The 61389-nt window shown below is 38.5% G+C and overlaps 7 protein-coding genes across 8 annotated transcripts; 4 read left to right on the top strand and 3 right to left on the bottom strand.

Moving 5' to 3' along the window:
• The first annotated feature begins 438 nt into the window (after positions 1 to 438).
• Positions 439 to 5545, top strand: LOC133530366 (uncharacterized). The gene is made up of 10 exons (XM_061868276.1): positions 439 to 542; positions 616 to 786; positions 1127 to 1204; positions 1517 to 1658; positions 2131 to 2362; positions 3045 to 3234; positions 3739 to 3838; positions 4250 to 4384; positions 4934 to 5055; positions 5361 to 5545. Exons 1-10 carry the CDS (start codon positions 483 to 485, stop codon positions 5520 to 5522), a joined length of 1392 nt encoding a protein of 463 aa, XP_061724260.1. The 5' UTR covers positions 439 to 482; the 3' UTR covers positions 5523 to 5545.
• A 1322-nt stretch (positions 5546 to 6867) lies between these two features.
• Positions 6868 to 16028, bottom strand: LOC133530026 (uncharacterized). 2 transcript variants are annotated; one of them, XM_061867830.1, is made up of 10 exons: positions 15858 to 16028; positions 13991 to 14161; positions 13181 to 13258; positions 12397 to 12538; positions 11858 to 12089; positions 10526 to 10715; positions 9871 to 9970; positions 8226 to 8360; positions 7637 to 7758; positions 6868 to 7048 (listed from the first exon to the last, which is right to left on the bottom strand). In XM_061867830.1, the coding sequence occupies exons 1-10, from the start codon at positions 15915 to 15917 to the stop codon at positions 6887 to 6889; spliced, it is 1392 nt and encodes a 463-aa protein (XP_061723814.1). In that variant the 5' UTR covers positions 15918 to 16028; the 3' UTR covers positions 6868 to 6886. The 2 variants fall into 2 exon arrangements, with proteins under 2 accessions (XP_061723814.1, XP_061723813.1); XM_061867829.1 differs by lacking the exon at positions 15858 to 16028 and adding an exon at positions 15570 to 15712.
• Positions 16029 to 16104: 76 nt separating this feature from the next.
• LOC133530025 (vesicular inhibitory amino acid transporter) lies at positions 16105 to 26435 on the top strand. Its single transcript, XM_061867828.1, has 4 exons — positions 16105 to 17213; positions 21066 to 21222; positions 21760 to 21889; positions 22434 to 26435. The coding sequence occupies exons 1-4, from the start codon at positions 17078 to 17080 to the stop codon at positions 23616 to 23618; spliced, it is 1608 nt and encodes a 535-aa protein (XP_061723812.1). The 5' UTR covers positions 16105 to 17077; the 3' UTR covers positions 23619 to 26435.
• Positions 26436 to 28140: 1705 nt separating this feature from the next.
• Positions 28141 to 37030, top strand: LOC133530022 (uncharacterized). The gene is made up of 10 exons (XM_061867824.1): positions 28141 to 28236; positions 28720 to 28890; positions 29368 to 29445; positions 30037 to 30169; positions 30984 to 31215; positions 32494 to 32683; positions 33239 to 33338; positions 34158 to 34271; positions 35320 to 35441; positions 36681 to 37030. The coding sequence occupies exons 1-10, from the start codon at positions 28174 to 28176 to the stop codon at positions 36834 to 36836; spliced, it is 1359 nt and encodes a 452-aa protein (XP_061723808.1). The 5' UTR covers positions 28141 to 28173; the 3' UTR covers positions 36837 to 37030.
• A 1827-nt stretch (positions 37031 to 38857) lies between these two features.
• LOC133530021 (DNA polymerase interacting tetratricopeptide repeat-containing, protein of 47 kDa) lies at positions 38858 to 42666 on the bottom strand. Its single transcript, XM_061867823.1, has 4 exons — positions 42417 to 42666; positions 42158 to 42346; positions 41138 to 41328; positions 38858 to 40380 (listed from the first exon to the last, which is right to left on the bottom strand). The coding sequence occupies exons 2-4, from the start codon at positions 42308 to 42310 to the stop codon at positions 39564 to 39566; spliced, it is 1161 nt and encodes a 386-aa protein (XP_061723807.1). The 5' UTR covers positions 42311 to 42346; positions 42417 to 42666; the 3' UTR covers positions 38858 to 39563.
• A 1537-nt stretch (positions 42667 to 44203) lies between these two features.
• LOC133530474 (NADH dehydrogenase [ubiquinone] 1 beta subcomplex subunit 9-like) lies at positions 44204 to 46246 on the bottom strand. Its single transcript, XM_061868395.1, has 3 exons — positions 45853 to 46246; positions 45466 to 45611; positions 44204 to 44473 (listed from the first exon to the last, which is right to left on the bottom strand). The coding sequence occupies exons 1-3, from the start codon at positions 45945 to 45947 to the stop codon at positions 44295 to 44297; spliced, it is 420 nt and encodes a 139-aa protein (XP_061724379.1). The 5' UTR covers positions 45948 to 46246; the 3' UTR covers positions 44204 to 44294.
• A 133-nt stretch (positions 46247 to 46379) lies between these two features.
• LOC133530154 (N6-adenosine-methyltransferase catalytic subunit) lies at positions 46380 to 60511 on the top strand. Its single transcript, XM_061868011.1, has 13 exons — positions 46380 to 46872; positions 47920 to 48097; positions 48655 to 48773; positions 48941 to 49032; positions 50252 to 50378; positions 51822 to 52002; positions 52547 to 52632; positions 53834 to 53929; positions 54956 to 55100; positions 56135 to 56282; positions 56730 to 56841; positions 58402 to 58468; positions 58934 to 60511. The coding sequence occupies exons 1-13, from the start codon at positions 46683 to 46685 to the stop codon at positions 59055 to 59057; spliced, it is 1665 nt and encodes a 554-aa protein (XP_061723995.1). The 5' UTR covers positions 46380 to 46682; the 3' UTR covers positions 59058 to 60511.
• Positions 60512 to 61389: the final 878 nt, after the last annotated feature.

Here is a 61389-nt window from a genome sequence, read left to right as displayed (position 1 = left end):
AATTTAACCATGAGCGCAACGAGTAGTTCTAAAAGTAGAATCTTGAGCGTTGCGAGGGTTTCAAAGTACAAGAGTTAAACAAACTTCGCTACCGAGTGAATCACAAAATCGTTCACCACATCAACGCCAATTAAATACTAACTGTATGAAAACATTACAATTAAAATCTCAATTAACGCTATTAGGTAGGTAAATTTAGTCTTTCTAAATCATAAAAAGTAAGATTCACAAGCCAACATGAGGAAACACATTAAAATTGGCATTAAATTTTATTTTCAAGTTTTTGAAGAATAAAGGAAAGCCGTAACTAGCTGGTTTGGTGAAAAACATTACCCTGCTTTCGTCATTTTGGTAAAAACAAATAGTTACACCTAGTTGCAATTAGCTACAAGAAATAACTTTGATTTCTTAATGGGTTGTTAAAATGGCAATTAAAAATAACAAGGGCACTTTCCTTTCATTCTCAATCTGGCGTAGGTACTATGGCCGAGACTGGCAGGGTGTTTAGTTTTATTTTACTTTTACAATGTTTTATGAATGCGGTAAGTAAGCGATATCAATATATTGAAACTGAAAACGGGGTACAAAGAGTCCAGACTATGTTCTTTATTTCAGTTGGGCTACGACCCGAAGAACCACCCATGCTGCCAAGAACCAGGTCAGAACGTCACACTGGCCATGATAATCGATGCCTTCGAGATCTACGGACATGATCCTACGGACAAATTGGATCATTTAGCGCACTACCAGCTGCAAATGATGAAGATTAAACGCGCGCCTGATCAGGTAGGGTTTTGTGATTTTCATACCTACCTGAACCCTTCCTAATCCTAACTTACTAGGTCTCCGCTCCACCCATTCGTCTGTCTATCAGGGGTATCGGGGACTGTATATCATGATTCATGAATCTTAATTGGAACACATAAAATTTCCAGAAAATGGGTATTTCTATATTACCACTAGGTAAGTATAAGAAGAAGTCCTTATAGTCCTTGATAAAATTGCACAATGCACCGATACTGCATTGTGTCTTGCACAACCTTAAAGTTTTTCGTTTGTGGAGACGAAGAACATCTATGGAACAAAGAAGTACAATTTGTTAAAGATTTTTCTCTATTGTTTGCAGTACATGATCAATGAGCTAGTGCACATCGCGGTGGATCATCTCGGCAGGTTCATCCACATGCACGTCAAGGAGCTGAAGGTAATTGGCCATTAACAGACCTTATTTCGTTGTATTAAAATTCATGAATGGATTGTTATAAAATTAGCTAAACACGTAGACATACTCTAAGCATGTGCTTGCTATCCTGCTCCCTTCCTTCCGTGCCTCTTCCCATTATTTGGGGTCGGCCCCCTCGTTCTCAAGCGCCAGGCCGGTCGATCCTGGGTTGTCTCTTTGTTCAACTGGGTTTGTTTCAAATATAAGACCGGCTCATACTGTATTTCAAAGCTTTGGACTTCTTGCAGAATGACAAGTGATTTGATTATCTGCTTGGCTGGACATTGTTTGCAGGTACTCCTAATAGCGCTGGAAGATGCGATAGATAATATGCTGACGATGTACGACAACCACAACGCCATTAAGACGGAGCGCGTGGCCACCTACAACGCAGCTGCGGGTGGCGCCGTGCCTTCAGAGTTTTATCTTAGCCAAGGTGCCTTTTATTTATACCATCACTGCCTAATGTTCGTCATAAGTTCATAACTGAGGGTGGAGACATCCACGCGGAATCAATTTCTTCCTTGGCAACGTGAAGCTGGTTTAATGTCAAAAGTCAAGCGGGTCAAACCACCTTGTTCGCCTTCTTTAATGTCAACCGTCTATTTTTCATAACCCGACGACCAAGGCTAATAAAACAGATAACGCAAGAATCTCCAAAAATATCACATACGAGCTGACAGACGGCCTTACCCTATTCACTTATTGCACCCTCTAGAGCTCCGAAAGTTTTTGGGTATCCGAAACCCGTCCGGTTCGATGAGTTTATTATGCATCAATGTATATGGTCTATAAATGTCTAAAGATACGTCAACATCTGGCTAATGCGTCTGTTTGCGGATGGTTCCCGTGTTGGGCTTTATTTACCTTCAACCACGCGTCTTATCACCAAAAGAACTTCGTTGCAGAGTACTACTGCGGGCGCAACGTGTACATCTTTGTATCGGAGCTGTACAGCGACATCTACAACATGGGGCGCGGGCCGGCGCCCTACTGCAAGGGCCGCGGCTTCCACTTCCTCGGCTTCGTGCACTTTATGGATGACAACAAGTATTATCTCGAGGAGGACGCCAACTTGGCCTTTGCTACCGATAATTATTTGCATGGGCTTGAGTGTCATCTTCAAGTATGCATCTACAGGTGAAGATACCAAGTTATTAAGTTTTCTCGAAAAAGAATTGGAAGTTTTTTTTAAAGTTCTTGTAAAAGTTTCTAATACGGACCTAAAGAAACTTGGCTGAGGACCGCGAAAACAAGCGTCTACTCCACCGACAAGAGGCTTGCTCTTAAATTATCATGATGATGATGAAAAGTCTCCTGTAAAGGTCCTCTAACGCACTACAACGCCAAAACTGGGTCCATTCTTAGAAGCAGATTAGTCCGAATCATAGATCTCGATGCGCAATGATACATGCATAGAGGGGCGTACCTAACTATATAAAACCGGACTACTGGTACCATTTCATTGACTGCAGGCAACGTTCTTAAAGCCAGTACTTAATCCATTTTAAAAATTCATAAATTCGGAAGAAGGCTGCCTTTCGCGTGATGACGCATCGCACTATTTCCAATTTAAGACGCCAATGTAGGCTTAGCATTGGAGCACCGTGAAAGTAGGTAAACTCTAACCGTCTCTCTCTAATTAATACAGTTAGAAAAAGTTGGATCTGATGTGTAGTCTATCTCGCATGCGAGACACTGTCTTAGCGGTCCTGTACTTAAGCCCACTGGTTCGTGTCGTAAGATTCGTCCACTGGAAAAATCATGAGGTTGACTATATATGCGTGAGTGATAGAGAAACAATAACGTTTAAACTTTTCAGGTTCCCGTTCAAGAAGAGCTTGCAGCACGTCCGCGATGTGGTAACGCTGCCCAAGGCGCTGGTGAAGTGTGGCACGGAGGTGTACAAGCTGCCGCCGCTCACCGCCGCCTCCTGCATCATCACATCCGGCTCCTTCATCCTCGACTTCAACGTACAGGGCATACGGTTCCGCCATTACGACTACATGCTAGTAAGTAAAGGGTTCCCAAGCATATTGACAATTGCTTGTTGAATTACCTTGAGGATTTTGGGGCATTTGATGGGTAAATCATAATGGTTCATGTCATCATGTACGCTTTTATGTGTGTATAATTATGATACTCCCGAAAACTACATCAGGCCGCGTAGCCAACGTGCCAATCGTTAACGCTCCGTAGCGTATCGTAGTCATCTTTCTCTATCACTCTTCCATATTAGTGCGACAGTGACAGTTGCGTTTCATTCGCTACGGAGCGTTAACGATCGAGCGATGTAAGTCGCAACCAAAAATAACACTCCATAGGATACTTTCCGGTACAGAAGGGACATTGTTTGCTTTCCTGATTGTGTAAAACTCATATACTTTCGGTTAGGCTGCTCAAAAACGGAATACAACGAAGTACACTTTTACTATTCCAATATGGGAGTATCCGGTTCGAAGGACCACTAAATAAATAAAAACATTCAAACACAAACATCTTGTTGATTTGTCCAGTTCCTACCGAACGGGCAGGCGTACTACACGAAGGAAAAGTATACTCCTCTCTTCTGCGACCACCACGTGTGCGAATGGAACAACACCAACTTTTATGGAGGTAACGACGAACATTTTTTACGTGAACATTAAGTTAGTTACATAAGGAATTGAAAGTGCTTTTTTATTTGGCGCTCCATCATTTTGTTCTAAGCGGTTATGGAAATAATATACCTGGAGAGACAGCCAAGTGCTAATCGTTTATAGCAGGGGTCTCCAAATCACGGCCCGCGAGGCGTTCCAATCCGGCCCGCGGACACCCAATGCGACAGCCCACGTTCACCAGGAAGTTGCCTATCGGATCCCAGGCTTCAGGGGTTCAAAATTCAGCGCGCTACGTATTTAAGTGTCTGTGCGTATGTGTGTTTATTCGTGTCATTTAAAATAATTAATAATATGTAGAATCTCATGGGAGTTTTATATTGATGTTAATCAATATTTTTTAATAATATATTTATCTTTTCAAAACTAGGTCCTTTCACGATCCCAGGAGACCCTGGCACTGGTCTATCACCCATACCACCATGGTTGGAATCCAGCACGCTACCCCCCAGCGCTGGTACCACTCCAAGTGGTGACCACGCTTTTGACACCAGCAACGTTACGTGTAAGTCCACCATCATATATCTCATTATCCTCAGGTGCTGCTTTAGGGCCCAGGGTTTAGCGAGCCCTCAGAGTGGATATGCCCTACCCTAATTTAGCTAACCTACCACCATCCTAGGGTCCAAGCCAACCTCGTTTGCAAGTCAGTGCATCTGTTATAGGTACAACGGAGAAGATTCGGGGACCGGTTTTTTCCTTAGACTTAGTAATCATGGAAGTCACTTCAGTAAAAGTGACAACCGTATTACCGTACATAACCAAAAAAGGATTTTTCCTGACATGTCTAGAGTGTGAACAAAACTCCTTATGAGGCAATAAAGTTATCTAATTAAAACTATTCGCTCCTTTTTTTCCACCAACTGCATTCACTTTCCATTCAGTGGGAACGAGTAAGTTTTCTAATATGGCTAACTGAACTCAAGTCAAATTCAGTATATAACTGCATCCGAGGAAATCATAGTTTTTTGTGCTTGATTAATTGTGACTATTTGTTTCTTTAACTGTATTATTCAAGTACTAACTTATTTATATTTACTCATGTCTTGTGTAGATTCTCTAGATGGATGCTGGTTCATGTTCCCTCCGAACTACGGGTCAATCGCGGGCATCAGCTACCTGGACCCGCTCACCATCAACGAGTACCGGTTCACGTGCCAGGGCTCCGGCAACAAGGTACCCGTGTACTCAGCTAGCTTCAGCAGTACGATGATAATTAATATAGCCTTAGTCGGCTCAAACTAGCTGCAAGGGAAATCAGTCGTTGAACAAGTAAAAGTTCAAGCAGCAACACAGAAGGAATGTTAGCAGCAGCGTCTAGCATCGAACATGGTTCGAGGGTTGATGGTATGGTCAGAGAGAATTATTACATTATTATCTATTGAAATTGATATCTTAGTTTCAGTTTACCCTTCAGGATCTACGAGGTATAATTATATTTGTTCTTGTGTTGGCTAAGACTAAAAGATATTTCATTCCAGGGTCTATACTGGTACCCGCAATGGATGGGCGCGCCGCCGCACCACCCGTATCCGCATGCAGGCGACATGCCCAAGCACGAAGAGGGCGGCGGAGACACCTTCTACCCCCACCAACAAGGGCCACAACCTCCCCCCCTTATTGTTCCAAGACTCGCTGATTAGATATAGACCTACAATATTTTTAATATCTTGTTTTATTCACCTACTCCCACGCCTAAGCCCACTTTCAATTAATATTACTTAGAGAAATTCTGTCAGATTTTAGTTTGTTAGCATCACCATATGAGCTAATAGACGTCTACTACTAAACTTAAGCCTCAAAGATCCCACGAACAGACAAGAAACAACACGAAGAAAACAATGGTTTTTGAGTAGATCCTTGGGTCACCATGGTGAAAGCCTTTCCTTTCAGTATTTCGTGGTCACTCTTAAGAACCTTTCTGCCAAACTTATCGGTTGAATTGCAGTTCAATCTAGGAGCAATATGGCGATATCCCCACCACGAAAATGGTGGCGACAAAACCCGAAGCTCCCACCGCTTATCGTGTCACGGCTCGCCGATTAAATACGAATAATTTCATACCAAAGTAGAGCCAGACCAAGAGAAGTCTGCAACGATTTTGATAGCAGTGCTATTTATACGTCATGATGTCAAAGAACTTTGACGTTTAAAATAACACTTACACTGCGTGTACTATCAAAATCGTTGCAGACTTGTCTTGGTCTGACTCTAAAGGAGCCCCTGATTACGATATCGGTCAGCCAGCTATTCACAAAAGCTGACAATCTTGAATATCTGACAGACCGATATCGTCCGGCGAACTGGTATTCAGTGGGCCCCTTAAATAATTTAAATTGTAGGTAGAAAGATTGTACTGAGGATGTGCGATTGTGAGAAGGTCACGCCCTAGTTTTTTTTTGCCTGTGGCAACCTGCCTGTAATGAGCTCCATCATTTGATACATGGGTCAAGTTCTGTCAGTTGTAGAGATTTCCAAAAGGTCCAAGATCCATAAGGGATTAAAAGATGACCATATTTCCACTCCATACAACTCGATTTCCACCGGCTTGCCTAAAATTTCTTGCTTCATATACCAAACTTAAAATCATCATTAAAATTAAAAATTTATCCATAATGGAAACATTACATTACCTTGCAATTGATAACATGATTTACTAAAGCTTCACTTCACAATAGATTTTTCAACTAATCATAGCGGGCGCGCGAATTGAACCTACTCAACTCTAAGTTTCACTATTCATTGATGAGCCACCACACAGTTGCAAAAATTCACGCACACACGCTCATAAACTCAGCTATGGAGAGTCCACGTAAGAGAGCTTAACCGTAACTCGGTCCTGCGTCGAGTTATTCATTTGAATAAAAACCTTAAATCTAATGGCTATAAGGTTTAAAGGCAAAATCTTTTAGGTCAAATACATAAAATATGTAATATGTACCTATGCATAGGGCTGTATCACAAAATAATTAACTAAAAAGGCAAATATTTAAAAAACAGTCTATAATTAATCGGCGGGTCTTGGAACGATAAGTGGCGATGGCTGCGGGCCCTGCTGGTGAGGGTAGAAGCTGTCTCCGCCGCCCTCCTCATGCTTGGGCATGTCACCCGCCTGCGGGTACGGGTGGTGTGGCGGCGCGCCCATCCATTGCGGGTACCAGTATAGACCCTGGAATAAAACGATAATTCATTATTGTGAAGCATTGGATCCTGATTAAAATGCCTATGAAGATAGTTCCAAGAAGTTTGAGAACAGGCCTCGTAGCCAACGTTACAATCGTTAACGCTCCGTAGCGTAGCGTAGTCATCTCTCTCTATCACTCTTCCATATTAGTGCGACTGTGACAGTTGCGTTTTGTTCGCCACGGAGCGTGAACGATATGCACGTTAGCTACGCAGGCTGCGCAGGCAGGTACGATAACTCGTTCCATTATCTGGAGTTCGGGATCTACCTCCCAACAGCTTTATAGCCATTTCTCCTGGTTTTAATAAACAAAAGAACGAGTATATGTTAGCTACAGTATACAGTAAAACTCTGACAACCGTAATGTTAGAGGGCTCAAAGCATTTCACTGCTAACGTTTTCTCAGGTTCAACAAAGAATTAAATTTCTGCTGAATATATCTCACGTCGCATGTGGCATTTTACTGGGTGGTCATTACCATGTTTTATGGTAAACCTTTCAATTGATTGTATTCTTATGTAAGCTGCGAAATGGATGGGCCAAATAGAAAACCGAAACACTAAACACGGATACCTTGTTGCCAGAGCCCTGGCACGTGAACCGGTACTCGTTGATGGTGAGCGGGTCCAGGTAGCTGATGCCCGCGATGGACCCATAGTTCGGGGGGAACATGAACCAGCATCCGTCTAGAGAGTCTGCAATAGTAACCGAGGTTAAATCGGTGAACTTAAAAGTAAGCAAAAGTAAATTATATCTTTGCAATACGAATTGTAAGTTACAGTGTGAAAGATTGTACATACGTTGATGAGAAAATGTTGGCAAGGTAGTCAAACAATAACAGTAACTTTGATGGAATAAGGGGCGGTTGCACCAAATTAGTCAAACAATAACATTAATAACTTTGATGAAATAAGGGGCGGTTGCACCAAATTTATCTTTTTCTTCCGTCATCTTATCATTCACCTACTTTCTTTTCATAGCATCTCTCACACTTCCAGAAATATTTTTGACGATCCACGGATAAAGATACCTAGGCAGGATAGGCAGTTGGCGCTTACGTCGAGTAGCACCTCATTAGTGTTGAGGCTTCGTTAATGACAGCGTAAGCGCTGACCGCCATAAGGCACCTACCCGTGGAACGTCACATCATTGAAATACTTACAAGTGACATTGTCGAAGGGGCCACCACCGGACGGTGGTGTGGACTGTTCCGCGTAGGGTGGGGCTGTGGTCTGTTCAAAGAAGGGAGGGATCGGCATCAGGCCACTCCCAGGGTCACCTGGGATGGCGAAGGGACCTGTAAAGGTATGTTTCAGAATTATTTTAAGTTGATTTTTTTTAGAACAATAATAACTGTATCAATGAGTTGCTCTGATATAAAGATTAAGATGATATTTGTAAAATTTGACGATTTGAAGTGCTTGTTGCTAGGCCTATTTGAATAAAGAATATATTGACTTTGACTTTGACCGTAGCGTTACCGAAAGTCTCCGTTTTAACTCGGGCATTTTGCTTTCTTATGTCCGAATGTTCTCCTCTACAGGTCGCAATTCTTAACCTTTGGTGTGCTTAGGAGCAGATCTGCTCCACATATATATTCAACAAAATTCAACTTAAACGTGAAGATGTCATAGTTGTTAAATAAATGGCAAATTTTTGACAGGCGCATACGAAAGATTAACCGATTCTCGTGAAATCTTGTGACCAGATTCTATGATTAAATAGAATTTTTTGTGGACCCAGTTTATGGAAAAAAATAATAATGCGGAATTTGGTATAAAGGGCTCTTAAGCGCCAATAGAGTTTATGGCGCTTAAGACCATTGTGAGTTCATTGTGACAACGACTCAACGAACTGACTATTTTTCACTTTTACATTTTCTAAGCTTTACGCGAGGTCTACAGATCACAGAGCCACTATTTTCGTAGGTGCATGGTTGGCCACAAAATTGTATCGTCAGAAGCTTTGTCGCTTAAGGTTAGTGTTTGGCGTGTGCTACAAAAACAATAAGTACATTACCATCAGTGATCGGAACTATGGGAGTAAAACTTTAACAAAACTTGTTAAGCGGACATACAGCCCTAAAAATATTCATGTCCATAGGGATAGGAATAGTATAGTACTTACAGCCATAAAAATATTTACATTCATAGATATTCGAATATGTTTAAGGCTATAAGCACTCTTTTTACGTCCGCTTGATAAGTTTTGTTAAAGTTTTACTCCCATAGTTCCGATCATGGTAATTTACCATGCAGAAGCCTCTTTTCACTCTCTCCTCTCATCTACTCAAAGGTTAACGGGAAGAGATCCCTCAAAGGGATAAGTTCGCCTTTGTACTTCTTACTAATTGTAGGTTACTTTTAATTTGTATTTTTGTATAACAAAGAGTTTACTACTACTACTACTAAAAGATAATGTCGTCACAAAACATTACGCTTAATTTTATTTCAGTCTCAATCAGCAGTTCCACTTCACATACTGTCGCTTTCTAAGACAAATTTCACGATAGTTTTACCTCTGAAGAATTCCCTCGATTTCTCTAAGATCTCATCATCAGATCTTTACCTGATGACAATGGGACCAACTGTGAAGTCTTTAAAAATCTAATTGGTCTTCAAGAAGTCGGGAAACATATGTACATATAAAAAAACATAAATTTAAAACCTCTACTTTCAAGTCTTGAAGTCGGTTTAAAACGGAAGCTGATGTTCCATATTACGTACTTTTACAACTTGTACGAGTATAGTGAACTAACTATATTTAATAAATATAGAATACTGAAAGGGCTTAAAAAGTTCATTGACCTCCGTAGAAATTAGTGTTGTTCCACTCGCAAACGTGATGGTCGCAGAAGAGAGGTGTTTGCTTCTCCTTCGTGTAGAATGTGTGCCCGTTTGGTAGTGTCTGAAAATTGTGGCAGCATATTAGGTACAAAATAAATCACGTACAGTCGCCATCAATGCAGACGAGATGCTCAAAAATATTTGAACACTATTTTTTTTGCCAAAAACTTAGTTTTAACTCTCTATGAGATGAATGTATGTAGTAGGTAATATACATGAAAATGAAAATGAAATGAAAAATATCTTTATTATCTATTAGTAAGCATTTGCTGGGGCCTCTCTTTAGGCTTACAAAGCCTGTGTTGAGACGTCCCGCTCTTCCACAACCGTAATTACTTGTAGGTACATTATATTACAAAATTACAGAAAATCTTTTTTTTTTTAGGTGTTTATATATATTTATTACATATATTTTTTAATGTTTATGAGTATGAGTATGAATATGAATTGAATTTTATTGCTAATGTCGACTCCATAGCTTGCTATTAGCCTTACCATGCGATAAAAACTCCGATGCCTAGTAATAATCCCTAATCTGAACGGGATTTTTCTATTGAAAGTTCCCATAAATTGAGGGGGATGAGATGCCAATGAGAGGGGGAAACTATCCACTTACTAGCATGTAATCGAAGTGGCGGAACCGCATGCCCTGTACGTTGAAGTCGAGGATGAAGGAACCGGAGGTGATAATGCAGGAGGCGGCGGTGAGCGGCGGCAGCTTGTACACCTCCGTGCCGCACTTCACCAGCGCCTTGGGCAGCGTTACCACGTCGCGGACGTGCTGCAAGCTCTTCTTGAACGGGAATCTGGCGACAGTCATTCTTATTGGAGAGATAGGGCAAAGCTCGTTCTAATTTGTAGCAGGCCAGGTGTTCTGCTATTTTTAAAGTCTAATAGTTTTCTAGGCAAAGTACGATTATCGACCACATACGTGTCAATTTAATTTCAACCTCAGCAATCCAGCAAGAATGTGACTTGTCTTCAAATCAATCACTAAAACAACGGAATATATAAATATTTGGATTTGTTGGGAAACCCTTCTAGATTGGTACAAACTAGGAAAGGGTTATATCTCTCACTGTTGGGAATCTCAAGTTTCTCCAAGTGTGGTCATAAGAGTCATAATGTGATTTCGTCCGAATTTATAGTGTGAGGAATTAGAAGGCCTGAAGGATTGTTTTTTTTAACTGGTTTTAAATAGTCCATTTTTATTTTCTCTGAACGTTCATTATTTCCACCAATAATATGCTTTCAATCATCAGTTGTTAAATTATTTCACAAGTCCTGTTTTTCGTCTAAGTAATTTTAGTTTTTCTTATTACGTAATGAGTCAGTGATCTCAAATCTTTGTCACACTACACCAAACAAATTCATTACGAGTATTCGAATAGTCACTTTTGCACAAATGACTTTTTAATTTATAATATTTTTTATGTTGAATTTTCTTCTTGACCTTTACTGGCTGGCGCGGCGCGGCGCGTCGCCTGTGCAACACAAGATCACACACTCTCAGGATCGCCATATGAGGTTGGGCGTTAAATCAAATAACTAGGTTCGAGTATAAACGTATAAAAGGCTTAAATAACACGTACATGCACTTATGTATGTGGGTGAGGTGTAGCACACACACTACAGGCCCATTGGAGCATCGTGTGCTAACTAAATATATTCTTCCTTGTATTTTATGGTAACTTTAAAGGTAACTAACATGTGCAATATTTGCAGAGCAGAGCGCTCTGAGTCTACGCTTTATCGGACTCTACGATCGGCTTCATGATCTACAGAGTTTTTGTATTTTTTGTGTGCCAGAGTCTATAGACATGGAAATTGGAAAACTTACATAAGAACTTAAACGTAAACCTTACCAAATACCTATCGTTAAGTTCCTGAGAACTCTTCAATTAAACTTTCTGAACTTTAGATGTTTTGCAAATAGTATTGACCTCACCTGTAGATACATACGTCAAGATGGCACTCGAGCCCATGCAAATAATGATCAGTAGCAAAGCTCAAGTTCGGGTCCTCCTCGAGGTAATACTTGTTGTCGTCCATGAAGTGCACGAAGCCGAGGAAGTGGAAGCCGCGGCCCTTGCAGTAGGGCGCCGGCCCGCGCCCCATGTTGTAGATGTCGCTGTACAGCTCCGACACGAAGATGTACACGTTACGCCCGCAGTAGTACTCTGCAACCAAGTTCTTGGTAATAAGATGCGTGCTGCGCGGTCCTATTTTTTGCCATACATTACATTTGTTTAATAATCTCACGTAGAAACAGACCGCGATCGTCATATTATTTTAAAAACAGGATCCCTGAAAAAACTAACTGGTGACCCCTGACGTTATAAAAGAGGACGAAGGCCAATGAGGTGGTTTGATCCGTTTAACGTTTGACACTAATTCATCTTCACGCTGCCAAGAAAGGAAATTGATTCTTCGTGACTTCACGACCCTCATTAATGAGAAACACAATGCGAGGAGGGTGTAAGGTACCTTGGCTAAGATAAAACTCTGAAGGCACTGCGCCGCCTGCGGCCGCGTTGTAGGTGGCGACGCGCTCCGTCTTGATGGCGTTATGGTTGTCGTACATCGTTAGCATGTTATCTACCGCGTCTTCAAGGGCTATTAGGAGCACCTGCAAACAATACATTTTAACCCTTCATCTAGGACAAAAAGTTAAGCGGAATTATGCCTGTTTGTTTTTAAATTTGGTTTCTTTGTGGTGAAATAAACAATATTCACTTACTTACGCCACTCAGCGGAAGAACTATAGATAAGCAGAAATTAACTGGGTTTAACAGATAGGCGTTATCAGTAATATAATTACGAATTGAAAGAAAGAAAATACATTTATTTAACGCCACAACATATTGCATAAAGAAAAAGAAAACAAGCAGATATAAAAGTGTTGGACGCTAAAATAGGATCCCCACTCAGCATCATGTCGTTGGTAATCCGTGGCGCTGGATTCCAGCCCGCCTGACTAATTGGCTGACGAGCTAAACTTATCATTCTCCAAACCCATAAGACTTAACTTTTTTCGGGATTAGCTTCAGAGTTAAATAAGTACTTAGATCTAGAACGGGAAAAACCAATCTATGTCAAGGTAGGAAAACTACATGCCTATCTATTTACAAACATAGTATAGTAAGCAGATTCTTTAACAGCAGCATTTTTACCAATCATTCATGAACTAGGTAATACAACGGAATATGATCTACTAATTTATATTCAGTGATTATTTAACAGGAATATTTACGAGTCCAAGTAAGAATACCTTCAGCTCCTTAACGTGCATGTTTATGAACCTGGCGAGGTGGTCCACCGCGATGTGCACATGCTCATTGATGATGTACTGCAACCAATAAATATAGACATAGATACAATATTGGAACAAGAGAGCAAAGGCAGAATTTGCTGCTAATTCCAACTTTGAGCTCCGAGCAAGCGAAAGTATCTAGAGGTAATTAGAATCTCGAGCATAGCATACACAGATTTGGTGTTTACAATTAATTGTCTTTGATGTAAGTACCCGAAAGTTAAAAACAGAAAGAATACAAATAATTACTAAAAACTACGTCGTTGATTATGATTTGGATTATGATCAAAGTATGTCACAACTAGAAAAGGTTCCTGTCTGCCAAAAAACCGCCTCTGATGGGCTCCCCACTCAATTATAATGACTTCTTACGCAACGCTTTAGTCAACTGTAATGAATTCGAGCAATCACGTGTCGCCGCGGTCAAGAGAAAACACATCAACGCGGAACTATTTAATGAATAAGAAGTGCGTTGATGTCTTTTGTACTATCTTTTTATCTACTGAGATACTTACCTAATTTTGTTTAATTATTTAGGTTTTACAGTAGAATAAGTATTTTAGTTGACTCGTAGAAAAAGTATTGTATACAATAGTGATATAATCAAGCTTTTCAATCTCGTACCTTGCTTAGGCCACTTAGCAAGCTTCGTAGTCTAAACACGGTACTCGACTGAAAAGCTCTCTATTATATCACGATTGTATAAAATACGTATGTTTTTTTTTCTGTGTAGATAATTAAGGTCCGCTTATTATTCCGTATTCACACCTGATCAGGCGCGCGCTTGATCTTCATCATCTGAAGCTGATAATGCGCGAAATGGTCCAGCTTGTCCGTAGGGTCATGGCCGTATATCTCAAAGGCGTCGATGATCATGGCCAGGGTCACATTGTCGCCGGGCTCTTGGCAGCATGGGTGGTACTTTGGATTGTATGCGTGCTGAAATACACATCAACAAGTTGGTCAGCCGGTCACACTAACGTACTGTATCCGTTGACATTGCCTTGATAGGCCATATACGTGCTATCATCTATTTTATAGAAATCAGTCTGTCAAGCTCTATAACTCTGTATCTTTAGGTATTTAAATAAAAGTAACCAAAATCTACCCTCAAATGGCTCCTTAAGCCAGTTGAGGCCATTTGCCTTAAATGTTTTAACCACCCGAAAATGTACAAATTGTTTGTTTACTTTTATTTAAATACCTAAAAATACAGAGTTATAATAATAATAATAATAATAATAAAAACATTTATTTCAGACCAAATTGATCCATATATGGTTAGTTACAGCGTATCTTAGTAGCACAGTACAAAAACAAAAGCAAAAAATCAAAAAATCAAAATAAAAAAATAAATAAAAAATAAAAAAGATACTTGTATGAATATTACAAGTATTGCCAGGGACAAGCAGGGCAGAGAACCTGCTCTACTTGGCCCTGCCAATCGCCACCTCCACGCTCCACGCTTATAGGACTTTTACATGTATTATACAAGACTTTTACATTTATTTACATGTATTATACAAGACGCCGCGGCCAATGATGATGACAGTTCACTTTTGTACAGAATAACTGTGAATGTCAAATGTTTTTGGACTTTTTTTGGTACTATAATAAAAAAGTTAATTACTCGTAGAAAAATAACAATTAAATTATAAAAATCCTTCAATTATTTTTTTAACTAAGTCTGTTCAAAAGCGAATTGGAGGAACTGCGATTTTTTTTAAAATATAGGATGCAAACGAGCAGATGGATCATCTGATGGTAAGCGATTACCGCCGCCCATGAACATCCGCAACACCATAGGAGTTGTAAGTGAATTGCCGGCATTTAAGATGGGAGTACGCACTTTTCTTGAAGGTTTGAGTGTCGTATCGGTCCGGAAATACCGCAGGCGACATCGACAGTTTATTCCACAGTTTAGCTGTGCGAGGAGGTAGTGTAGGAAGCATAGGGATCAAGTACTTATAGTAGCTTTCGACCAAAGTGTCGCTTACCAACGCTACTCATTTATTTATTTTCGAAAAAGCTAGGAGACTGATTTTTGCTGATTGTCAATGTATTAAATATTGTCATGGACAAAGTGCCAAGAATACTTATGTATAAACGACTTAGTTGCACAGACATATATTAATGCCTACATATTTTTGACATTTTGTCCGTGGCGATATTTAATACATTGACTGTACAAGCCTACAATGCTTGGACTTAAAATGGAACTTAAAAATTAATTGAGTGTTTTAGAAAATGTTAAATATTCACGTAATAAGTGCTTACATTAAACTATATTGACTTTTGTTGGCAATAAAAATTTGGCTGTTAGATAATTACGTAATTTGGGACTTACCACACTCATAAAACATAGTAAAAGTAAAAAACTAAAATAACACACTCTGCCGATTTCGGCCATATCGCGGCAAACTGCAATAATTCCGTCATCGTTATATTTCCATCCGTTCGTTAACAATAACGATCAATCAATAAACTAGTCGATCAATTAAATTAAGGTGTATTTTTAATGAACTTATACAACCGCGTTATACATGCAGTCAAGAGCAATGAATGTGGGACACTTTGTATGGAAAGTTAAATACAAAAATCCTGTTTAGACATATCGTTATTAAGTATAGATTACCTTTGAGAGGGAAGAATAGCTTCCTAGCGAAATAACGGTACTTTTTCTATGAAATTCCATTTCGAGAGAAAACGTTTTCCATTAACTAAATCTTAACAAATCACTTTGATTTTGATGTCGATCGCTTACAATGACAATGAATTTGAATAATTTGTAAGATTTTTTTTACGTTTATCATAGATTTATTATAGTTTTTATTACTTGCAATGTTTATTCGGGTCAAATCTTGCAAGCTAAATTAGACCCAGTTCCCAGTTCCCACTATTCGATTGAGCTCAAACTTTACATGCATATGTGTTGGGGGACATTGCAGTATCATAGTATCATCGAGCTGATCTTATGATGATGGAGACAGGAGGTGGCCACAGGAACTCTGATAAAACAACCAACCTAATTGTGCTTCTTTTGTTAGACCTTTATGGTTATTAGTTGCCTGTTGCAAAAATTAGTCGGCGATAAGAGCTTGTATCAATTTTTTTTACATAAACTTATTTGTTATATCAGAAGGCCTACCGCGAACCACGTTCGACGTGTTGCCTCCCTCTCACGCTTACGTAGGTACGAATGTACAAGTGCGACAGAGAGGCAACACGTCGAACGTGGTTCGCGGTAGGCCCTCTGATCTTTGAACATGAATTGTTCTTCGCACCAAGAAAACAATCCTAAAAGTATTAATAGGCAATGAGCATCACACAATTCACACGTACACCTTCGCTTCCTAAGAAAAACGTCACAAGTCTATGTCAGCTTAATACTTAACTGTCTTTTTTCCTCAAATCGGGGGTTCAGACAGGTTTATTCACATCTAAACACTTTGTAACGTATGTCTAAAGAGATAAAGTGCAAAATCGTGTAGATACTTTTAAATCTCACCCTAAAGACGTTCACATACCTATCGATCGGTCCAGCACGCAGCATCGCGCAGACTCCGCCCCTAGTATCCGCGCCGAACGGCTAAACGCACAGAAAATACTTTAAAAAATGATAAAACCCAATCAAAAATAACCCTAAACCCTTTAAAACACCCCAAGAAACAAAACACAGTGATTTATAAAAGTGTTCAAATTAAGAACATAACGTAAGTGTTTTCAGAATGAACGTTCGAAAATTCTAAAATGGCCGTTCGGTCGGGGTAGGATAAATTTAGCTTAGTAAAGAAGTCTTCCATTAGATTAAGTGTGTAAAATATAAGTGTTAACCAGTCTTCCAAGTTAGTCAAGATGAATTTGGGTCGGTTTAAGTTGCCCCCGATCAAGAATGCTTTGGAGGTGGCGATGCAGACGGTAAGGCAGCAGATGCCTGATAAACCTGGACCGCCGCCGCGTCCACCGCAGGCCGTTAGATTCGCTAATCAAGGTAAGATATGAAGCAATCTGATTACCAATTTGTCGTTGCAATTTATTGGTAGTTGTCAATACCGAGCAATGACAACGTAATTACCATGACGTCCATTTTTCCCTGGACAGAAAACATTTAGATTTACTCCAAACATATATTGAAAGAACCGTTTTAGGATAATTTCATGGTTCGATTATTATTTACACAATCCCATTTTGCTCTTGATGTTCTTGCTAGTTAGCAAACGGCATAAGTGAGCAGTGAACTTGCTTTAAAAGCTGGAGGCCCCGGGTTCGAATTCGGATAGAGTCGAATCAAGTTAACTTTGCATACCATTTGCAATGACAAAGGGCGTCATCATTAATGTAAAATTTCTATGAAATTATGACGTTGCTTTGTATGTATGTATGTATTTCACAGATATTACATAATTATTATGTGATGAACTCGCGTTATTTATTGAAACACTTGGATAAACTGAACACAAAAATATATTTAAAGAATTACAGTTAATAGGTCATCGCTGTTACGACGATATTTTCAGACTGCCATGGTTACATACATTTCAAATTATTCTATTTTACCGTGACATGGTTCTAAAACCAAATAGAAAATAATACATGAAAAGTAAACCATAAATAAAACCTTTTTGTAATGCGGAGCAGAATACGTCACACTCCCAAACGGGAAGAACCGGAAGGTTAAGCTACTCTAGTCCAGAATATAGTCAAACAGATGTTGTGGCAACCTTCTGGCTCGTGTCGATCGTACCTCACTACTATCATTTGTCTCTGTTTGTGTTTGTCTAGTACAGTCAGTATCAACTTTATTGTACATAGAAATATAAACACGAAAAACACAGTTACAGAGTAAATTAAATACAACAAAGGCGAACTTATCCCTGTATGGGATCTCTTCCAGTTAACCTTTGAGGAAATGAGTAAAACAGAAGTAACGGTGAATGAATGACAAACACAAACAACAAGTGTACAATCACTGAAATTAATGAAATGCATGCTTTGTTCTATCAAATCGGTGCAAGTTAGCTTAGACGATCTTTAATGACATTTATACAGGATGCAAATTTAGTCACTGCAATCATTTACTATGTGAATATATAGGTCATACTGAGCAACTTTTACTATACCCCGAAATCATGAAAATTGGCTGTTTCATACATTTTTAATGACGTTGACATTTTTGATGGGAGAGTCAGTTTTTTTTCTCGAATTCGGGGTTGGCCCCGTAAATAAAATTTGTTCGGTATAACCTATATATTCACAGCGTAAATTAATTTAGGTGACTAAATTTACACCCTATATGCGTTTTGTTCTAAGCTAGCTGAAAATATGTAAGGTTGTCTGGAAGAGATCGCTTCTTAGCGATAAGACCGCCTGTTGTTACCTAACTTTTACGTGTTTTTTCATTTCCTGTCTATTTTTAAATGTATGGTGCACAATAAAGAATATTTACTTACTTACTATGTCTGTGGAACCCGAACTTACTTAAATTAGCACTTTAATATGTTCGCCGAGGCGAAAGAAAATTGTCTCGATGATGGGCAGGCTTAGGAGCAGTTCCAACAGCATTCTAGAGGTCATTGCAGAGAGGGTTGAGAATCCTATACTGGCGCATTGGATTCGCCTACGCGCTTTCTTAAATTTAGAACATAGTTTAGGTATGTACAGTCAACCAATTTGAATCCTAGGCCACTATAGAACCTTGTCGCTTTATCTACTAGATACATGACATGCATCACTCAATAAGCACTGTCGTAGAAGTCATTATGGCGTGGTTCTATAGTTGTAAATGGTTGTAATATTGTGTACAAAATTTACATTCGTTCCTAAGTTGTACTAACAAATTTGGATGTAAATCTGAAATCAATATTTTCAATTCAATTTAATATCCAGGGGTCCTCATAAAACCTTAGAAAACTTAAAATAAATGTTCCTAGGTACGAGTAGATACTGTAGATAGCAATTGGTAGATTCATTAGCGCGAGATTTGTACTGAATTCTCTAACATTTCGTATATCATTCGCGAACCGACCTATTGATACAGCATATTCGTTCTTATACAACGTGAGCCCGAGTAAACCCAAAACCACCTAACCATGAAGTCATGAGCTTAACACAATTTCTAAATATTATGTAACTTATAGGCGAAAAACTCTTATTTTACGATATAGGTAGGTGTTACTTATTTTCTAAATTTAATTTATATAATAATAATAACAATAGATAATAATAAATCATTAAAACGAATGTCACGCAACGTAAAATTTTAGTTATCATTTGGTATTACCATATTTACCGTAGTATGAAATAAAGCTTTGATTACCAAACTACTAAGGAAGCACTGGTGGCCTAGCGGCAAGATCGTGCGACTTGTAATCCGGAGGTCGCGGGTTCAAACCCCGGCTCGTACCAATGAGTTTTTCGGAACTTATGTACGAAATATCATTTGATATTTACCAGTCGCTTTTCGGTGAAGGAAAACATCGTGAGGAAACCGGACTAATCCCAACAAGGCCTAGTTTACCCTCTAGGTTGGAAGGTCAGATGGCAGTCGCTTCCGTAAAAACTTGTGTCTACGCCAAATCTTGGGATTAGTTGTCAAGCGGACCCCAGGCTCCCATGAGCCGTGGCAAAATGCCGGGACAACGCGAGGAAAAAAGAAAGAAGATTACTAAACTACTAAACAAAGATTTGTTTTGAGACGTATTAAGTTAAAAAGTTAAGATTCAATATACGTTGATAAATCAGGATTACGAGGTGAAAAGGAGGAAAATAGAAATAGAAGACGTTTTTTATTACGATAAAATCGGCCAAGAGCATGTCGGGCCATGCTCAGTGTAACGTTTCAGTTACCATTCTGTCAGAACAGGCCATCGGGGGCTATTAATTAGTTTAAGTATCATGTACATTACAAGTATAAGGGCGTCCCTTCGCATCGCTTTGTACGCTCTTTACTAAGAAATATTTTTTACTAAACTCAAAAACGGCTAGACCGATATGTTCGCTATAGTTTTCATTGAAAGTATTTACTAAGCTTTATATTTTAGGATTTCTTTCGTATTTTTTGGGGTGATATTTTATTTTTCTTTCAGTGTTTATTTCGGAAAATATTAAATTTATGAAAAAATTATTATTGAAGACCCGTATTTCTTTTGAAAGACCTAGGTATTAAAAAAATATCTGTTTGTATGGGAGGTTCCCCTAAAAAAATTTTTTTGTAGTTTTTAATTTACCTCTTTATCGCCATGCATGATTTATGTATCCATACCAAATTGCAGCTTTCTAGCACTAACGATAACGGAGCAAAGCCGAGGACGGACGGACAGGCGGACATTGCGAAACTATAAGGGTTTCTGGCTGTCTACGAAACCCTAGACTTCCTTTACTTTCGAAATGCTGAATGGCTTAACTACTTATACTTACATAGTGTGACCGACGTTATTTTGTTGTGCATTAACTTTTTGGTATTTGTTATTTCCATCTTTTTCTTCTTACAGTTTTTCCGGTTGAATTTTAAAGAAGTTTGGGGTTGGTTTTGGCAATTTAATCCCAATAATGCATTATGACTCAGGCACTATCACGTCTCTCGTCTCTACACGTCTTTTATACACATATTAAAAGTTTAATAAGGGACAACACCTATTGTTTCTTATAAGTGGCTCATCTGGTACAGTCAAAAGATTTAATTTGTAACCCATTTAGTAACTTGTCACTACTAACAACATGAAAGTAGCTAGAGCCCTCATACTATAGTCACTTTGAGAAGATGCGAAATGGGTCACAAATTAAATCTTTTGACTGTTCTAATAGTGAACATTTATTAACTATGAGAGTGAACATTTATTACCAGATATGGGTGAAAGCTGCGAGCTGTCAACAATGAACGAAACCACGTCGCCGTCGTATCAATCGACGAATCCTACCAACCCGTTTCTCAGCGGAGATCTACAGGCTGAGGACTCATTCACCAGCTATCAGAACACGTTCCCGCAACAGGAGGCACCAAGGTATGTCTTCTCCCACCAACACACACTCTTCTCTCTTTCTCCGTTGGCTCAATGAGAGATGAATCCAACCAATCCGTTTCTCAGCGGAGATCTGCCAAGCTAAGTATTTCTTTACCAGCTACCAGAACATTTCTAGCAGCAGGGGGCACCAAGGTATCTTAGTCTTCCACTATTACCGTATCGACAAAGATGAATATAGCTTTGATAACTTTAGGCTAAAAGTGTTGACAGACTGCCTACAAATCCAGCCCGCAAAAACGAAGCGGATGCCTGCCCGTGGCTCTCAGGTCAATAAGTGTGAAATCTTTTGTTCTAGAAGCGCCATCTATATTAAAACGTTAATTGGCGAGCGATGCGTTGAAACGCTATGTTTTTAATTGTAGATCCTAACAAATGCTTTCCTGGTACGTAGCATATATGGCAGACATTCAACATCCCAAATGAGTACTACAATTCTGTTGTCATCTTGTGTAATTGGAGAGTTTAAGGACTTCTACATCAGTCAGCACGTTATACTTACAAAATTGGTAATTTCAGGACTCAAAGTATGCAGAGCGTTGACTTCTATGCTTCTTCAGAAGAGGGTGGTTTTGAAGAAGGCGGTGGCAAGCCGGGTTGCAAGATCAACGAGTTCCAAGCTGCCTGGAACGTCACCAATGCTATTCAGGTATATGATGATAATGAAACCAGTGGAATACGGTATGGTGAAGACCATTTTCTTATTTTCATGAATCCAATAGCAGTGGATAATCCCGAACAAGATTCAAATTAGCCACTGCTATCGGATCTGTTCTGTACTATACTAAATACTGCCTAAACTTGTCATTACACTGAGCATCATCAAGTTTCCAGCCTGAACTTTTATGGTACTGAGCATTTTAAGAAACAGTCAATTTTGTAACTTAACTTTTTGGAACACTGGGTTGGGTGATCTAATACTTACAGTGGATAATTTTAAACACTGGAACAAAGTATAGACTGGGACAACTATCTACTAAGACAGACAATCAGTAAAAATTGCATTTTTTCCGAAAGCAAGAACTGACAATTGGTAATCTGAACTCGGGAACACATCTAAATAATGGGGGAAAATAAATCTGTCAAATAATTTGCTGACTTAAATACAGTTAATTACGAAAAACAAATGTTCGAGTTCTGTTATAATGTTTGACGTAATTGACACCAACTTTCATTGTTATTTTCTTCCACAGGGCATGTTCGTAGTATCTCTACCGTTCGCCGTTCTCCAAGGCGGCTACTGGGCCATCGCGGCCATGATCGGCATCGCTCATATCTGCTGCTATACCGGCCGCATCCTCGTCGAGTGCCTATACGAGGACGACCCGGCCACGGGACGACGCGTCCGCGTCCGCGACTCCTACGTCAGCATCGCTAAGGAGTGCTTCGGCCGCAAATATGGTGCTAGGATCGTTAACATTGCTCAAATCATTGAACTTGTCATGACCTGCATTCTCTACGTCGTTGTCTGCGGCGATTTGATGATAGGAACCTTCCCTGATGGCTCCATCGACACTCGATCTTGGATGATGCTCACCGGCATCTTCCTTTTACCTTTGGCTTTCTTGAAATCTCTTCAAAGCGTCAGTATGCTCTCATTCTGGTGTACCATGAGCCACTTAATTATCAACGCTATTGTGCTTGGGTACTGTATCCTGTACATCGGAGATTGGGGCTGGGGTAAAGTCAAATGGAGTCTAGATTTTGAGAACTTCCCGATAAGTCTGGGTGTGATCGTGTTCTCTTACACATCTCAGATATTCCTCCCTACTCTAGAAGGCAACATGGAAGATCCGGGCAAGTTTGAGTGGATGTTGAAGTGGTCACACATCGCGGCTGCCGCTTTCAAGTCCGTGTTCGGATACGTGTGCTTCCTGACTTTCCAAAACGATACTCAACAGGTTATAACTAACAATCTCCGCTCTTCTGGATTCAAGGGACTTGTAAACTTTTTCCTAGTGGTCAAAGCTATTCTTAGTTACCCGTTACCGTACTATGCTGCCTGCGATCTGTTGGAACGTGCACTGTTTAGGGGTCGGCCTAAGACACTTTTCCCTGTGATCTATGCTTTGGATGGAGAATTAAAAGTTTGGGGCCTCGCTTGGCGGCTGGGTGTTGTCATGTTCACAGTCTTGATGGCGATATTCATCCCACACTTTGCTATTCTGATGGGCTTTATTGGAAGCTTCACTGGTACGATGTTGAGCTTCATATGGCCGGCTTATTTCCACTTGAAACTGAAAGGCCCATACCTGGATAGCCAGACGGTCGCCTACAACTACTTCATCATATGTTTAGGGGTTCTTTTTGGAGTTATCGGCATGTACGACTCAGGTTCAGCTTTGATTAAGGCTTTCCAGATCGGTCTTCCGTTCTAATTTTGAATAAGTAGTTTTAGATAATTGTTGAACTATTTTTAGATAATCGCAGACTTCGTAAATACGGTTTTGTCGCAGAAAAGGTTCATAATGTTTAAACGAGTAATCATTTAGAGATGTGATGGATAATGTTTGTATTCTAGATCTGTTTAGTGTTTAAGAACGCAAAGCTAATTTTTATGTTATCAAAAGTTGTTCACGTTGTCTTCCAATGAATTATATGGTTAAAAGGTTAGGAAATTAAAGTAATAAAAGATAATACTTAATCTAAAGTCTTCCAAAATGCTTAATTTTTCGATGTTATTTAACAACGAAGTCTTCCAATTATTGATAAACTGACTAGCTGATAATTGCTTATATGATATTTGAGGCAGATTCATATTATTATACATAATTATACTGATAATATTTAAAAAGACTTCGGAATTGCACTAATTTTTATAGGCTTCCAGAATTTCTTATCTGATAGCCAAAAGGTATACGTAGAATTATGTCGCCTATTTAGTACACGACCTGAGATATCTTGAAACCAATTCCCAAAAGCAATAAAGTACGAGTACAGTTCACAGCAATTATACATTTTGTAATTAGAATTAAAGCTAAAATTTAAAAAAAAACGGTACTTAGACAAAATTAAGGAAGGAACTCCATGACACTTGGGAAACTCTCTCATGAACCACTCCCATGACACCACTCTCATGAGCGTACTCCCATCTTAAAGGCCGGCAACGCACTTACAACCCCTCTGGTGTTGCAGGTGTCCATGGGCGGCGGTAATCGCTTACCATCAGGTGATCCGTCTGCTCGTTTGCCTCCTCTACCATAAAAAAAAAAATGAAATACCTATCTAAATATATAGTACCTAGTAATAAAAGTTGACTAAGCTACTAAAATGCCGTAAACGTACATAGAAATATTATCAAACAAAGAATATAATATTACATTTTAAAAGATCGACACATGTGTATCACACATGTTTGGTCGACCTCTGAGTACTGAGTATAAGGCAAAAATACATATACATACATACAGATGTAAAACCTAAAATATAATATCAATACCGGAACATTAGTGAATCATCAAAACTGATTAAACTATTCGAGATATCTCAGAACCTAAACCAAAACTTTTGTAAAAATAACAAAGTAGATATTTACCTAGATTTATTTTTAAGATTGCACCATTCCTCGTAGTGTTATTTTAAATGATTAGTTTTAATCAATTATAAAGACACATTTAGATTTACATTATACATTATATACACAAATTTAAATTAAATTGGAATGGATTAAAAAACGCTACGTATACAATTTATTCATTTTAATTATGTAACGAGTCTTCCAAGGACAACATACCATTATAAATAACTGTTGTTGATTATATTGTATTATAGAAAATATAATTATTATACATGTTAGCTACGTTATATATGTACTTTGAATGGAGGGGATATGTGAAAATTCTTAATCTAATTTTAGGTAGACAGATCGTTGAAGTAAGTATTATAGGAATACATAATGTTGTTTCAATTTTCTATAAAAAGCACAACTATCGATTTTGGTTTATAAAAGATAAGTTTATGACACATTCCAAAAATTGTCTGAACAGTCAATATTAAGATGAAATGACGAAAGAGAGAAATTGTAACAAGTTTGTGAATACTATTTGTCTCTATTGCATGCCACACCTTGTATAATGCAAAATTTAGAGTAGTTATTATTAGACTTCAGTAAAAAGACAATAAAATAATGAAAACTCGATGATACTTTAATACACAAAGGATATTTGTTATGAAAGCGATCTGTTTACCTAAATTTAAACCCAAAGGGCTTCCAAAATGGCGTTTTGTATAAATAACTAGAGTAAGTATGCTTGTCTTTAGCCTAGACACGCATTCTGCAATGCTAGACTTAAAAGATACATATACATAGCATTGATAACCGTGAAAACAGTTGAATAGTAATCATACAATTTATTTTAAGTGTGTCACAGCATTTATCGACACAGAATCAGTTTAACGGTTTCCAAAGTAGGTACTAGGAATCAAGGGTCCTAGTACTTCCAGAATACGGACAGAGCTCTGCAGAGTGACAGGATAGGAGACACGTGGGGATAGGCGGAAAGAGTAATACGACTAGCGTAGTTCTGACAGAATGTACTTTATTTTAAAATACCTATCCATTTATACATGTAGGTTGTCCCTGGCACAAGCAATATTCGTTTGTGTTACGGTAAAGTGGTAGTGTTAAAAACACTGAAAGTGGACATTTACCACATTACAGGTTAAACCGATTCTGTGGGTTAAACCTTAACCCTTTGACCGGCAAAGACGTCAATTGGCGTGCTTGGCTACAGACCACTATGGCTATATTCTATCGACAACGATATCGATCAGTTAAGAATGACTGCTAAAGCCAACTGTATGTTGAAATATGTGGTGACAACCTAAAGGGCCCTACACCACACCACTTTGACAGCTGACGAGCAATATTATCCTTATATTCAGAAAAAAACCTGCCCTATCTGCAGTTACAACGTATTTAATTAATGCAGATACCTGAATGAATACGACTGATGACTTGACTGTTTGTGTATCGGTTCAATCCAATAAATGGGATTTGATATTTATCAAGCGGACAAGGACACATTGTATAGTACACTTAATGCGTTTACTTAGCCTACAATGTGCAAAGACCTAATGGGCCCCTTATAACTTTGGCAAGCGAGGCAGCAGTGAGGTGGTTAATTTTCATGAATACTCGAGCACTTTTATGCTTCTGATCAAAGAACAATTTAAACACGTATTTATATTTTGTATGGATAATTGAAAAATCAGTTAAATGTCATGATTTTTTTTGTTTTACCTATACAAAGAAATGAATCACATAATAGTTTTTTTTTGTATTTTATTAGAGATCCCGTCCGCGAAAAACGTAAATCGAAATTTCTTTGACTGCCTCTATCGCTTGAATATGCAAGAGCGATAGAGAGGCAGATAGCAAAATGTATATTTGCGTTTTTTGCGGTAGGCCTCGGGTCGAATACTGAATTATTAAAGATCTTCGATTTAATTTACAAGCCATTAAATCATCTACATGCATACGTTTAAATCATACGAGACAAAAAATTAAAAAAAAAAATTTAATTGTATGTTTGTTGTTTATTTATAACAATGACTTTTTCCGAGATAAAAATGTATACATTTATTTACACAACATAATAAAAAAATAGATCTACTAGGTTTATCTAGTATGACGTATAGTCAAACGGGATAAATGCGTCACCTGGTGTAAATGCGTCTATTGAAGATATCTTCGACATGCAACATATTATAACTATTATAACCGACTACATTAAAAGTTTGGTAACCATACTTCGAACATAGAGGGTTTCAAATTGCAGTAGTTCTAAATTGTTCCGTTTAGAAGATATCTTCAATAGACGCATTTAACCCAAGTTACGCATTTAACCCGGTTGACCTTATATTATTTTATACTCATCAAGCTACTGTACAGTTAAAATCCTTGTTTTTAGTTCCTTAAAATACGTTTGTACTTGTACCTAATATGTTTAATTACAGTTACCACAACGCTTTAGGTAATTCAAAAATATTTAGAAATGTATCCAAGTGCAATAATGTTGTATAAATATACTTAAATACATGTATTGTGATGAAATCTACAAGTCTAGATGTGTATTTTAAAGAATATAAAGTGTTAATCGACTTCGGTTTTTTTCTTTGTTATTTTCCTTGAAAATCCTTAAAATTATTTACTTAAGCATAATAAATTACGATTAGACGCATTACAAAAATGTATATAACAGCCCATATAAGAAAGGATATGATAGACATCAATTATTAGAAATGTGGTATTTGCCCCTGTTGCAGGCCACACTATGTATAGGTATGGAGAGGTACTCTAGTATCAAATTAAAATTAATCATTTTCCAAATCGATCCAGCAATCTACGAAAACGGGGGAGAACGGCGCATATATATAAAAAAGATCAAGAGGAATTTAGAACCTCTTCCTTATTGAAGTCGGTTAAAAATCCGGCAAGAGAAGTTTTTGGCAACAATTTCATTTTTGGTACAAGTTTTTATCGCTGACTGTACCTAATTTTCTTTCCACAGGCATCTAATACTCATCGAGACAATTCTAAAAACCCCAAACAGCCATAGCCAGACACAATTAGTTTGCGTTGTTTTATCACAAAGCTCCTATGGCCACCTTCTGTCTTCATCATCAGATCAAATCCATGTCTTCATAATATTGCATTGCCATCCGATTTACATATGTATACATAATTTCAGCTCAATCGTAAATTGGGGAGTGTGGTGGGGGAGTGGGCCAAAAGTCTTGAAGATTTGACCCACACTAACATCCAAGTTACATAAAAGCTTGTAATAATAAAAACCGCCAAAACTTAAATCAAATATAAAATAATTACAAGGACATTTTTTATCTACGTATAAAAAGTTATGGTCAAGGCTGTAAAATAATTGGCAATTATTTTATGTTCGCGCGCAGTAGTTTCTTCAAGATGAGGGCAAAATGGACGATCGCATTCGCGCGTGCGCGCTGCTCGCAATATGGCTGAACTGGATGGAGATGGCGGTAACATTTGTTTTTTTTTGCATTGTGACACTGACAACTAGGTAAGGGCCAGATATCTTGATTCACAGATATCACTGATTCATCATGCCAAGATTTGATTATGGGAACTTAGAGAAATTGAGGAAATCTCCTAATTATTTGGGTACTTAGTGTGTAAAGCACTTAACCTATTTTGAGAGCAAATGTAGGAGATTTGCTCTAGGAAAAGTCGGCAAACAATATTTTATTCTGAAATGATGGTATTTTATACTGTAAAGCTGTTTTTATTTTATTAAACTGTAGCAAACAAGCATACAGACTACATAATGGTAAACGGACACAGTAGACTTCAGATGCTTGAAATTCAAGAGGTTTATATAGGTTACGGTAATCTAAAGGCTTCCTAACAGGTGTATTATTCTTAATTGCGACCCTCATATTAAAAAAAAAACAGAGAGAGGTCTCAGAGTATTGCACCTTCAACAAATCTTTATTTTCCACCAGATCCCATACAACATCCGCAATCACCCTTGCTGCCAAGACATAAGCGAGAACCTCACCCTGGCCATGATCATAGATGCCTTCGAGATCTACGGCCACGACCCTACAGACAAGCTGGACAATCTGTGGCTGTATCAGGAGGAGATGCTGAAGGTCAAGACTGCCGAAGATCAGGTATTGACTACCATATATACCATAGACTGGTGATTTTCAATCTTTGGGTCGATAAGAAGCGCTGGTGGCCTACCGGTAAGAGCGTGCGACTTGCAATCCGGACCCTCTTGGGGTCTCGGCTTTTTACCACGGCTCATGGGAGCCTAAGGTCCGCTTGGCAAGTAATCCCAAGAATTGACATAGGCACTAGTTTTTACGAAAGGGGCTGCCATCTGACCTTCCAACCCAGAGGATAAACTAGGCCTTCTTAGCATTAGTCCGGTTTCCTTACGATGTTTTCCTTCATTGAAAAGCGACTGGTAAATATCAAATGATATTTCGTAAATAAGTCCCGAAAAACTCATTAGTACGAGCCGGGGTTTGAACCGGCGACCTCCGAATTGAAAGTCGCACGCTCTTACCGCTAATAGGCCACCAGCACTTGCCTTGTTACCCGACTATAATTTAATAAATAATAATAAAATGAACTAATTCCAGTACATAATCAACGAGCGAGTCCACGTCGCAACTGATCATCTGGGTCGCTTCATTCAGCTCCATGTGAAGGAATTGAAGGCAAGTAACTACTCCAAGGTTAACAGGAAGATATCCCTGAAAGGGAAAAGAAAAAGAAAATTACTACTACTACTAGGTACTCAATTTATATGCACTTAGTATTTAATTAATCAACCGTAACCGTAACCTTTAAGGGGGGTTGGTAGAACATGGTGCAATAGTTTCTAAAATATAGGAGTGGTTAATTGTATACGCATGGCTAACTGTAGGACAGGTGCCCTTACTTGTTGATGAAATGAATCCAAATGGCTATTAAATCAATCATTTCTGAGAATTATCATCATATCTCTTTACCTCTCGGTCCATTATAGCAAGAGCAATAAAAATGCAGATAGACGGTTTCCAATTTTATTATTCACCCTATTTGCAACCCTAAAGGACAAAAAAATTTAATAGATGAAAACAATCATGTATTATAATATCTCTATCTCTCTGTCTAATATACCAAGAGCGATAAAAATGGTTATAAACGGTCTTCAAATTTTTTATTCGCCCTATCAGAGGTAACCTTTTCCCGCCATATTACCTGCAGACCTTTGGGCGTTTGCCAAATCAACCTGACATCTACAAGGTTTCTACTTTTCTTAACAGGTGCTTCTGATAACCCTAGACGATGTCATAGACAACATGCTGAGCATGTACGAGAACCACAACTCCATAGCAGCGGAGAGAAAGGCCACGTACTCGGGCGGCCCGGTGCCTATGGAATTTTACCTCAGTCAAGGTACTGCTATACGTAATTAGATTTCAATTAAAAGTAGATATTTATCAATTTACCAACAAAATGTTGAGTAAACAATATCGTTTCGTTTATTTTTTATCAATATAATAAATACAATGCTGTTTTGTCTAGCCAAGAATTAAAAATATATTGTTTTTTAAAATTCAAATTCATAATACCTTCCTTTGCCTTCACTTTATTTATTTTTGTAAAAGTATGTCTTCTCAAACTTAGCGTTATTTTGCCACGCGTGCTGTCTCCGAACAAAGATAATTTGAAATAGAAGTAGATTGTCAAAGAAAATTTTGTAGCCACAGTAAATTTACTGCCATCTTTCGACACATCTCAGAACGCCATTTGACTTTGATCCTTATTCTTTCACTTATATGAGTTAAATTTATAATAACAAAAAGTGGCGCCATCTTACTAGCTAAAGTTTTTAACCCCGAAAACTTTAGCCAATGGCCATCGCTCAAAACGATGCCGCCATACTTATGGCCTTTGATGTATTAAATGGCGCCACTTCTTGATATTTAACAAATTTGACACATATCAGTGGTAGAATAAGGATCAAAGTCAAATGGCGTTCTAAAAGTTTTAATCGTGTGTCGAAAGATGGCAGTAAATTTACTGCGGTATCAAAGTTTTCTTTTACATTCCACCTCTATTTCAAATTCTCTTTGCTACGAACCACGCATTTGGCTATTGTGTAGTGTTTAAAACAGCAATAATTCACATTTTCAATGACGAATTGTTAAGAAGAATTTTATAATGACAATGCATCATTATCTAGATCAGATTTTTATTCTCGTTGCAGAATACCGTTGCGGCAAAAACGTGTACATATTCGTATCAGAGCTATACAGCGACATCTACAACATGGGCCGCGGGCCGGCGCCATTTTGTAAAGACCGCTCCTTCGTGTTTCTCGGGTTTCTTCATTACCATGACGAGCAGAAATACTACCTGATCGACGATCCGAGCATCACGTTCCCTACTGACAACTTCTTGCATGGGCTCGAGTGTCATATTGGCATTTGCATCTTTAGGTGAGTCTTTTATTAGACTGTTTCCTCTTCTACTGTTCCCGCTTTTTTATCAACGCTTGTTCCTTTTTGACTGTTGCCTCTTTTCTTATGGACACTTATGTGTTAAATTTGTTAAATATCAAAAAGTGGCGCCATCTAATAGATCAAAGGCCAAAGGTATACCAGCATTGTTTCCAGCGATATGGCGCCATAACCTTTAGGTTGTGCCCGGTAAGATGGCGCCACTTTTTGACATTTCACAAATTTAACACATATCGGTGAAAGAATAAAGGATCAAAGTCAAATGGAGTTCTAAAAGTTTTAATCATGTGTCGAAAGATGGCAGTAAATGTAATGTGGCTACAAAATTTTCTTTGAATACACCTCTATTTCAAATTCTCTTTGGCTGTATCTATCATTAATGATCATTATCAAAGTTTTTTGGTAGGGCCAGAGGCGAGTAAATAAACTGCTAATCTTGTCACAAAATGACTGTTCTTTATTTACAAAAAGCATACCACAGTCGCCATCAGATATATCGGAGCGGCCAAGGTGCTCACATATATCTGAACACGCCTCTATTGTCAAGGCGTTAGAGTGCGTATTCCGATAGTTACCTATTAATTTAGCATACCAAAAGTTTCATTCCTGATATTCTCATATAACGTCAAAAATTTAAATTTCGTTACCTGACTCTCTATCGCGCAAATATTGATGCAAGAGAGGTTTAGTCGTTAGATTTGTAGCTGGCCCCCAACGGCTCGGCTTATCCTTTGTCTATTGTTAACTAAAACGGCGCGTGCCACTACCTGCAAAAAAAGGCTCGGTCACTTTAACCGGTTATTTAATTACAACTCCTAACTCCTATGGCCATTGAAATAAGATTAAAAATGAACAAATGGAAAAATAATTTGCGATTTCTTGTGTGGTCCCTATACGGTTACTGAGTGCCGGCGAGTCGAACGCTACCGAACCAGTCTAAAATGTGTCCTCGATATGCGTAACAAAGGGGCGTTATCGGGGAGCACACCTACACTGGTTTTTTTGAGCGTTGGACTAGCCCGCGCTCAGGTGCCAATTAGAATTATACGACCCTTTTTTGCAGGTAGTGGCACGCGCGGTTTTAGTTAACAATAGACAAACGATTAACCGCTTCAGACCAGCTTCAAATCGAACGACTATAGAACATAAGCAGATACCGAAATTTTGGAGTCGGGAACTCCCAAACGAAAAATAAACTGTCTTATCTAAGATTCGCTATAAAGTCGGAAACACTCACCCAATTCCTTCTCCTAACAGGTTTCCCTTCAAGAAAGTCCTTCAAAAAGAGCGCGATGTAGTCACACTCCCAAAAGCCATCGTCAAATGCGGGCTGGTCATGTACAAGCTGCCTCCGTTGTCGGCAGCCTCCTGCATCATCGCGTCTGGGTCGTTTATACTGGACTTCAATATACAGGGCCTGCGGTATAGACATCATGATTTTTTGCTGGTAAGGTTTTCATATATAGCCAACAACTGTAGCTCTACTGTTTTGCACAATAATAGACTCTAATAATCTTTGATAATTTTGCGTTATTCAGCGTTTTAACCGCTCGCTTTACCCTCATTAAGCTCATATTAATCATCATAGTTTTAATGATAAAATAAGTTTTTGGCAAAAATTTTGCGCATTTAGCCAATTCTGGCAGAATGGTAACTACGGAACCCTACACTGAGCGTGGCCCGACATGCACTTGGCCAATTTTGTTGTGAATAAATCGCCATTGAAGTCACATCGTGTTTTTCTACATCACCTCATTTGGCGCAGTCGGTAGGATCCAAACCCAAAGGGAATAAGAGGGTCTACCGCGAACCATGAAGCTTTGCCTCTCTGTTGCTCTTGTAAATTCGTATATAAGTGCAACAGAGGCAAAACTTCGTGGTTCGCGATAGGGCCTCTGATTTACAATTAGTACTAAATTAATTCACCAAGAGTCGAGCAAACGCTAAATCATAAACTCATTTTCCAAGACAAAAAAATTAAGTACCTATATTTGCCTTGCAGACAATACCAAATGGAGGCCCATACTACACCAAAGAGCGCGGGACGCCCCTTGTCTGCAACCACCACGTTTGTGAGTGGAACTACACCAACCATTATGGAGGTAAAATGAATCAATTACATCACGAATACGTACTATGGTAAGACTTCCGCGGTTACCACACAGATCATTTCGTATCGCTGCCTCGCGGCGAAGCCGGAGCGGAATGCCGATCCGCATCCAATATAAAGACGCATGTAATTTTCGTTTCCAAAGTCGTCTTCAAGATTACTGTCATCGCTGGCTTGATAAATACTGCGGGTACTAAGAACAACACTAAACTGACCATCGAATGGCTCTATGATCTTTACAATAAGGTTTATTGTCAGTCAACACGTTGGCTGCCCACCATACTTCACCTAAAGCATAGTACAAAGAGTGGTGTAGGTTATCTTATACAAACGCCCCGACTAAGGCACTGAGAATCGGGTCGAGTTTTTGTTTGAGTGTGCGTGCGGCGACGCATAGATTCTATGGCGCACATATACAAGCCGCGCGCGGTGCGTTTGTATAAGATAACCTACTTCCCCACTCTTTGTACTATGCCTGAAGTGTTACTCCTACGCCCCATACAAATTTAGTGATCCAACCGGTGATGCTCACAGCATCGGACTATTACTGAGGTTTATTATTATTTATTTATTTAAACTTTATTGCACACATAAAGAAAAATGTACAAATGGCGAACTTAATGCCAAAAGGCATTCTCTACCAGTCAACCAAAATAAAGAGGTCAGTTTAATAAAGAGGTGAGCTTTTGATCCCTCCAGCGATGCTCATGGTCACACAGAGAAGATTATGTGATCCCACTGGCGATGCTCATGGCAGCCAACGTGTTGACATTATAAGGACGATACTTTAAAATTTTCACAAATCCCTTAGGTCCATTCCTGATCCCCGGTGACCCCGGAAGCGGTATTGATCCCGTACCCCCCTACGTGGAGGCTTCCACCAAACCCCCAGAAGTCGAGGAACCGGAGAATATCACCGTACCATGTAAGTTGACCATAAGTACTATTTATTAGCCCCATCGATCATACCATATCGAAACTGACGATTCAGTAATATTTTATCGTAAACGAAATAAAATCTTTAATGATTTTCTATTTGTCGTAGTGTTTCTGATTTATGATATTGACTTTCGTTTCACCTGAAAAGGTTACTACTCTTCATTAAATTAGACCAATTCAGGACCAATTTGATCCAGATTCAAAGGTATATTTTATAACTGAGATTTTTTCCAACTACTCACAATATGATATGGTATATCAATTCCGAGACTAAGAATCCGAGATTTGAACAGTGCAATTACGAGGTCGTTATAAGAGTTATGCGAAACGTAGACTTACTGTATAAGTCCGTGTTAATATCATTAAGTTACCTAGATATATAGTTCCAGCGTAAAGCCACGGATAGGTACACTACTAGGGACAAATGTTTCCACGACGTGTCGCCACTGTCGCCAGCGACGTCGGGTGAAGCGTCGCGACGTTGTTGCTAGTCGTACAGCTGCGTTCGTGACCCACAAATGGTCTAGCCGGAAGATCAGTGCTGACTTTTGGGTTTATGCTGAGGTGGGACCATTTCTTACAAACTATTAATTTATTATATGTTTAAAACATTTCTTTCTTTTGTTATGCTATACTTTTGTATGTTATAGTTTATCACGATTAAATGCGATAATTTCTGATTTCATGTCTGTCGACATCATTTTCCTAGGCACGCGATGTCACTAGACATGTCGAGTGAAGACCGGCAACGTCGCGCCACTTCACCCGACGTAGCTGGCGACACGGCCAAGTACACCAGTAGTGTGTCCATGGGCGTCGCCAGCCGATGGGCTAGGGGGAGGCAGTTGATATGTGGTTGATATGGCCGATGCCCAAGGGATGGTGGAGGGGCATATATTCAGTTACAAATTTTATTATCTATGGGGAGGCTGACTCCCCCTGCCACCCCCTGGCGACGCTCATGAGTGTATCGCTGGCCTAAACCATACATTTCTATTCTGTGACACTTACTTAACATCGGGATGTTGTCTCAGATATCCTGGAAGGCTGCCTGTTCATGTACCCGCCTAACTACGGATCCATCGCCGGCAAGAGCTACCTGGACCCTGTGGACTTGCACGAAGACCGATTCACTTGCAACGCCGCTGGAAATAAGGTGCTGTATATTTTCAGATGTTAAAAAGCCTATAAAGTACTTTTACAGTACATATGGGGCTACTTTATAGCACTAGTGCGAGAAGTAGCATATTACGTTACTGTGTCGAACATTTAAAGGGCCATATGTACTGTAAAACGTTGTACGATACATGTGCGAATAGGTAATTCGCAACTCGTGTCGATTTAAAACACTCCCTTCGGTCGTGTTTTAATTTATCGCCACTCGTTTCGAATTTCCTATTTTTCGCACTTGTATCGTAATGTACTATTGCTCAAACTTGTAATGAAATGTTGACATGACTTACTTCAAATTAGGTCCGGAAATTCCACATATCAGGTGCGATGAGTGAAGATGATATGTAAAGTTCGTCTTTTTTCTTTTTTGTGTTTGTTAAATATTATTTCAGGATTTCAATGGGGAACGAAAATTTGATTATTTTTCCGGTTATCTCCTAAACCGTGCGTCGTAGCTCAAAAATAATCAAATTTTCGTGCCCCTTTGAAACCCGACGCACTGAATAACCTATCACATTAGGACATGAAACAATCATCATCATCAGCATCCCATTTTTTTTATTATTTCATTGCAAGCTTGAGAAAAGCACTATAAAAATCTCGGCGAAAACGGGGTTCGTTCTTTCTTAGTTTCCCGTCCTCTATAGTAATGTACTATTTCTACTATTTTCTACTCATCGACTTTAATGGTTGATTAAGACTTCGTATACCAAACTGTAATCGCATACTTTCCATTTCACTATGGGCTCCCGACTCAAATGCCTACCGAAGAAACGTTTTAGTCGACTGTAATGAATTTGACCAATCATGTGTCGCCAATAAAGAATAAAACAAAAGACATTAACGCGCTACTATTTCATGAATAAGAAGTCTTTTGTACAATCTTTTTATCTGCTAAGATACTTATATAACTTTGTTTGATTATTTAGGTTTTATAACTTTTATAGTAGAAACAGTTTTATTTTAGTTGACTCACAGAAAAAGTATTGTATGCAATAGTGATATAATGAAGTTTTTCAATCTCGTACCATACTTAGGCCACTCAGCAAGTTTCGTGGCCTTAACACGGTACTCGGCATAAAAACTCTATATATACGATTATATAAAATAGCAATGTGGGAGCACCATAGCTCATTTCTCTAGAATTTTACGCCTCGTCTCTTAAATATTAAATTTTCGTCACCATTGAAATTTCTTATAACTCAATATTTCGCTTCTACAGGGTCTATACTGGTATCCCCAATGGATGGGCGCCATGCCACACCACCCGTATACTTCCATACACATGGACAACGACCATGCGGTCGTGCCGCCCGGATCCGTCGTGTATCCCCACCAGCAGGACTTCGAAAGGGAAGAACTTGCCGATCTAGACTAGAATAGGGCTTATTAAATCTAGAAACAAATAAAATTAACTAAGGAAGTCATAAATAAAGAATTCTCTATTTCGAAAATTCTGGATCCGAGAAAAAACCTATACATGATCGTCATTTCTTGGTTTTCTTCTAACCCCTGTAACTAATCTACTTTTTTAAATAAATATAAATTAAAGCAAAACTCCTGTTTATCATATTCTGTACTTTAATTTAAACACACATTTTCTCATGCTCTGGCTATACCTATTCGCAAATTCCCAAGAGATTCCGCTCAGCAGGCCGCGTAGCCAACGTGCAAATCGCTTACGCTCCGTAGCGATCGAATCGCAACTGTCACTGTCGCACTAATATGGAAGAGTGATAGAGAGACACCAAGCGATTCGTTGTCGAAGCGATAGCGATTGTCACCTTGGCTAGGCCGGCAATTATGGCATAGATCAGGGATCGTTAATTATTTTTTTCAGGGGTCCGGTTTTTAAAATAAAATAACCGTCCGTTTCTACTGGAGTTTAGTAAGCGAATTTGCACTCCGCGAACTGCATCTCTTTCTCGCACCGCACGTTACTTCGCTAGGTCGGCGTTCCGGATCCAGACCGCGGGCCGCCAGGCATAGAACTTGGGGCGGGTTAGAGTCACCAAAAAATTAAATGAGATGCTTATACAGCGGCATGTCCTGGGAATTTGCGAATAGGTATTGCCCGGGGCATTAGAATTTTGTAAAATGACCCTAATATCCTCAATGGAATAACTAATAATTAATTGTTCTTTTTCGTGCCAACCATTGCATATTATTGTTGTAATTCGTGGATTGTGGAGTGGATTCGCTTTGTGTGGTAGGGCACAGCCAGTGGATGTCATTCCAGATCTAGAGCAGAGCCCAACTGGGGAAGTACCTCCACCTTACAGAAAACAGCAGCCAAATAACACTAGCCCCTACTCATAGTGTTGTGTTCCTGCCGGTGAGTAAGGTTGCCAAAGCTCAACGAGGGGGGGGGGGGGGAGTTTAGGGTCGGCAACGCGCATGTAACTCCTCTGGAGTTGCAGGCGTACATAGGCTACGGAGACTGCTTACCATCAGGCGGGCCGTATGCTTGTTTGCCACCGACGTAGTATAAAAAAAGAATAATAATAATAATGTCGTTGGCTATGCATTACGTTAATTTTAATTATACTACTAAATGTAACGTTATATTGTATAGTTGTTTGTTATCCCTAAAATGAATAAATAAAATAAAATGGATAGGCACCATGCCACACCACTCGTATACTTCAATACAAGGACAAAGATCATGCATCATGCAGCCGTGCCGTCCGGAGCGGTCGTGTACCCATATCAACAAGATTACAAGCGGCAGGAACTCGCCGATTTAGACTAGAGTTATTAAATCTAGAATCAAATAAACTAATGAAACACTTAATACTCTAAAAACAATCGAGAAAACTCTAAATAAAGAAGTATTTGTCTATACTTACAATTCCACGTGAGTAAATCGTTTATGTATGGTTTATGTGAATACCGAGAAACTTTACACTGCTTACGTTTTCTAATTTATCGCCAGAACAACATATTCAAATGGTCCCTTTGCCTGACTGAAGACCTCAAGAGCATGGCGCAAGTTTAGCTTGGGTTTAGGGTATTACAGCTAAACCACAAGTCAAATAATTCCAGAGCTCGATTAGCCTTTTCGTTCAGAGCCTCAAGTGATTAGTAGGTATCATCTGCAGAAACTATTAGGCTGATATCTGATATTTCCTTGCTGATGAATTCTATCAGGTCGTTTGTTTCATATGTTTATTTTTAATAGTTTTTGAGTAACGTAGGGGTCAATAGCGGCTCCAAATGGTTCGTGTAATATAACACATCACACGGCCGCTCTTTGGCGCGTCGCCAGTTCTTTTCTTCTGAACTTGGCTCTAGAGAACTCAGTTCACAGGAGTTTTATTTCTTGTATTATATGATAACCATGATACCTATACATTTTTAAGTTTACTAATAACATGAAAATCAATAACACCAAACATATATCTTTTATATAAACATTTTATTAGGTACCAATAAAGTAAATATTTAGGTAATTATTGATGATTCCGGTCTACCTACTAAAAATATTTCGAATGATATCAAAACTCATAAAAAAACTTTTTTGGCAAAATAAACGTATGGATAAATGTATTACAAATAGACTGTAAATATTTTAAAAACTAAGAAATATAGTTTCCTTCCCCATCAAATAAAATTAAAATTTAACGTGTCCAAACTCTTAGTGAACTATTTAATTTCATACAGACGTATAACTATATAGATAGAGAGATTATATCAAACAGCTAGAAATATTTAATTTTTTCAAGTTGTACCTTAGCCTATAATATTCCACATACGGTCTACCAAGACAGACAAAGTGCCAAACATATGTATACACTACCCTAATATATGGGCCATAAGGTCGTGTATACATATTTTTGGCACTTCGATCCTGTAGATATTTTTAGACGTGACTGTACATATTTCTGCGTGGTCTGAAGGCTAGTCCAGACGGGAACAATTTGTCGCCAATCTGTTTAAGTTGTCTGGTCCTGGTCAAATCAGGTGATGCGGATGCAAGAATACCGATTTGTGATGCTAGTATTCGCGTTTGAGGGCATTTTGATCAACCCTCTGGACTGGCCTTGACATCAAGAAATGTCGTATTCTAAGCCCATTTAACCATGAGTCGCTAACTAAGACCAATTTAAGAGAAATATCCCGAAAGGAACTTTTTCTCAACTTGGCTTCCACGAGGCACCACTACAAAGGCCGGAGTCCCACCTTTCACCTCAAAATATTTCATTTTCAATATATCTCCTAAATCCATAGAGATATCTATAATATGTGGAAGCTTATTATAACCTTCTGAATATACATTAATTTTATCTGTTCCATATTTATTCTGAGTGTCCCATGGAGCCGGGAAAACTTTAGCCAACTGAGTTTCTAAAGGAACATCCTCCGGGCAATCTACAATGAAATCCGTCAAGAGATGCTCCGGATAAAAAACCAGTACCGGCCACTGTAGCTTCCCATTCTCCAAATGCACTATATTATCATGAGCTCCAGGCATACTAGGTTCTAACTTAGACAAATCTAGGTCGTCTTCTTCATCGCAGTTAGCAATGCGAATCCCTCGCTCCAAAATCGCTTTGACAACCTCATCTTTTTGTTGCCGCTTGATTTGTTCTAGTTTCTCCTGTTTCCTTTTATCTCTGGCTTGGATGACCATTTTCTTTTTAGTTTTAGCGATGAGTTCAGTAGCTTCTGTGTCACTAGGGTTGTCTTGAACAAGTTTATTGCAATGTTCGAGACATTTTTCGTAGTTAGCTATCTCAAAGGCGCACTTAGCGGCTCTGAGGCGGGCCTTAGTGTGGTCCGGCTTGAGAGACAGAGCTCGCTCGCTGTCAGCGAGGGCTGAACGGTAGTTCTTGAGGTGGTATTGCGCGGCCGCTCGGTTGTTGTATAAAAATGCGTTCATTTCGGCGTCATCGCATTTGACTTTTATGCCTTCTGTGTATCTAAAAATAAATAAAAACAAAATAATTTTCTAAGTTCTGTAAAGTCTGGGGGTCTATTCCTTACCCCTCTGAAAGACATCACTAGATATCGCTATATCTTTATGTATATATAGAACAAAAAAATCTTAAAGAAAATGACTGATCTCTGATGTACAGGATCTCTAATAAACACAGACAAAAGGTTAAGATACCTTAAATACTTTATTATGCAGAATTCAGATGCACGTGTAAAATGCTAATATCAAACAGTATCATCTACAACAATTATGAGGAACAAGTCATACCATAGTTAGCTAAACATGACCTTCAAACCTTCAGGAAAAGAGCGTACTTCCATTTTAAAGGTCGGAAACGCACTTACAACCCCTCTGATGTTGTGGGTGTCTATGGGAGGCGGATAACTGGTTTCAACAAGATCAATATCTACATGCTACTCACTTTATCTCTGATCAGGCAATCTTATAAGGATAAAATAAATATTAAAACATCATAGAAAGTAATAGTCCTCAAGAAGCCTGACGCCCACCTATCCAAAGTGGCCCTCACCTGGAAGATGCCCGGAAAACGGAAACATGGTCACCCTAAATTTACTTGGTGCCGTTCCGTGGAGCAAGAGTTGGGTGTATTGAGGATGGGGTGGGAGGAGGTTACCCAAGCTGCCCAGGACCGGAGTCAGTGGAAGAAAATGGTTCGAGCCCTACACCCCAGCAGGGGGTAACAGGATGGAAAGAAGATAGAAAGTAATAAAATGTCTCACCCAAGTATTGCCAACCGGTAGTTCTTATGACGGAAATTAAAATTCCCATCCTCCTTATAGTTAGTAGCCAGTTCCAGCGCAGTGTTCTCCTCCGGATCATACTTCAGCTTGGCCAAGCCCTCGGCCAGAGCAGATATCTCACCATTCTCTGGTAAGGTCTTCATGAAGAATGGATGCTTGTCCATTTCTTCCTGTATTAATGAAGAAGGCAATATACAGAATATGGTGTGAGCCCTACACCCCAGCATGGGGTAACAGGATGGCAAGAAGAAGTGACCAACAGGAGGGGTTATCACAGCATTTCCCAAACTATTGGTCAAGGGAATATTATATGCATATATAGTGAAATCCAATCCAAACTAACAAAGCAAGGGCTGACTTAGAAAGAGGCGCACTGTGGAAAAGGAGGCTGCATCAGTTGGCCTCGACTGGGCGGGGCTGAAGAAGGACATGCTGGACCATGAAAAATGGAAATTCTAAGAGCCCTATGTCCCTGATGAGGCATAACAGGATACCATCATCATTATAACGTGAAATTGTTCAGGTGGATTGCAGCCCAGCAAACTTTGGGAACCCCTGGGTTATCACATTAGCAGCATAATGAATATTCTATTCCATCTCTGTCAAAACTACTTGGCCAATTTTAATTATTAAGGTTCAATTGTGAATAAATTGTTTTATTACTTTAGAGGCAAGTTTCACACTACCTTTCTATTTACGGTGCCATTTTGAGAAGAAGAAAAAAATTGTTTTTAAAATATTTCTTTCAAATCTTTCTAACAATTGAAGTATTTATTTCTTTGATGCATATGGTGTTGACAAACTTTGCAGTAGAGCCAATGGAAATAGAAATAAAAAGTTTTCGATATATCAAAGATCCGCAAATGCTGTTTTCGGTGGTCACCCGAGTGTTAATATTTTGGATGCCTTCGAAAAGCAGCATACACCTTGCCATCCACCCAGCAAGTAGCAAAATGATATACGGCTTCCCTGTACTGACGCAGGATTATAAAAGCTTACCTCCCATTTGTCCTCAGACCATCCATCAGTGTATCTCTTTCTCTCCAGACTGTTGATAAAATCGTCAAGTTCCTGGTCCATTTTCTGGCACAAAGCCAGCCTCTCCTCATCGGTCATAGGCTTCTTCGGCTCTTGAGAAATTTCTTCAGCCATTTTTAACAGTTATGACTTTCTCTTCACCAGTTAAAACTGAAAAACATGAACTTTAGTTTTAACCAAAAACTTTTTCCAATTTGAAATTTAGTTACAGCGCACTTACGTAGGCAGCTCCTTTGTCCCGGGCAAGTTTATTTTTTTTACTGTATTAATTTATGATGTATTTATTGAAAATGCATTGTAGCGCATGGCACTGATAAAATAAATGCTTGATAAAGTGACGCGAAAATGTACATAGCACAGCACAGTGGAATTGGAATGAAAATCAACGTGAACATGACATTGACAGTGACAGCGCACTGGCAGGAATTTGACAGCTTGGTTGCCAGTTAATAATGCACAACCATAACAACACTGACCGTACAAGTACATTTATCAATTTTTTTTTTAATTTATTAAAGTTCCAATTAGTTTTAAAAAAATCGCAGAGTTCCATGTTTACTTACTGCTAAAGTCATGAATGACTGTTATAGTCAGCAATAATTACTGTTATAGTCTGGCAAACACAACTTGTCAGTCAGTAACAACCATGAAAATTATACTCATCTCTTTTCTTTTAGGTGCCAGTACTAGCGTAAGACAAAGATAGAATGATTCTCTCCGTCTATGTTTGAAATGAGACAGTCCTGGGAGTGAATACTGTATTCTTTGGTCCTGGGCCAAACAATATGACTATATTTCTAAAGTTTTTATTGCTCTTTAATAAAGATCATTACATTGTTCTACTTTTTACCATTATCCAAAATAGAGGAGCACTGTACAAGACACCAGGCTGTTAAATTATTAGAGCTTAAAACAATTTCAAAATGTAATATCTTCAAACACAAATTAAAACTGTTTTTGTTGAGAGGATGTTTTTATACGTGTTTTATACGGTAGATGAAGTGTTTGATTTTGTTTAAGTCTTAAGTATTGTTTCTTTTGTTATTATTTAGTATTTACATGTTGCCGTATTTTTAAAGTGATATTTATTTGTTTACTTGTACGTACCTATACCTACATTTGATAAGATATTTAATATTTATTATATGCTTATAGGAACAAGGAAAATCATATATCTCATTTTTCAGCAAAAAGTGTCACGCAAACGGATAGACTCTGACCACGCTAACTTTGCATAAACTTGGCAGTAAGAATTCATACCACCACCTGACATACAGACCTGACTCCAGATGTTACAACTCCTATATTTTATCGACGGTGTCCATGGTTAAAGCCCTGTGTTTGTAAACAACGGAATTAAAGGTCAAAAGTAACTATTTACGTTACATCTAAGCTCGTTGCTCTACGCGAACTCGGGCGTGCGTACAGACAAAATGAATATAATTGCAAAAATATCGCTGGCAGTATAACGCAGCGGCTTACGTGAGCGAATAAATCGCGAACGCAAAGCGGCGCGACGCTGCGCGGCGTGACAGCCCACGGCATTCGCGTTCGCAACGAGATCGCCCACGTAGGACACTTCCATAGGTATCAAAAGATTGATTCACCCGCGCCGCGCTGCACCGATTCGTGTTCGCGAATTATTCGCTCACGTAAGCCTTTGCATAAGAATGGAGCTGTTGGACCTTTCGTCAAAATCCTATAACAAATATGAATTAAGTATGTAAAGCCCGACCAGAAATATATGATCATTGTCAAGAGGGCGCTGTTATTCTCATGTACAGGGTGACAGTTCAGTTTAGTATAAAAATGTAGTTCTAATGGAATTCCGCAATACGGCAGGATTTTCAACACAGAACTTGGCATCCATATAGATCTCAATTCTTTTGTAGGCGAAGACAACAACGACGCATTATCTTAATTTTATATTGAACTTGGCTGTCATTTCACATTTATGTTTTTGATGGGTCATATATTACTGGTCAGGCTTTATTCTACAAATTCTGTAATAATGTACCAACTAATGTTAATCAAATATATGGAATAAATAAACAGATAAATTCACACAATATGTATTCATAACTAAATCTAACAACATTCAACGTAACAATCCTTTCTTCCAGTACTTAATATACTCCTTTTTTCTGCATTCACGTTTATTGAAATATTGAGGATATTGCGCCTTTTCCAATGGATGCCAGTAGTCCAGGACCCAGTCGGGAGGTTCTATTTCACGCCCATATGCTACTCCTGCTGCTATCCCCTGAGAGTATGGAACTAAAAAAAAATTGAAATAGAAGTTTACTGTAATCCATATGTGCAGGGGCAGTTGGCTTTAAAATGTAAATAAAATATCGATTTAACGTAGATGTAATAAGTAATTGCTCTCTTATAATTTATTAAATGACCGAGCGAAAGCGAAGATCTCCGTTTCAGCAGCCTTATTTGACAGAACGGCCTCCTAGCCTAATCGGTAGTGATAGTATATACCTGCGTATGAAACAGAAGGTTACGGGTTCAAATACTGGTAAGGGCATTTGTCTGTATGTTCATCAATCATCACAGATGTTTGTTCCTGAGTTATGGATGTTTTCTATGTATTTAAATGTTTATCTATCTATTGTATATTATATCTTCGTCTAGTACAGTACCCACAACACAGGCTTTGAGCTTGCTGTGGGGCCAGTTCGTTTTGTATAAAATTGACCCATTTTTTTTTATTCGTTTAAACAAAACAAAATCTCATGACAAGGCTAGGTTGTTCAGCCATTAAGGTTCAGATTGTGTTAATAGAATGTAAGCTAAATTTTCATTTGTTCATATTATGTTTAGCACCTTATTAAAGAATAAGTATATCACTATAATCAGCGATTTAACTCACGAAACTGATAATTAATAAGTACATTTTTAAGTTGGTACTATAAGCAAAGAGAATTTGAAATAGAGGTGGATTGCAAAAGTAAACTTTGTAGCCACAGTAAATTTACTGCCAACATGATTAAGATAAGATAAAGATAGTTTATTATTCAAGTAGGCATATTACAATGCGCTTATGAACGTCAAATAAAGCTACACCGGCTCTAACCCTACACCTGTGACCCGAGAAGATTTAAATCCCCCCTCAATTGGACGTTGATTAAAACTTTTAGAACGCCATTTGACTTTGAACCTTTTTATTTCACTGATATGTGTTAAATTTGTTAAATATCAAAAAGTGGCGCCATCCACTATTTCATATTCTCTTTGCTATAAAGTCAAAGTCAGCTTACATCGGGCCGGTGGTAAAGGATTTTTCTTCTGAAATACTTCATGCTCTCCCACCCACAGTAAGCGCCGTTGCTCTTTCGGGTCACATACAGCCCTGTTCTTATCAAACTCTGCTCTTAAAATAACCTGATGATATCGTATGACAAATCTGAAAACGTGCAACAAAGGAGATGTAGATTATTTTATAAATTAACAACTAAGTAATATACCACTTAAGTGGCGTACTAACAAATTTGAGGGGGGTATGCATACAACATAAGCCTTGCCGTAGGCGGGTGACAATACCAGAGACTGCGTGGAAAGGGAAGAGTCGTGAAATATAAGGAAACCAACATATTCTATGGCTCTTTTCTTTCCGCACAAACTTTAAGCAATACAAACTGACATACTTTGCCACATGATATGACTCAAGTAACCGCATAGCTGTTTTATAAAGAGTCTTCACTTTTTGAGTATGAGTTCGTAATTCCGGCGCAAAAGGCATGTTTGTAATTAATAATCTAAATATTTTACCATAGGAATATAATATACACGAATGTAATAAGTTTACATGAAAGATAATTTAAAAGACGTTTGTAATTTGACATACAACCTTATTATTTTTTAAATCTAAAACCACAGAATTTTATAGTAGAACTTCTTTCAAGCCAGCTTTATCCGGGTTTTGCTCAGGATTTATTCAAATAATTTATATTTAAAGATTGAACTTATATCGCTCACATGTGTATTAGGAACAAATTAGGAACGAAAGCGACACAGCTATAGTCTTTTAAGCCATTTCCGTGCGTAACAGGCATGCTAGTAATAGCATGAAAGCATGCTACTATTGAGCAAATGCATGTGTCTCTAGGTAGGACATGCTACTTTTAAGCATACTTTTTTAGTGGCAAATAGCAAATGCAAACAGCTTATAGCATGCTCAATAAGCATGGTATTGCAGAGAATGTGTAAAAAATAGTACCTTAATAGTACTCTTTGGACTATATCCGCATAGGTGCACATGGCCGTACATTATAAATATCAAACTGTGTCAGAATTTGTTTATTTGTATTTAAGAGTCTTATAGAATATATTAGGAAAATGATTATAATTAAATTGTTTTTTCATATCTCATACGATTTGAATTAAATATTTCGGTGTTTATCATCAAACACAACGAAATCGTCGTATTTTACACAGCATTTAAGTCGCTTTCCTAACATAACCTGTACCCATTAAAATGTCTGATGCCTGGGAAGAGATTCAAGCTGTAAAAAGCAAGAGAAACAGCTTACGGGAGAAGTTGGAGAAGCGTAAGAAGGAGCGGCAGAATATCCTCGGATCATCGCTAGTGAGTAGTGACAAGCCGGAAGGGTCTCCAGGAGGAAAAGAAAAGCCGATTGCCGGCGCTGCTGTTACGAAAAATGAAGGTACGTTTATTGTCTTCTCTATATTTTGACCCATTATCCACCCATTAGCCTCTGTGTGAACCCACAGAGGCTCCACGCAGCGATATCGCAAGTCCTTTTGCTTACTTGTTGAACCTAACATTACCATATAGACATAGAAAACATAAAAGATGCTTAAAAAGCCTGTAGCAACTCCTAAACTTCTACGTTAGTAAAAAAACACCGAGATATCAAGCAAAGCGGACCAAACTACAGATACTGTAAAAAGTATATAATATTTCCTCGTATCAAAACAGTAGTTTTAAATTTATAGTCAAATTTGATGCTTTTTAAACAAGGTAAGCACCCAATATAGTAAGCTAGAGGATTATTTATTATTTTATTTATACACTAGCCGATTTTAGAGCTGATGGATGTATATTACAGCACTTGTGTTTATTTTGTACTTTTCTATCTATCCAACAGAACAACACATAAACACTTAAAGATGTTGGAGGTCTAATATGTTTTGATGAAATGTGTCTGGAACAAGGCACTGCAAATTGACATGACATATCTGCATTCTACAAATGTATGTGTTTAAAAATATAAAGTTGTATTCAGGGACCATAATTTTATATCCACAACACAATTTTTGTGAGCTGAACATAAACTCACAATCAGCTACAGGTTTCATCACAAAACAATACAGCAGTAGAATCTGCAACAGGCTTTGTCAACTTACTTACTCTAAAAGTATACATTAAAAAAACCCTATATATTAAAAAGACCCTCTAACTCGCTGCCAGCAGGCAGTGTGCCCAGCAGGCCACATTTCCCCTTGGCATCCACCAAATGCGATGCCAAATCCTTATATAAACAAAGATCGCTGGGCCTCCATGGTCTATCGACCACACACACACATTGTAACAATATCATTCTGGCATTACCACTATCTGATCAGGTCAGGATGATGTGCAAACTATTTAGAAATAATTTAGGTAGTAGTATTAATAATAGAACAACAATAGGGTCTTGGATTTTCTGAATTAAAATAAGAAAGGGGTTAAGTATTGATAAACATTCCAGATAAGCCAAAAGTCATAGTCCCATCAGCATCCCTAGAGGTGCGTCTGCTGCAAGTGCTGTCAGACATGCAGCTGCAGCTGCCTGCAACAGCCAGTGCCCTCTTGCCTGGGCTTGGCGATGTGGATACTGAAATTGTTGCCAGCTTGCTGCAGAAGTTTGCTACTCAGAAACTTATCACGTAAGTGATGTTATAGTAGTAGTTCCGTCAGCCTCCCTGGAGGTGCGTCTGCTGCAACTCAGACATGCAGGTCCCACTTACAGGTTCTGAATAAGGCGGGTACACACAGAGCGAGCGAGCGAGCGAGCACGTATGTGCGAGGCAATTTCTTCACACACAAAACGGTCAGTGTAGACGTGCCTCGGTCGAGGTCGAGGAAATTGCCTCACGCGTATGCTTGCTCTGTGTGGACCCGCCTATTGACTGTGAATGAAAGATGAAGAAGTTACATGAAAAATTAAAAAAAAATTGTGAGCACTAGTGTAAACTATTATTAAAGATTTTTTTAAGCGATTCTATGTACGGTCACGTCTGAAAATATCGATACGAAAAAAGTGCCAAAAATATGTAATTATACACGACTTTATTGCCCATATATTATGGTACTTTATACATATTTTTGGCACATTTTTCTTATCGATATTTTCAGACGTGACTGTAACACTATTTGTTAGGTTATTGAAATTTTTATTAAGGGTTCATGATATTTTTATTTTTCAAATTGTGCATTTTTACAGTATCAGGGAAAGACCAGAAGGCAGTACCGATGTGGGCATTGAAGTGGTCAGCGCCGAGTCGGTACGGCTTGCCGCTGTGCTTGCGGCACTGATGGAGGAAACCTCCAATAAGAGGAAAGGTAAGATTTGTGTTCCATACCTAAAGAATACCAATTGTATAACTTAAAATAAGTTTTGTTACTGAACTATTTTGAAATTGAAGAATAATAATTAGCAATGCATATTGCTATTGTAGGAAGTCCATCTATTTCAGTAAGTTCATATAACTGACTGTTTATTTGTACAGGAGAAGAGACCCCCGATGAGGGAACTAAAGTCAAACAGGCAAAGAATGCTACAGAAGAAAAGAAGGTCACTAAGAAAGACACGGATTTGATGGTATGAAGATACTTTATTCATTATGTAAAATTCATTTAAGTTTTATACTGAGTAATATTCATTATATTCGCATATTGACTAGAATTTTAAGCTTAAGCCCTTTCCTCCTCGCTCAAATGCATTTGAGGCCCTACATAAATAAATTAATAGTCTAAAAAACACTAGAAAAACACGCTTTTATAAATGTGAAACCTGATCGTGTTCAAAGTCCATTACGAGACCTTTCTCACAAGTGCAAACACGACTATGATACGATATTCCATCATGGAATGCCAGTGCCTATCTTCCGGCTTCATCATCAGACCTTGAAACCTAATCGTGGTCAAAGTTCATTAAAAGACTTTTCTATGAAATCCAAACACAGCTATGATACGGTGTTCCATCATGAAGTTCCAGTTCATATCTTCCGACTTCATCATCATATCAGTTCGACAGTACCATATTATTGTATTGTCATCAGAACTACATACAGCTGCTAATTTTCATGATGCTACGATCCTTGGAAGATGGTTAAATTAGTTACCTTAGATTCCATTACATAGTTAGTTACATACAGGTCGACCTAATAAAAGCGTGTTTTACGACCTAATAAAAATATTTTTCCTCAACACCCAACCCTCCTTGAATTCACGACTCTCCCAAACCAAGATCCTTGATCTGCCACTGATACTATCCCATTTTTATTACTTTCTTAGTTTTTGAAGGCCGGTGCCAAACCAACAAAAACATTATTTGCTGCAAAAAATGTTTGTGGACAATCTTACACAAATCGACCTAGCCCCAAACTAAGCAAAGAAATACAAGTAGTGAGTAGTGCATGAACTAGTAATGAGTAAACTATATCTATTTTATGCAAGTGAGTACAGCATTCTTCATTGCCTAAAATTTTGGTTTGGCACCGACTTCTAAAACTTAGTAATTAGCCGGATGGTTATTAATTCAATGAAATGCTTCGGGACTAATTGCACCAAAGAAATTCAAAAGTCGAAAATTAGTGTCAAAGCCATAACATCTCTTCGTTAAAATCACAGTTGCAAAGTGTACAGCGCACTCGAAACGCTTGCGTGTTTATTTTTCATTAAAATGTTAGGCATCCAATGAAATTGCATTATTTTATTATAAATTATAAACTTTTTATTTCAGAAAGTAGAGGTATACTTACCTACTATTTTTTATTCATCAGACAAAACATATTTTATTTTACATTTGGTTGTTACAGTCATTACTAGCAATGCCCTCCAGCCGAGAGAAAGCCGTGAAGCGAGTGGGAGAGGAAATCATGGATCTTCTCAGCAAACCTACTGCTAAGGAGAAATCCCTGGCTGACAAGTTCAAGAGTCAAGGAGGTTATTTTGATAATTTTTCTCAAGTTTATTAGTTCACTCTCTATTGAACCAGATTAGGTACAAATTCGAATAGAATAATATTTATTCAGGCAACACATCATTAGTCATTACACTACAAAATGGATAACAAAATTGTGAAAGAAGAAGTAGGTGGCGGAAGATTATTCCAGAACTTCGTAGCGGCATAACGAAAAGTGCCACAAAATGTAGCGGTATTGTGCCTTGGGCAAATCAGTCGGGGAAGACGTCTGATTTGACGCTGATAGAATAATATTTGATCCTTTAGGGCGGTGGTGAGATTTGATCCTCATTTAGTCTTAATACTTTTCCCCAGTTGCTAAAAGCCAAGGCTCCACTATTGGATACGACATTATAGGGTACTTGCCTGCTGTTCAAATCAGTTTTGTTTTTTCGAACTGTCAAAGCGATTAGCAACTATGGAATTTATATGACAACTGCACAAGTTACGTCACGGTCAAGTCATCTACTTTTTTTTAGTTTTTTTTAGTAGTAAATTGTGTCAAAAAATAACTGCTGTCTACGATTTTCTAATAATTATCTGATACTTTATTCGTGCATTATGTGAAATAATTTAAATACCGACAACATCCCTATTAGCACAAGGACTGGTTTTATGAGCCTACGAACAAACACATTATGAATTAAGGTTTTTGGTATTAGTCTGGTTTCCTTAAAGTTTTTTTTTTACCAAAAAATAAACTATAATTAGACTTAAATCGACCGGGATATTGACAGTTGTGGGTAACGGTAGTCACGGGTAACTGGAGATAGCGCGCTATAGCGGATGGGTGTCAAAGTTGTGTAGACCTCGCTCGGTCTACCCTCATTCGTGCGCGTCAGCTGCGTTCGCTTTCAACGTTGCCACTGGCCGCGTTCACACTTGTTGGTCTATCCAAGCACACTATACTCACAGTGTCACTATGTGTAGATTCGGATATCATTGGTTTTTTACACAAACAAATGAATGTGAATCATTCAAAACTGTTATCAAATTATATTTTTCCGTGCTACTATCCAACAGCAGCGGGCACAGGCAGCGTGGCGTGCCTGCCACTAGTATAAATAATAATAATAAATATTACTGTGGGACTTAGTCAATTTGTGTAATAATGTCCTATAATATTTATTTATTTATTTATTTATTATAGGACATTATTACAAAAATTGACTAAGTCCCATAGTAAGCTCAATAAGGCTTGTGTTGTAGATACCTAGACAACGATATATATAATATATTATAATTATAAATACTTAAATACATAGAAACACCCATGACTCAGAAACAAATATCCGTGTTCATCACACAAATATATGCTCTTACCAGGATTTGAACCCGGGACCATCAGCTTCATAGGCAGGGTCACTACCCACTAGGCCAGACCGGTCGTCAAACACAGTATAACACCGTCTTTTATTATTCAGGCGCACAAGTAATGGAGTTCTGCCCGCACGGCACCCGCGCCGAGTGCGCACGCGCCACCTCCCAACGACAAGATGGCGCCTGTAAGAAACTGCACTTCAAGAAGATCATACAAGCACACACTGATGAATCCCTCGGTGATTGTTCCTTCCTAAACACCTGCTTTCATATGGATAGCTGCAAGTAAGTCCACAGATAATGTATGTATGTGGTGATTTGATTTGATTTACGTTCTCTGGAGTCTGGGCGGAAAGAATGAAATGTATGGGATTCTAGTATGAAATTTAATTTAAATTTTAATGAAATTATGAAATCAGTCAGACATGTTACACATTAGGATACTACTTCATTCGGATTAATTGAAATGTTTGGTTTGGGCCTTGGCTATGATTGAGCTCATATCTGAGTTTCTTTTTTTTTTGTCATTCTTTTTGTGACCTTGTTTGCCAGTTTTGTGTTATTTCTGGTCAAGATCACGACCCTTCAGTCCTTATAGGAGAAAAAAAAGTGTCCCGGAATTTTCATACATTCATCAAACTTTTTAAATGGTAACACAATAGAAAAAAAACTCATTTTTAACCCATTAGGATCGAAAGAACTCGTGGTTCTGAATAGAAATAACAAAATTTATGAAAAAATACAAAATTAATGAAATGGTATTTTTTTACAAACGCTCATCTGCCCAACTTGTCTTGATTTACAATTCAATTGGCTGTTCCTTTTTCAGATATGTTCATTACGAGGTAGACAACACGGACCCAAACGCTACCGTGGCCAAAATCACCGACACGGCTCAAAAGAATTCACAGAATGGTATGCTTATCTTTAAATTATGATGAGAGTTACCAGTAACTAAAAAAATAATTATACCATACAAGGTGTTCAAAAGTGTAGAAAAGTGCACTTGAAGGCTGCGTTTCCACCAGAGGATGGGTGGATGCGTAACGAGGGATGTGTTAAGAATCAATAGAATCACTTAATTTACCTATCCTCGCTCAGCGAAACTCTATTCTAGTTTACTATTGGTCATGACCAATCGCCTCCCGGGCGAAATCTCATATAGTGGTTAAGGACTATGTAATATGTATGACGAACCCTCGTGGACGTCAGCTGCCGCTCTGTTGGTGGATTGAGGAATGGCAGTCACCGAAACACGTAAAAAAAATTGTCATCGCCTCCCGTTTGATACTTTGTCAGATGATAGTTCAGTTAATTAAAAAAATCGACTGACGAATTGTATCGCGGCGGTAAGAACGTCAGCTGGTTGCATGAACATGTAAAAAATAAGCGCTTTACCTTTTTATGATAGTAATAAAAAATTATGAAACTTTGCATGTAGCATTCCATCAGGCGTTCCAAATAAACGGTGGAAGGTGGGGTGGTGGTCACGGCCGGGAAATTCACCCTTATAACCGACCCGACACAAAAATTAAAAGGGTTCGATCTCCCTCGCAAACTTTGGTGTCGCCTGAACAGATTGAGGACTGGGCATGGCTGTTGCAACTCTCTTACCTACAAATGGGGCTGGAATGTTTCTCCACTCTGCGAGTGCGGTGAGGAAGAGCAGACAACTGAACATATCATTGTATTTGTATTTATATTCGGGACCTGCTGAAGATTTGGTCTCCGTCAATCCTGACCTGATTACCTGGCTTGACAACCTCAAGGCCATACTTTGATTTTCCTTCAACTGTGCATGCCATACGATTAATAATAATAATAATAAACGGTTACGCTATTTACACATTATACATACTTTGCGGACATAAAGTGGTAACGCCTATTTTTGACATGTTCATGTCATCAACTGACGGTCTTTCCACCTCGATACAACCGGCTGACTGTTTTTTAATTCATGATAGCATCTAAACTATCATATTTATGACAAAGTATCAGGCGGGAGGCGATGGCCCGCGATCTATTCGCTCTCGCTACACATCGTCGCATATCTGGTCTGGTGGAAACGCAGCTCAACAGTAAGCTCATTTCCATTATTTATATTTGTACTTTTCAGGTGTGCAGGTGGCGCCCAAACCTGACGGAGTGTTGACGTTGACGCCCCCACAGTGGATACAGTGCGACCTGCGTTATCTAGACATGACGTTTTTAGGTAGTAATAGGCTAGGCAAGTTTTATTAATGGTCCCAGTCGATTAGGTTTATTTTGAGGATCAAATGTCTATATGGGACCCATTGCGTTGAAGCAATACAAAAGTCACAAATGACAGTCAAAGTTTGACAAACGCACTTCTGACGAAACACTCTTAACATAAAAACTTTTTACAAAAAAGGTAAACCGACTTCAAAAAGGATAAAATAAAGTATTATCCTTTTTTAGGGTTCCGTAGTCAACTAGGAACCCTTATAGTTTCGCCATGTCCATCTGTCTGTCTGTCTGAGGCTTTGCTCCGTGGTCGTTAGTGCTAGAAAGCTGAAATTTGGCATGGATATATAAATCAATAAAGCCGACAAAGTCGTACAATAAAATCTAAAAAAATATTTTTTCTTGGGGTACCTCCTCTACACGTAAAGTGGGGGTGAACATTTTTTTGCTTCAACCCTACAGTGTGGGATATCGTTGGAAAGGTCTTTCAAAACTAATAAGGGTCTTCAATAAACATTTTTTGATAAAGTGAATATATTCGCAGATAATGGCTCCGAAAGAAAAAAAAATGTGTCCCGTCCCCCCCCTCTAACTTTTGAACCATAGGTCAAAAATTAGAAAAAAATCGTGAAAGTAAAGCTTAAGAAAGACATTAAATGAAAACTATAGCGGACATGATCAGTTTAGCTGTTTTTGAGTTATGAAAAAAGTTTTCCCTTCATAGTAAAAAAACGTACATCCACAGTTCATCCCTTGGTTAACAATCTACTATACTTTAAGCTCCAGTTTAGCTTATTGTGACGGAAGAGTAACTACGGAACCTACACTGAGCATAGCCCGATAAGCTCTTCGCCGGCTTTTATTAAGTCTATGAGTTACCAACTGATATGTTTGAAGTCGGTGCCAAGCCCAATAGTAACAATAATCTCAAGTCAAATATAATCAGCTTTATGTCTAAATGCTTATATCAACTTTTGGATGACCGGAACTTGTTTACAAATTGAAAATCTACAAAATATAATATTTCTCGCAGGAAAATTCGCAGTGATAATGGCGGACCCGCCGTGGGACATCCACATGGAATTGCCGTACGGGACCATGTCGGACGACGAGATGCGGTGTCTGGGAGTGCCACAACTGCAGGACAAGGGCCTTATATTTCTATGGGTCACTGGCAGGTAACTGGGTCCACTAGAGACTGTCTTCGAAGAAAGTAATTATTATCAACGTCATATGTATCTAAAGCAAAAGTTTTTTGATTGTACTCGTATCTGTAAAGTCTAAGAATAAAACATTTCTGCGAACGATGCTATTAAGCTTAAAATAAATTTAAAAGTGCAAAAATTGAGAGACTTGAACTCACAGTTCTGGATAGATACTCCAGCGCTCTGCCAACTGAGCTACCAAGACCTCATCCATAGCCAGCAAATTTTCCCACCATATGGGTCTAGGGGACTCTAACGACATCTGCCGTCAGAACGTTACACTTAAACGGCTACCGGAGTTCCAAGTCATATTGGAAATTCACCAGTTACGATGTGCTACCCATAAATTTGCTGGTTATAGATGAGGTCTTGGTGGTCTATACAACGCCATTTACATTAGCTGTCAAATTAAAAACATGCGGATTTTTTTTTTATCATGGGACATTATTACACAAATTGACTAAGTCCCACAGTAAGCTAGTGTAAGTAATGAATCTTTAGTCTGAAATCAATAATCCAAGATTTAAGAAATGTGAGGAGTGTTTCTCTATAGTGTGTTTTAGGTTTTTTAGTACAGCCAAAGTAGCCAAATATATCGGTACGTTACTTCAACAAATAGGCCCTTTTACACGTCAACATGGGATTTACATACAAGCAAAAACAAGCACATCAACAATTATAAAATACAATTCTTTGAAACGCATACGCATCTTTGATTCTATGGTAACAAAGGTGTGTTATGACTTACGATGTATACACTTAACATTTGGTACTTAACCTGTTCGCCGCCACGTCAATGAAGTAATAAAGTGTCATCAACGTCACGTCAAAAATTGCACGTATACAAACCTGAACAAAACCTCGACTTGATATGAAGTCGTGGCGTGTGGGGCACGAAATGTACTGACTTTATGTCAAGTCAATGACGGCCAAAAGGTTTAATCTTAACTGTAGAAGTTAGAGGTCAATTCAATTCTTCTAAAATGTCAATTATTCTATCTTTTCAGAGCTATGGAGCTGGGTCGCGAATGCCTTAAACTCTGGGGCTACGAACGCGTAGACGAACTAATCTGGGTGAAGACCAACCAGCTACAGAGGATCATACGAACGGGACGCACGGGCCATTGGCTCAACCACGGCAAGGAGCACTGTCTAGTGAGTGTGATCCTACTATAGTCTGCACTGTTATACTATGTGTTTGTCTGTCTGTACTGTTGGGTATACGAACGGATCAGAGGAACAACCAGCTACAGAGGATCATACGAACGGGACGCACGGGCCATTGGCTCAACCACGGCTATGTTGCTTATGTCCATGGGCGGCGATGACTGCTTCCCATCAGGAGGCTCGTCTGCTCGTTTGCAGCCTATTACATAAAAAAAAGGAGCACCGTCTAGTGAGTGGTAAACAAGCTACAGAGGATCATACGTGCCAGACGTACAGGGCACTGGCTGAACCACAGCAAGGAGCACTGTCTAGTGAGTGTGATCACTTACTTAATATATAATAAATACCGTTTGGGCTCACACCGAGACCACAGAGGCCAATGCGAATCGTTACCAAAAGTTATTAAATTTTTATTGAACATTTTTTTGTACACAGGTAGGAATGAAAGGAGACCCGGACAACCTGAACCGCGGGCTGGACTGTGACGTCATCGTCGCCGAAGTCAGAGCCACGAGCCACAAGCCCGACGAGATATACGGCATTATTGGTGAGTTAACCTTGTGCGTTCTGCCTCTGAAGCCGATGGTCTCGGGTTCGAATCTCGGTATGGGCATTTATTTGTATATAATAAATAAATAAATATTATAGGACATTATTACACAAATTGACTAAGTCCCACACAGTGGACAACGATATATATAATATATAAATATTTATAAATACTTAAATACATAGAAAACACCCATGACTCAGGAACAAATATCCATGCTCATCACACGAATAAATGCCCTAAACTAACACATAAGTAAATAAGTATATAAGTATGTGTGTATATACGTATGTATTTATCTATTTAAGTATGTATGTAGTCGCCTAGTACCCATAGTACAAGCTTTGCTTAGTTAAGGGCTGGATCGATCTGTGTAATGGTTGTCTCCAAATATAAAAAAGTTACTTTATTTTTTTTTTGTCACACACTTCTATTGCTGTCTGTACTTGTTCTCATGTGTATGTCCATCAAGTACTTCTCGACACCTTTCTAATGAGCATATACTTGATGAGTTTGTGTTTTTCCAACGAGGAGTTCCTTTGGATACCTTCCTGCATCATTAGATTAGCTCTACATGTTATATTATAATTACGGAAGTATTGTACGTTTTAACTGAATCAGATATCAGAAGTGGTTCAAATTTCAGTTACAAGATTTTAAGGGTCCCCAGCTAGATCGGTTCTCAATTTCATCATTTTAAAATGACTAGCTAGATTGCTCTAAAAATTTGTATTACAATAGGATAAGGTATACCTATGCCTGTAATTAGTTTATGTAGCTTCAGATACCATAGTTCAAAAATAAAGCGAATTTAAATTTTTCATACAAAATTTGTTTTTGCTCTATTTAGTTTGTTTTATAAACTAGAGCTATATAAACTTATCACAGGGCTAGATATACCTCATGTCATTATATGTGCAAAGTTTCATTACAATCCAACACTTAGTTTTAAAATGAGAACGACACTCCGTTTGTATGTATATGTATGTATGTACATATATACTTTATTGTACATAGAAATAAAAAACACGAAAAACACAGTTACAGAGTAAATTAAATACAACAAAGGCGAACTTATCCCTGTATGGGATCTCTTCCGTTTGCATGGGAAGGTGAAATTCGGCCGTTTGCCGGGAACTCGTAAGCACTCATGTAGGTATACAAATATATAGTGAAGCTGAAAGTGTGTAATAAAAAAGTTTTTGGCAAAAATTTCATTTTTGTTACAAGCTCGCTGACTACTTTATTTTAGACAGGCGACTAAAACTCATCGAGCTAATTCTAAAAACCCCAAACACAATTAGGTTGCGTTGTTTTATCACAGAGTTCCTATGGCCACTTCCTGTCTCCATCATCAGATCAGCTCGATGGTACCTTGCACTGCACTTGCGATGGTGCATTGTCACCCGACTTACATATGCATGCAATATTTCAGCTCAATCAAATTTAACTTGCAAGATTTGATTACAAACCGACAGACAACGGGACAGGGACAGGTGAAACTAAATAGAAGCTTGTAAAAAGAAATCGTTTTTTGAATTTTTACTTGTGTTACAGAGAGGCTAAGTCCCGGTACGAGAAAAATCGAGCTATTCGGGCGACCACACAACGTGCAACCCAACTGGTAAGTCAAGTTTAAGTTTCCGATATAGACCAAAAGTTGGCAGCACCTGCAACGCCCAAGAGGGTGTGCATTATGTGCATTTCATCTATATAATATAGAGGCTTCTACTTATTAGCGTAATGTCAAGTTTATCTTCCTGATGTAGCCCATAAGATGTCAGGACCTTCAACGTGCACGGTCTCAATAATTCAAATTTCAACGAGTAGTTTTTGAGTTTACAATAGTTCATTGTGCAAGGAGCGGGGTAAGTGAAATTTTGGAAACGAGGGAATTAAAGAAGGAAGGAAGGGAAGTTTGCAATATTCTTACTCCGAAGTTACACACAATGTTTTTCATCACACTTGCTCGAAAAAGATGTTATTTCAGGCGGGTGTACTGAAGCACAACGGCCTATGTTGTTCCCGCGGGAATTATGGATTCTGTCACTAATTCATACAGAAATGTAATAAAAACTTGCTTGCGCAGGATAACACTAGGCAACCAAGTGGACGGAGTGCGGCTGGTGGACTCCGAGCTGATCGCGGCCTTCAAGAAGCGGTACCCCGACGGGAACTGCATGGCGCCGCCGCCTCCGGAGACCCTGGCTTAACTGACTCTAGTGTTGTTGGGTGTGTGTGTAAATAGACTGTGTGGACCCACAGAGCGAGCATACGCGCGAAGCAATTTCCTCACGCACGAAGCGGCCAGTATGCTCGCTCTGTGTTATTACTTCGCCCAGCCCCCTCTTAGTTTAAGAGGGTACACCGCGGCCGAAATCGCCCTTTCATACAAACGGAGTCCTCATTTTCGTCTCTGATCTCTCTAACACCTATAAACGAGCAATTTTTGTATATATTTATATATTTCGGGGATCTCTGACACGGCTCTAACGATTTCGTTGAAATTTGCTATATGCGGGTTTTTGGGGGCGAAAAATCGATCTATCTTTTTTTAAATAACTATTCAAGGTCTTAGCCAATTGACAGCCTCTTAAGCCTGACACAGACGAAGCGATAATAAAAATTAGTTTTTCCAAGTAGGCATATTACGATGCGCTTATGAACGTCAAATAAAGCTACGCCGGCTCTAACCCTACACCTGTGACCCGAGAAGATTTAAATCCCTCCTAAATTGTAGGAGGGTATCCCAATATGGAACCGGCAAGAAACTCAGCAATATATATTAATATACCGTAAGATACAGACAGCTATTTAATAGTATAGCTAAGCACAACACAAGCCAACGATACTAAAATATATATAGCTGTCTGTCTAGCCTACCTACATTGTGAAAGAGACGAAATATACCAAAATACATATAAGATGCCTTGTTATAAGATATCGTAAGATACCAAAATATATATTATAGCTTCGTGTGTGGACTCTGTCAAATGTCACGTAAAATATATCGTAAGGTGCCTTGCTATAGTAAACACTCCTATAATGGAATAGGCACCAGTAATAGAATGGTATTTGGTATAGACAAATCCTGTAAAACAAGTATTTACCATCAGTTTTTAATCGCTGGCAACATTTTACCATAAACAAGAGCCAAAGAGCTGCTTATGTTTAATTTTTCATTGATATTTGTTATTTTGAAAATGAATGGCGCCATACACTCCATGACTGGAGCAAAAAAAAACACAATTTTAATTGGTTAATAATATTGAAACCAATTGCGGTAGCTTTCATTAAATACATAGAAAACATAAAGGACGAATTGGACCTTCAACTTTTAAAGCGTAAAGCGGTAGAAATTTTGCAGATGTCGGTGAAATATCAAAAACACTCCAAATTTTCTCTTAAATGTTCCATGATTGGTGCTGTTAACATATAAGATATATTTTGGTACCTATATTATCGCTCCGTCTGTGACGATCTTTAAGTGAGGTAAGAAACCTTGAGTTATAGTAAATTGTAAGCTTTAAAGTCGTAGCGCCAAGACAATTTGTCTTATCATAAAATGTACATATTAGCTAAGTTGTTATGAATTTTATAAGTGTAAATGTAAGTAAGTATACAATTAAAATAATTCAATTGTTTCAATAAATTATTGTGAATTTTATTCGATATTTATTTACTTATCCCGTTTTGTGTCAGGCCCTATTTACACATTAATTAGTGCTATGTGCGAGTTCATACGTTTGCCACTTGCGTTAAGGTAAAACTAAAAATAAAAAATAAAATAAAATATTTATTTTCAGGCAACTATGGCCCATATATACACAACACAAACTAAGTTACTCTGAACCATTTTTAGGGTTCCGTAGCCAAATGGCAAAAAACGGAACCCTTATAGATTCGTCATGTCCGTCTGTCTGTCCGTTTATGTCACAGCCACTTTTTTCCGAAACTATAAGAGCCATACTGTTCAAACTTGGTAAGTAGATGTATTCTTTGAACCGCATTAAGATTTTCACTCAAAAATAGAAAAAAAAACAATAAATTTTGGGGGTTCCCCATACTTAGAACTGAAACTCGAAAAATCTTTTTCATCAAACCCATACGTGTTGGGTATCTATGGATAGGTCTTCAAAAGCGGCCAAGTGCGAGTCGGACTCGCGCATGAAGGGTTCCGTATAATTTAAGACGTATTAAAAATAAATCTTCTTACTAGATCTTGTTCAACATTTTACCACTTTGGACACACATTTTACCACTTTGGAAGTGTCTCTCGCGCAAACTATTCAGTTTAGAAAAAAATGATATTAGGAACCTAAATATCATTTTTGAAGACCTATCCATAGATACCCCACACGTATATGTTAGATGAAAAAAATTTTTTTGAATTTTATGACGTATTAAAAAAAAACTACTCACTAGATCTCGTTCAAACCAATTTTCAGTGGAAGTTTGCATGGTAATGTATATCATATATATTTTTTTAGATTTTTCATTCTGTTATTTTAGAAGTTACAGGGGGGGACACACTTTTTTTCACTT

Source organism: Cydia pomonella, chromosome 22 (assembly GCF_033807575.1).
Source record: "Cydia pomonella isolate Wapato2018A chromosome 22, ilCydPomo1, whole genome shotgun sequence".
Classification (NCBI taxonomy): Eukaryota; Metazoa; Arthropoda; class Insecta; order Lepidoptera; family Tortricidae; genus Cydia; species Cydia pomonella.
Note: the sequence above shows the minus strand (reverse complement) of the source record. Positions and strands in the feature narration are given on the sequence as shown.

Coding starts and splice junctions, on each gene's coding strand:
- LOC133530366 (XM_061868276.1), top strand. CDS start 483: ATGGCCGAGACTGGCAGGGTGTTTAGTTTTATTTTACTTTTACAATGT. Junction 1,659..2,130: donor AGAGTTTTATCTTAGCCAAG/GTGCCTTTTATT, acceptor ACTTCGTTGCAG/AGTACTACTGCGGGCGCAAC. Junction 2,363..3,044: donor CTTCAAGTATGCATCTACAG/GTGAAGATACCA, acceptor TAAACTTTTCAG/GTTCCCGTTCAAGAAGAGCT.
- LOC133530026 (XM_061867829.1), bottom strand. CDS start 15,632: ATGGCCGAAATCGGCAGAGTGTGTTATTTTAGTTTTTTACTTTTACTA. Junction 14,162..15,569: donor TACTATGTTTTATGAGTGTG/GTAAGTCCCAAA, acceptor TGTGTATTTCAG/CACGCATACAATCCAAAGTA. Junction 8,361..9,870: donor CAACACTAATTTCTACGGAG/GTCAATGAACTT, acceptor ATACCTTTACAG/GTCCCTTCGCCATCCCAGGT.
- LOC133530025 (XM_061867828.1), top strand. CDS start 17,078: ATGAATTTGGGTCGGTTTAAGTTGCCCCCGATCAAGAATGCTTTGGAG. Junction 17,214..21,065: donor CGTTAGATTCGCTAATCAAG/GTAAGATATGAA, acceptor ATTTATTACCAG/ATATGGGTGAAAGCTGCGAG. Junction 21,890..22,433: donor ACGTCACCAATGCTATTCAG/GTATATGATGAT, acceptor TTTCTTCCACAG/GGCATGTTCGTAGTATCTCT.
- LOC133530022 (XM_061867824.1), top strand. CDS start 28,174: ATGGACGATCGCATTCGCGCGTGCGCGCTGCTCGCAATATGGCTGAAC. Junction 31,216..32,493: donor ATTGGCATTTGCATCTTTAG/GTGAGTCTTTTA, acceptor TTCTCCTAACAG/GTTTCCCTTCAAGAAAGTCC. Junction 33,339..34,157: donor CTACACCAACCATTATGGAG/GTAAAATGAATC, acceptor CAAATCCCTTAG/GTCCATTCCTGATCCCCGGT.
- LOC133530021 (XM_061867823.1), bottom strand. CDS start 42,310: ATGGCTGAAGAAATTTCTCAAGAGCCGAAGAAGCCTATGACCGATGAG. Junction 41,329..42,157: donor GGTCTGAGGACAAATGGGAG/GTAAGCTTTTAT, acceptor TCATTAATACAG/GAAGAAATGGACAAGCATCC. Junction 40,381..41,137: donor TACCGGTTGGCAATACTTGG/GTGAGACATTTT, acceptor ATTTATTTTTAG/ATACACAGAAGGCATAAAAG.
- LOC133530474 (XM_061868395.1), bottom strand. CDS start 45,947: ATGCCTTTTGCGCCGGAATTACGAACTCATACTCAAAAAGTGAAGACT. Junction 45,612..45,852: donor GAGTCATATCATGTGGCAAA/GTATGTCAGTTT, acceptor GCACGTTTTCAG/ATTTGTCATACGATATCATC. Junction 44,474..45,465: donor TCCTTTACCACCGGCCCGAT/GTAAGCTGACTT, acceptor ATTTTTTTTTAG/TTCCATACTCTCAGGGGATA.
- LOC133530154 (XM_061868011.1), top strand. CDS start 46,683: ATGTCTGATGCCTGGGAAGAGATTCAAGCTGTAAAAAGCAAGAGAAAC. Junction 49,033..50,251: donor AGAAAGACACGGATTTGATG/GTATGAAGATAC, acceptor TGGTTGTTACAG/TCATTACTAGCAATGCCCTC. Junction 53,930..54,955: donor TCTAGACATGACGTTTTTAG/GTAGTAATAGGC, acceptor TATTTCTCGCAG/GAAAATTCGCAGTGATAATG.